Source organism: Nilaparvata lugens, chromosome 1 (assembly GCF_014356525.2).
Source record: "Nilaparvata lugens isolate BPH chromosome 1, ASM1435652v1, whole genome shotgun sequence".
Taxonomy (NCBI): Eukaryota; Metazoa; Arthropoda; class Insecta; order Hemiptera; family Delphacidae; genus Nilaparvata; species Nilaparvata lugens.
This window is the reverse complement of record NC_052504.1, coordinates 76,382,890-76,454,978: the sequence shown is the minus strand read 5'-3', so window position 1 is coordinate 76,454,978 and position 72,089 is coordinate 76,382,890. Positions and strand designations below refer to the sequence as shown.

Below are 72,089 nucleotides of genomic sequence, written 5' to 3'. Positions count from 1 at the left end.
CTCCAAACCGTGATGAATTTAAATTTGTATTTTATTGATTAATTCACACACATTGGATTCAAGCAGTTTTTGTACTTGCCCAATGTTGGCATGTTCAGAATGGTCTGATCTATGCTCAAGTTTAGTTTGTTGTAGCCTTGTTCTAAGAGCAAGGTTTCTTGTCAATTTGTATTTGTCTGAAATACAATTTATTTCAGTTAAAATTGTAATTTTCCTGAAACTAGGCTCATTGTTCTCTTTTTCGGAAATTTGTTTGTTTGTTGGATTTTGTATTGTCCATTTGTATTGTACATGTTAGTGAAGGTTAATCACCTGCATGATTTTGTTTGTTCAATTCAACAAGTTATCGTTTGTTTGTGAGTTGTTGGAAGAGCATTATCTAATCATATAGTTTTGTCTTCAGCAGTAACTTATCTTGTGAATTGATAATCAAAGTTTAACTTTGATAACTTACTAGTCCTGATTCTTCCTTCCATTTAGTTTTGAACTCATTCTTGTTTTATTGTCTGTTGTTTTGTATTGTCGGGGCTGAATTGTTTTGTGTATGAGTTCAAGATGGAGGGAAAATTACAGAAACAAATCAGGGTGCATCGAGCTAAACTGGAACAACTGTATGCCAGATTGCAAAGGATTTATGAACTGTCTAAAAATGTCTCTGATCCAAAAGTTGCTGAGCAATTTTTGGTGTTGTATCCTCGGGTGTCTCAGACCATTTCAGATTATGAAAAGACAGAATTAGTGGTTAATGAGTTGGAGCTTGAGTTGAATAAAGACCATGTTGTAGCATTCAACGACTCACATCTAGATCTGTTTCAGTATATTGAAGTAGCGGCTAACACTCTCAAACAGAGAGAGGCGACTGATGCTATTGCTCAATCTTCGGCAGCTTCAGCAGCTATTGCACCAGCTGGTCGTGTCCGAATCGGTACTGCCTAAAATCGACCTTCCGAAATTTGATGGGAACCAGACTCAATGGTCGGTGTTTTATGAACTATTTAAGGCATTGGTACATGACAACAAGAGTTTGAACGATCAGCAGAAGGTCCAATATCTTGTAAGTAGACTTACTGGACAAGCAGCAAATATTTGTCGTCATTTGCCACCATTGGCTAATAATTATCAAATAATTTGGCAGGCATTATTGACCCGCTATAACGATCCACGGGCGCGAATTTCGTCCAATAAAATCAGAATCAAAGGCAGGTTATATTGCGATTTTGGATGGGTTTTGCAGTTCAATCAATGCAGTGAAGAGATTGCTACTCACTGAATTGTCAGACTCGATATTCCTCTATCATGGCTTGAAATTGCTGGATCCAAGTTCTCGTAGAAATTTTGAATCGGCCGTCCGTGACAAGGCTATGCCAACTTATGCCGATTATGTCAAATTCATTGAAAAGCAAATTAAGACTCTTCCTTCTGATGAGAAACAGACTGAATCGTTTAATATGAAGCACAAAAAGGATAATAAATCAAAGGTGTTTGTGGTTCAATCTAATGATTCATCGAACAATGCATCTAGTAAAAAGCCCAATTGTCTGAAGTGCTCAAAACCGGGTCATCGGTTAGTAGATTGTGCTAGTTTCTTGAAAATGACTCCTTGGGATCGTTATTGTTTGATTAAAAGAAAGTTTTGTTGTTTTCGTTGTCTTGATGTGGATCATTTGAGTAGAGATTGTCGTAGTAAAACTCAGTGTGCTCAATGTCGAGAATCTCATCATTCTTTATTGCACTTTTCCAGATCAAGTTCCAATGAAGGTGTTGCGTCCTCGTCGAACTCCAAGGCAGATGGCACATCACCTATTAGTTGTTGTTCTACATCCAACGATGTAGAAAATTCGACCGTTGTGTTGTCGACCGTTACTGCACATATTCGAGATTGTAATGATAAGCTTTGTGATGTTCGTTTCTTGGTTGACACCGGGAGTCAGTGTCATTTTGTTACAGCCAAATTGTATCGGCGTTTGAGACTACCATTCCAGCCCATGAAAACCGTTGTTCGTGGATTCGGTGGTGGTACTAGTGAAGTTCGAGGTCGTACTTGTGTGTCGATTCAGTCGAAGTTGGATCCTACCGTCAAGTTTTCGATGGATGCCACAGTGGTAGATAGAATCATCGACAAGTTGCCTTCTTGTGAAATCGACAGATCCAAACTTCATCATCTTGAAAATCTCACACTGGCTGACGACAAATTCTACCTTCCTAGTAGAATAGATGGCATCATTGGTGCGGAGTTAGTTCCTCACTTGCTACGTGGGAGTCCTAGTATAGGTGAATCGCACAAATTGATGACTGTTAATAGTGTCTTTGGTCACATTCTGATGGGGAGAGCGCCGATTCTCACTTCAACAAGAATGTGTCGAATTGTTTTACAGCCATCTGTAGTCCATTCGTTAGTAGTCCATCGTTGGATAGTTTTGTGGAACGTTTTTGGGAGTTGGAATCGTGCCCTGCACCAAGCTGTCAACTGAAACCGGAAGAGTTGGAGTGTGAGGTAAATTTTCGGAAGTCTGTACATCGTGTGAATTCTGGTCGTTTTGTTGTTGCCTTGTCATTTGCGGAGCCGCCCAGCAGCTTGGGAGATTCGTATGCTGTCGCCGAACGCAGACTGCTGACTTTGGAGAGACGACTAGAGCTTGACAGCAATACTCGTATTTCATATCATGAAATATTGATCGATTACCTACGTCAGGGTCACATGTCGTTTGTAGCAGATCAGACAGACCGAGGTGGTTACTACATACCGCATCACGCCATCGTGAAAGCAAGCAGCACTACCACGCCCATCCGAATTGTATTTGATGCTGGTTCCAGAACATCATCGGTTTGTCATTGAACCAGGTTCTTCATGCTGGTCCCAAATTGCAGACTGACATTTTTGTTTTGTTAGTTAATTTTCGTTTGTTCCCAATCGCACTAACTGCCGACATTAAACAAATGTATCGACAGATATTAGTGGAGGATTCCTGCCGTCGTTATCAGCGTGTATTGTGGAGATTTTCGCCGGAGGATCCGATCGAAATTTATCAGCTCAATTGTGTTGTTTTTGGTGTTTCAAGCTCTCCATATTTGGCGCTTCGCACCGTCCACCAGCTTGTAGAGGAGGATGGAAATCGTTTTCCAGCAGCCAAGGCGAGAATACCAAGAGACATGTTCATGGACGACTTAGTCACATCTGTCGCCACAGAGTCAGAGGCCGCGGAGCTGTATCGTCAGTCCAAGCAGCTGTTTGAGGGAGGAGGTTTCTCGCTCACAAAGTGGACTTCAAATTCACCATCAATGTTGGAGAAATTCTCGGAGGAAGAGAAATCGTTTTCGTACAAGGATTTCGAAGCAGACAACTCCTTGGCTATCTTGGGATTGAATTGGCAACCTAGTACTGATCTGTTTCAGTTTTCAGTCAAGAGTGGTGAGGTCGTCGCTACTAAGCGTTCTATTCTGTCAGTGATGGCTCGTATCTATGATCCACTTGGTCTCTTGTCACCGTTTACATTATTTCTAAAATGTCTTGTCCAGAAACTGTGGAAATTAGGAGTGGATTGGGACGAGAAGCCGCCTGAGTCTATATGCACTCTTTGGGAGAATTGTCAAAAAGAGTTGCCTCTATTATTGAAATTTGCTGTTCCACGTCACGTTGGTTTGTTTCAGGATTCTCACATCAGTTTGATTGGTTTTTGTGACGCATCATTGTCTGGTTATGGTGCAGTTATCTATGTGAAGTCGCAGAAGGAGAGCGAGGAGCCAAGAGTTGTATTATTGTGTTCAAAGTCCAAGGTAGCACCATCTAAAGTTGTTTCAATACCTCGTTTGGAGTTGTGTGCGGCACTCTTGTTGGCAGAACTCATGAATTCAGTAGTCACTATTATTAGTGAACGTGTCATGTGTCTCGTATTGTCGCACTCTCTGATTCGACAGTCACCTTGTGTTGGATTAATGCTCCATCCGCGAAATGGCAAACTTTTGTTGGTAATCGCGTCGCAAAAATACAGGATTCTTGTATACAGGAGTGGATGCATGTTGCCGGAATTGAAAATCCCGCTGACTGTTTGTCTAGAGGTTTATCACCAGTTGAGCTTGTGAACTTTTTGTGGCTCTCAGGTCCATCATGGATAGCAGAGGACGAATGCGATTGGCCCGTCCGAACTCAAATGGAAGAGATCGTGGATCCACCGGAGGCGAAAAAACCGTCAGTGTTGACAGTCACAAAATCTCCTGATTGTAACAGCAATGCAGTATATTCATTGATTGGTCGTTGTTCGGATTATGGTCGTCTTTTGAGAATTGTAATTCTTGTTCTCAAATTCTTACGAATCTTACCCCAATCAGAGAATCAGATTTCGATGTTGCTGAGAGGTATCTATGTAAAGTGGTACAGAAGATACATTTTTCATCTGAATTTGTGCAATTGGAGAAGGGAGAAGATTGTTCTATGCGCCTACGTCGCCTGTCTCCATTCATTGATAAAGGTGTGATTCGCGTCGGCGGTCGTTTGTCTCATGCTGGACTGGAATTTGAGACTTGTCATCAGATGATCTTACCAAAATCCGATGCTTTCGTATCGATGTTGATTGATTATCATCACAAGAAGAACTGTCATGCTGGACCTTCATTATTGTTGTCCTTGATCAGACAGAAATTCTGGATACTGTCTGCTCGCTCTATTATTTGTATTTGTGTTTTTAAGTGTAATTGTTGTTTCCGTGTTCGACCTAGTATTAATGCAATTATTCCAAAAATGGGTGACCTGCCTGCTTGTCGAGTGTCAAAATACAAACCATTTGAAAATTGTGGTGTGGATTACGCTGGTCCTTTGCGTATTACTATGACGAGACGTCGTAATCCTTGTATTTTGAAAGCCTACATTTGTCTGTTTGTGTGTATGGCAACAAAGGCGGTACATATTGAGTTGGTATCGGATCTATCAACACCCATGTTTTTAGCTGCGTTTCGTCGTTTTTTGTCACATCGTGGACCCTGTCGTGTGATGTATTCCGATTGTGGTACTAATTTTGTAGGTGCCAAGGAACAGTTGCAAAAGATATCTCAACTTTTGAACTCGTCCGAGTTTCAAACCACATTGACTAGTCAACTCGCCGAACACAAAATTGAATGGAAATTCATTCCCCCTGGTTCACCGCATTTTGGAGGTCTGTGGGAGGCAAATGTCAAATCTGTAAAGTTGCATCTGTTCCGAGTAATTGGCAATCAACTTCTCACCTATGAGGAACTGAACACTGTGTTGGTGCAGATTGAAGGTGTCCTGAATTCCCGCCCACTGTGTGTACTGAGTGAGGATCCATGTGAACCGCTGGCTTTATGGCTTTAACCCCAGCGCACTTTTTGACTCTAACACCGTTGAAATCATTTCCCATGCGGGACGTGGACAGTGTCCCTGTGAATCGTCTCACCAGGTATGAATTGATTGGTCAACTTATTCAATCGTTCTGGAACCGATGGAGAAGAGAGTACCTGCACGAACTCCAAAGTCGTAAAAAATGGTTGAAATCACCCACTTCTATCGGTGTGGGAACAGTTGTGGTAGTGGACCAACCAAACACACCTCCATTGCAGTGGCCACTGGGTGTCATCGAACAGGTGTTTCCGGGAAGTGACGGCGAGGTTCGAGTGGCGAGTGTTCGCCTAAAAACTGGTATTTATAAAAGACCAGTAACAAAATTGTATCCACTCCCAACTCAATAGTTGTTGTGCTTGTTGCATTTTTTCTTTTGTGTTGTTTTTTGGTGTTGGTGATTTGTTCTTTTTGGCATGTCTGGATTTTTCCTTTCCTTGGTTTTTTCAGTTTTGTAACTTGGCTGAAAAATAGTTTTTCAGAGGCGGGGGTATGGTCTGGCCAGAGCATTCGAATCATAGCGCCAAAATCCCTGACTGCAGTTCTGCCAATAGTAGGTTTGTTTGCGCAAACGCAGAGCATCCAGCTGTTTGGTTTGTCGAGAAAAAAGCCCCAGTCATCTTGTTTTCGTCAGTCGTTCAGTTTGTCTTGTCTTGTCACCCTGTTGTTGTGCAAGAGCAAATTTGTATTTTGTAATTTCGATCGGAAATTTCTTGTAAATGATTGTTTAAGTGTCGTGTGTGTGAATTGAGTATAACAGCGTGAATAGTGTTAAATTGAATTGATTTGAATTTATAAAGAATCCAGTTTGAGCTTTGTTCAAATACAATACAGAGCCTGCAAGTTGAACACGGAAAAAAAGCCTGGAAGCGAAAACCTATCTTTTTCCCAGATTTCTTCCCACCTCGAATCTGACCAAAACACCTAATAAAGGCTTCGAAGGGCAAGTAGACAAAATTGGATTAAATCTGGTGAGTTTTTGCTCTTTTTATTGTTCATTAATGCAGAGTTTAACTGTACCAATAACCTGGCTCAAATTGAAGATTAAATTTTGCTCCTTGTTTGTATTTGATAATTAGAATAGTAAATTACAGTCCACTAGTAGCTCTAGCCTGAGCTTTGTTCAGAACAATCCTAATGTCAATACTTCTGGTTTTCAGCGTTTCTGTCTGTCATGAACAGTCAGAAACAAAATAATGGCAATGTTTGTAGAGCAGATTTCAATAGTAGTGGAGATCTGGCACAAGTATCTCCATGATTATAGCTTCCATTGAATTGTATGTACATGTTATACATAAGAGAATCATCCCTATCAATAATTTCATAAGGAAAGTATTGTGTGTTTAGATAAACATGAACATCTTTCATTTTACACATGTCAAATTGTGATGCATTCTTTGTTGCTACACCACGTCTTGCAGTTTGCATCGCTACAACAATATACCTCGGTTTTTCAATTTGAGATGAAATTTTCATTATCTAAGAATGTTGCTTGCTTGAAGGCAGAGACGGAGACTCGTAAAGTGCCCAATGTCTGAATGGCATTTGTATAGGTATGTCGTCTCTAACCATTTTCAATACAGTCAGTTTTGCTTTGTCAGAAACCTCAATGTACAGTATCCTCCACTCAAGATGTTCAATCTTAATTTTACCTTCTGAATTGAGACAATCTATATCATTGGCAGCTTGTCTCAACACCAATTCTTGTTTGTTTTCCAATTCAACATAATACAACTATAGTCTTCAGCAAATCCCAACAGGTAGCATAGCGGTACATCGAGAATATTTGTTTTTGTTCCATTCACTGGTAACAATTTAAACCAGTTGTCTGAATCATAAAGGTAGCCGGCAATTTCCATTTTTTCATTTTCATCTTGTTCAAAAGTGGTGGCATTTTTCAAAAGTGTAGTTATGCCCGGACTTCGATTACTACCTCGGTTCCATTAATTTCATAGTGAATTTCAGAAAAAAGAAAAGTGAAAAATCCGGGTACACATGGCGAAGTAATGGATACTGTACCATCTGTTGTGGTAACTGTAAATTCCAAATGTAGATAACTGTCCGATGGCAAAGTATAGGTATCCTGTTGCTGTATCGATAATCTTAATTTGTCATTTGCTGCAAAACTTCTATAGGGTGCATGAGTGTGAAAATCATAAGATGTGATGCTATCTTCTGAAAATGGTCTGCTTCTTTTTACATCCAAAATTGACATCTTTTTCTTCTTCTCCTTCTTCTCACTTTGTCCTTTTTGTACTAATTACATGTAGACCTCTGTTTAGTAGATAACTAATACTTTTAGATGTTAGCTCTGCAGTGTCTGGCAGACAAATGACGTTTTTGTTAGTCGACCCTGTATTATTAATATTTGGCATATCCAATAGTCTAGCTGTATCTTCTTCTTCTTCTTCTTCTTCTTCTTCTTCTTCTTCTTCTTCTTCTTCTTCTTCTTCTTCTCCTCCTCCTCCTCCTCTTCCTCCATCTCCTCATCTGATATCAAATTTATCAAACAATAGTACCATTTTTATTGTTGTTTTCTCAGATGGAGAGTAATATTGATTGGTTTGTTACGAAAATTAACTAGATGACCACTGAGCCACAAATGGTGACCACATGCTCTCCTAAAATTTAAAAATTGTAGACTTCTGTTATTTGTTGTAACACGTGCTCTAAACATATTGTATTGTAAGAATATGAATGCTCAAAGAGCTAGAATAATAAAGAGAACCGTTTCTTGAAACTATTGAGAATGCATTTGAATAGCCTACCTAGCCAGACGACATGGGTCATTATTCTTTTCAAAATAGTTTGAAACAAAATCATTCTCTCATAGAAACTTGCTATCAGTATTCTAAACATCAGTCACTGTCATGTCTACAATAGAAACCACATGGCCCACTGTGTTTTGTGTTAACCCTTGTATATAGCTATAGCATAAGTTGATGGCAGGTAAATGTACATTGCATATAGCAATATAGATATATAGTTAGGAGAGAAGTAAATATAGATATGTAGTTTACAACATTACCACATGGTTAGCATATGCTACCATTTTACCACGTGGTTAGCATATGAATATTATTGAAGCAATAATATTTGATGATCAATTATTTGAATGGTGATCACATAAAACCATAAATATGAACCAAGTACATGTTTATAAAAACTAGGGCGTGAAGTAGATTAGGCTATATATATAAAGTATTCAACAATATAATGTTGTACAATGAATTATAATTTAATAATTATTATAAGCTAATTAAGTTAGTTGAATCCGAATTCATAGGCTAAGGACAAATTTGTAAATAGAATAAATTAGGTATATTTGATTGAAACATGTTGACAATGAGTATAAGAAACCTGCTTGATTAATTAAGTAGTAATTAATTGGTATCTTATTAATTTGATTTATTCAATTCAATTGTAATTATGTACTGTAAACCATAAATATATCTATTACCATAAATATTATTTATTGTAATTATGTACTGTATGACATTGTATTTTGTTCATTTCAAGTATTTATTATTGAAGTATTTTCCATATTAGATTTATAAGATTGATTACTGTATTAATCAAATTCGATGAGAATGTATTCAATTGTCAGTATCCAAACTTCAGAGTTTAAATATTGGTAAAATGTATCATATCATTTGTTTTAATAATGAAGGGGAGCCATAGTTTGAAATGATATATCATAATAAACATTATAGTAAATTAAAATTGATATTTGAATCCAGTTTGTAAGCATAATATTAGCTGATGAGTTTGAGTGTAGGCGGAGCTAGAGGGCGATGGGTGATGAGGGGTGGAAAATCGTGGTGCTAGTATATAAAGAGGCAGACCATGTCTTGTTAGTTAGTTGCTGTGAGTCTCTCTTAGTCTCTTGGATTTTGGACAGTGTTCAGTGTAGGAGTGAGTTTTTGGTTTCAGACTTCAATTATCCTATAGGGAATTGACTGAGCCAGGTAAAGATTGTATTTAGAATTTTCAATTTTCCTTATTTCAAATCCACACCACCCCACCCTAAAAAGCCCAAATAAGTATATCAAAATTACATAGCATCAAAGTAAAAGCAAATTTAATTATTACTTCTATTTAAATACATATCTATAGACACAGTCTTAGTTTCTTGAAGCTTATAGTTGAAATTTTCTTCACAAAACAGCACAAATAATAGTTTATTAGAGCAAGGCTCCCCTAATCATATTTATTCTTTAAAATTGAATAATTAGTTATTTTGAATGTAATCGTATTTTTAACTAGAGGTGTTCAATATTTTGATTTTATAACTTACTTTTCAAGTAACCTGATAAAAATAATAAGAACTGTTTGTTAAATTTTACTGTATAAAATTAAACTTAAACTGAAGTACTTTCAAAAACTCAATCATCTTGTATATTTTGAATCATTACTATACTTAAATCAATTTTAAAATTCTCTTAAATTTAAAGTTTATTAATAAATTCATGGTTAACCTTTGTTTTGCATTTCACTTTATACATTCCCTTACACACGACCCTGATCTATCTCTCTTTATCTTTTTCTTCTATACTATTAGTTCAGTGAGTGAAATATAAGTATGCGCACAGTGAGTGAAATTATAGTAAAGTAATTATTTTATAAATTCATAGTAATTGATTGGCGCCGGGCAAAATACCGTATAGAGTGAGGGAGTTGCAAACCCACTCTAAGGCTAGGCGCAAATTGAGGCGCCACTGGCGCGTGTGACGCGACACGACACAGCGCGAGTTTTTGTGTACACTTGTTAATGAATGGATCAGCGCAAATTGGCAACACGCAGCGACACAGCGCTACTGTCGCGAGACGCGACTCATGTGGCTCTGTGCCAGAGACACAGTTTCTCGCGCCACACGTCTCGCGTTCCACGTTCTCTGTTAATTATATTGTTTAAAGTAAGTGCATATATTTTGAATAAGTTGTGTGGAAATACTTTTCTATCTAAGATGTCGACAGAGGAAAAGGTAATAGAGGCGGTAAGGAAGTATCCTGAGCTGTACGACACCAACAACCCAAATTACATGAAAAGTAAACTGAAAACAAGAATTTGGATGGATATTGCAAAGGACCTGAACTTGAAAGATGGTAAGTAAATATACTTTTTAACGTTTAAGCTTTTATTTATATTTATACATTGTATTTATACTTAAACAACATTATCAAAATGTAATTCATCAAACAACTAGTAATTTCCAAGCATAACCGATCGGTGTTGCCACGGAACTGCTCCAAAGTTGTTGAAATATTTAGTGAACTGTTCTCTAATCGTAAACGCATTTGATGCATGTCTGATTCTGCAACCTCGGAGAGCAAGTAATTGATTTTGTGGCAACCTTTCAATATCTTCAAAATCTTCATTTGAAACGATTACTGATTCCCTTAAATAGTTGTGAATAACGCAAGTTGCCTTTACAACATCTGTCACTGTGTCAACTTTACTCTCGAATGGTCTTCTAAAAATACGAAAGCGTGAAGCCAGTATGCCAAAAGCACATTCCACTGGTTGTCTAGCTCGAGAAAGTCTGGCGTTGAATATTGGTGCTGGTAATTTCCAGTTACATTTCTTCTTGGATATGGCCTCATTAGATTTACCGATAAAGGAAAAGCTTCATCTCCAATCAGTACATACGGTACTGGTTATCAATAGAAGGTATCAGTTTTGGCTCAGGAAGTAATAAATTGCCCTTCATCAGCTTCTTTCCCAATGCACTGCTCGAAAACAAACTTCCGTCACTGAATCGTCCCATGGCACCAACATCAACGGTGATAAATTTGTAATCTGCGTCGACTGTAGCCAGCAAAACCACAGAGAATGTGTGCTTATAATTAAAGTAAGAAGAACCACTTTTGTTAGGTTTTTTAATCACAACATGCTTACCGTCTACTGCCCCCACACAGTGTGGGAATTGCCATCTTTGCTCAAATCTGTTTGCAACTGACTCCCATTTTTGTGTAGACGGTTCTGGTAAATATATTGGTTGCATTTGCTCCCATATTGCGACGGCTACCTCCTTCACAATGTTAGAAACAGTTCGGTCTCCCAGTCTGAAGTTGTAAGCAATACTTTTGTAGCTATCACCGGAAGCAATATATCTGAAATAACCAACTTCCACATTTAGTATTGAGTTATTGCATGTGGAACTAAGCAATCCCAACTCCCAACACCCACCATTGATTCCTTCATCTCTAGTAATAATCTTCAATATTTTGATAGTCATAGTCATCAATATTTTGATATTCACTGTTTGCAGTGTTCTCTGATTGGAGATTTACTGATAAATATAATAAATTTTATTCACTTTTTTGAGCAGACTTTCAATGGATTGCAGTTCAAGGAAGGAATTGATGCTCCAATGGATATTGACAGAAGCGACTATGAATTATTATCCTTGAAGGCTGAATAAGACTATGAGGATGAGTCAAACGTGAGTCAATTGAACTATATTATGTCATATAATTCAAATAGACTTGTTCACCATTAATCTTGGTAGATAATTACCAACTTGCACAGTAGAGAAAAAATAGCATGAAAGATATTTTATAGGGATTTTAAGTTCTAAATTCCAGGGTGATATTTTATTTCCCCAAGCCTATTATTGTTCCCTCCCCCCCTTCCACCTCACTATTCCATGGCAGTCGCCCTAACACATTGAATGTCAGTGCAGCAGGATGATGGTGCAGCCATGCTGAGTGTCACCAATTCCCTGAAGCAGGCTGTCTCGCCCTATCACGATCGACTCAAGATTGCTCATGTGAATGCACAATCCCTCCTTCACCATATTGATGAGTTCAGGTGCACTTTCTCCAGTGGAGATTGTGATATTATACTACTGTTTGAAACCTGGCTCAAGCCAACTGTACCCAGTTGGCTCATTGCTCTTGACGACTTCGTTATCATTCGCAATGACCGTTTGCACAAGAATGGCAGAGGAGTTGCTGCGCTCATAAAGTGTACTCTGCGGCCTTCACATAAGTTCTCATCGGATAACTCCCGTCCATCGAGGCCTGAATTTTATTTTTTGAAATAAAATGCAATGGAGTAAAAATGTTGATTTTGGTTTGCTACAGGCCCCCTCACATAGGCTTCATGTCTAAATTTGAGGAGGTTCTGTTGGGGCTGATGGTGCCTCATGAACATGTGGCTATCATGGGTGATTTTAATACTGACCTTCTTGGACCTGATACTTATGACAAAGTACAACTGACCACTATGTTTTTCGCGAACGGTATGACCTTGCTGCCTCTCCAAGCCATGCATCATACATCCACCTCCGACACATTGTTAGATCTTGTAGCATTTGCTGATAGGAGATCAGCTGTGAGCCATGGACAAATTCATATCCCAGGTCTTTCAGCACATGACCTAATTTACCTTGTTTATAACATTAAGATTGATTGATTGATTGAGTACTTTATTTATGTAGATTACAATATATACTGGCTTATACACTTATATACAAAAGCTTACAATACAGCAAAATTATAGATGAATTTACATAATATAGACTAAGAAAATAATTATTGAACTGTATATGATATGAAAAAGAGATTTGTAATATAATAACTATAGATAATAATTAAATTGTTATGCATCTACATAAATTGGCGGAGCTTTGGAGATATCAATGTCCATTCTTCGGAAAGAATATTTAAAATGTCCTCCCCACTAACTCTCTACCAAAACGTTAATTTCATTATTTAAACTAAGCATTAATGGAAATATTGTGAAAGTTTTAATCAATATGAATATTTAAGAGAAAAAAAACAGAAAATTGATAAAGTAAAATAATTATATAGGTAGATAAGATCAAATAATTGATTAATAAAATGAATTAGGCTGAAAGTAGATCAGGGTTATCAACTTTCAGTAATATACAGCAGTATGCAGTGGATAATTGAAATAACATGAGTTTATATAATATACAGGATGATTCATAATTATGGTAGAATAATTTAATACGTGATAGTAGAGGTAAAAATAAGAAAAAAGTTCTTATAAACAAATATCCATAAACGCTTCATTAGCGACCTATACAGAGTGAAAGATTTCGCCTGGAATTCAGTTCCTCTGGTGAAATACACCGATGCTGAATTGTTTGGGGACTAGTTTTTGAAAAACTTGAGCTGGATTCAAATGAAAAATATCTGAAAAATTGAATAAAACTTTTCTGGAAGCTGTAGTGTGAGTAGTTTTTGAGAAAAAAGTTGAAATATGCAAAAAATCGAACTAGAAAAACACAGACTTCTACGTTTGATGCCCAATAACTTTCTTTAATGACGAGTAAACTAATAATTTTTTGCAATAAAAATTGTAGAGAATTTAATTCTGAAAAGAATTATGTAAGCTGTGTGAACTAAATTTAAATAAATGATGTTGTGGACGATTAGGATTGATGGCATGAGGATTCTCATCTGCCCAAATATGTTGGTTGTGGACGTTAACGATAGCTGTTCTTCTAAAGTGAGCCTCGTCGGTAAATAAAACGGTTGTTGAAAAGTTTGGGTTAACAAGTTTTACTAAAAACCATCGGCAAATACCAGCACGGGGAATACAGTCACGTGGCAATAGAGTATGAACTTTCTGGAGGTGGTATGGATGTAATTGTTGCTCTTTTAGTATCCTCAAAATAATAGATTGATTGACATTAAACTGCACTGACAATTCTCTCGTGCTCTTCTCTGGATGTTCATAAATTTCATTAAGAACTTGCTCCTCTAACTCAACAGTCATAGTAGATCGGGGTCTGCCTACATAAATGTGCTCTTTGGATATCAAAGAACCTGTTTCAGACAGACGTTGATGAATAGTGGCAAAAAACCTTGAACTTGGACATACTCGGTTAGAAAAGTTCTCTTGATACAAACGTCTTGCTTCAATACTATTACAGTATAGTGCCTCATTCCATACATTAAATGCATGTCAGCTAATTCGGAGTATGAATAATGTCTAAAATTACCTGCGAGTTAGAAGAACAAGTTCCTAATGAAATTTATGAACATCCAGAGAAGAGCACGAGAGAATTGTCAGTGCAGTTTAATGTCAATCAATCTATTATTTGGAGGATACTAAAAGAGCAACAATTACATCCATACCACCTCCAGAAAGTCCATACTCTATTGCCACGCGACTGTATTCCCCGTGCTGGTATTTGCCGATGGTTTTTAGTAAAACTTGTTAACCCAAACTTTTCAACAACCGTTTTACAAGTTTTGTTCACTTGTTCTGACCAGTCAAGAGTATTATTCATAATAATGCCTAAATTTTTAACTGAGCTACAGTAAGGAATGTCATTACCGTCTACACTAATTCTGTGAATCGATTCAAGGTCAATATTGTTTATAAGACGAGAATATCCAATTATAATGGGTTGTGTTTTGATGGGATTAAGCTTAAGGCCATTTTTCTTTGTCCATTCCACTATTGAATTGATATCCTGATTCATTATTCCAACTGTTTCATTAATTTTTGTTATGGGACAGCTTAAATAGATTTGAAGCTTACTATTCTTGTCTAGAAATTTTACAACTTGAGCATGAATGAGTCTTTCTAGCACTTTGGACACTGCTAGAAAGACTCATTCATGCTCAAGTTGTAAAATTTCTAGACAAGAATAGTAAGCTTCATAACTTTCAATCAGGCTTTAGGGAATTCCATTCAACTGAGACAGCTCTGCTTCGTGTCACTGATGATATAAGGTTAGCTATGGACCAAAGAAAATGCACCATCCTCACCCTATTTGATATTTTAAGAGACCCAAACCTAAACCAAAAGTAATCACTTACCGGGATTATAACAATATTAACTTTTCGAATCTATTTAATGATACACTTAATCTTGACTGGCATACCATTTTCAATGCTAATGATGTAAACCTTATGTTAAATTGACCTTATGTATAATGGAATTTGTCATGTAAGCAATATCATTGAATAAAAGTTGATTTGATTTGGATTTACTCAATAGCAATTTACTTTTCCTTTTCAATAAACATGTTCCTCTCAAAAACCGCAGAGTTACCAGAGATCCTGCTCTTTGGCTCACAGACGAGATCCGGCAGCTGATGCAGGAACGAGATTATTGGTGTAAAAGGGCAAGGCAGTCCAAGACTCCTCATGATTATAATCAATATAAGCATTTAAGAAACTCTTGCAAACAAATTATCCGAAATGCAAAAGCTGGTTTCTAGCGCAACTTGATTTCATCTAAGAGGTCATCATCCTCATCATTATGGTGTGCTTTGAGAGGGATTGGAGCTGGTAAGGAGAGGCAGGTGCCGACTGTAGCCCACTTGCTTGATGACCTCAATGACTTTTTTACGGATATCCCTGTGAGTTTGGATCAAGCCCATGCCCACTTCAATTCCCTTCCTGACATCCATCCGAATGATAATTTCTACTTCTCTGCAGTTTCTCAGCAGGAGGTATTCCTTGCAATCAGTAAAATAAAATGTAATGCTATTGGCTCAGATGGCATCCCAATCAAGTTCCTGAAAATCCTTTACCTTTGATCCTTCCTTTCCTCCCCCATTTGATCAACACTTCCCTCATGACATCTGTTTCTCCTGAGATGAATGGAAGCTCTCAATTGTGATTTCCTTAAACAAGGTCCCTAATCCCATCTCTCCTTCTGATTACAGGCCCAATAGTTTATTGTCTGTCTTGTCTAAGGTTCTTGAGATCATTGTTCACTCTCAGATGAGCAGATATATTCATAGATCTGGTTTGATTAGTGATTTTCAATCCGGTTTCCGAAGTGGTCACAGCACCACATCTGCCCTTCTGAGAGTGACTGATGATATCCATAGGGCTATGGATAAAAGGCAGCTAACTGTTTTAGTTCTAATAGATTTTAGCAAGGCTTTTGATAGCATTTTCCACCCTACTCTATTGTATAAGCTAAGGAGCTTAGGCTTTTCCAACTCCACTGTGGCATGGGTTGGGTCTTATTTGCAGAGTCAATGTCAGTGTGTGAGGGTCAGGGATGCATCTTCGGGCTGGTGTGAGGTAAATAGAGGCGTTCCTCAAGGTTTGGTCTCAGGTCCTATGCTGTTCAGCATCTACATAAATGACGTGACTACTACTTTACTTACTTCTAAATACCACCTTTATGCAGACGACCTACAAATCTACAAACACTTCAACAAAAATTATTTCAGCATTGTGGTGGAGGAGGTCAATGATGAGTTGGCGAGGGTTATTGAATGGTCTACAAATAATGGACTCAAAGTTAATGAGACAAAGTCAAAGGTAATTATGGTTGACTACTCAAGACTCTTGAACACACTTGACTTTTCCAATGGACCACACATTACAATCGACAACGTTCAATTGCAATACAGTTCAGATGTTGAAAATTTAGGACTTACTATGACTTGCAATAGAGTCATTGCGGGTATTATGACTTTGAAGAAGATTGCTGACTTTAACTCTTTCTCCACAAGGATTATGTTAGTCAAGACTTTGATTTTTCCAATTTTTTACTACTGTGACATTGTGACTCTTGATATGACAGTTCAACTTTTACTGAGGATGCAGCGTGCCCACAATTACTATGTATGCTTCATCTTCAACCTCAGACATGATGACCATGTGACTGAATACTTTGACAGACTTAATCTCATGAGGCTGCATGATTGTAGGGCACTTCATGCTGTTATTTTTCTACATAAGACATTAAAAACTGGAGCACCCAAGTATATTGCAGAGGATTTTCAATATTTGAGTGATATCGGTCAGGGTGGAACACGGCATGGTTCCCATCTGCTGGCTGTCCCAACTCACCAGACAGTCATGTTCAACAAGTCCTTTCATGTGACAGCTTGGTGATTGTGGAATTCATTGCCGGCTTCATACTTCTAACTGTTTTGATATTTTCATTTATTCAGTCTCAAAATTAATGTCTTTAGAGTAATTTAAAAAATTCAAGAAAAGTAAACTTAACAGTAAAAGTAAACTCTAAAGACAGATATTAAAAATACTCTTTTTCTCTCTCAAAATTAATTTCATGCTAGACATATTTATTAATTTCCTCATTTTCTCATCTTGCTTATAAGTTTTGTAGCTATATTGCTCTTTTTTGCTTCCTTGATCCTATTATTCCATAATAAATTTTGTGTTTATTTCCCAGCAGATCTTACATTTACATTTTAAGAATCCTCTACTTTCAAGTTTATTCAACTATTCCACTTATTATTATTTTTTTATTTTATTTAAAATATCGTTTTCTTTTATTTTATTGAGTATTGCTTGTTAAATTATAATTTTGTATTGTATTGGAGGGATAAGTGTAAGAGAGAGCCGACTGTGCCCTAACTTCGCCCTCCCAGGTATAAAATAAAGGCAGTCATTCTATTCTATTCTATTGTTGATAATTATTGTGTGAGCTGGGTAAGAGTGTATGAACAACAGTATGAGAGACTAATAGCATCACATGGCTAATACAGCTAAAGAACTACCAGTATGTGGTCTATTAGCTTAATATGTTATCCTTGGCTGTGGGGGAAATGCATATTGGCCTGGAGCTAGTAGCGGGAGAGCGATGGGTCGGCTCGTTTCTAGCGGGAGGAGCACCTGCGGGAAGGCAAGTCCTGGTGATGATTGTTTATGTGGCAGGGTCGTAGGCCGTCAGAACGTCGGCACCGGCTGGAGAGGGCCCACTAGCTACACCACTCACCAGTAAACCACGGTAGTTTCCCTTAGGTTCCACCACACGATCTTTAGGCCTGGTGCCCCTAAGTTAGGCACCCTTCCGAGATTCACCGGGAGCACCTCACTACGTACCACCTCGTCGCCATCGGAGACATTCCTTCAGCTTCCTTCCCCGTCGCCGTAGCCTCTGGGCTCAGCGTTGCTGAACCGAGTGGAAGCTACGGGTTCGCCCTGCATATGGCAGAAAAGCAAACACAGACGTTCGATCTTTACTGCTGATTCACTGTGCTAGATTATGTTCAATATTTTCTACAGGCAGTGATACTTTGAATCAAGTGTTTCAATACGTTTTCGAGAATTTCATTAATATAATTATGGAGAATAATGAAGAAATTGTTCCAAAAAATAAGGGGAAAATAGGTGTTGTGAATAAGTCATCTTATAAAAGTGAAACAATAAAAAAAGTGTGCATTGTTGGAGCTGCATACACAAACTATGCCGGGAAGGATATTCCTCAAAGAAAACCAGGAGGAGAAGAAGTGAGTTAAAATAATTAATTTTTTTTTTTGTTCATTTAAGCTGAATAAAATGGATGAGGAATGACAAGATTTTCAAAATTGTACCATTCATTCCCAATTTAAACTGAAGTATCCAAATGCAATCATGTTATGCAGGAATTATTTCCAACAAACAACTACCTCACTCTAATTTTATTATAAGTCAGAATGAGACAGAGCTTGTTTGTCAGTTTTAAAGATATTCTTTATTTTACTTGCTTTTTCTGTTTGATAGTAGCCTTTGTGCGTTCTCCTTTTTCTGTCTTTGTCCTTTATAATGAATTTTCAATAGCATTTCTCTTTCACTTTCTCTCTTCCTCTTCGATTTTATTCTCGCAGAATATTGTCAGTTATGTAGGCCTTCTGACCAAGATTATCGTGCCTCTGCTTTGCTCATTTAGTCTGTCCTGAATCATGGTACAATTCAGACGTATTCGGTGGAATTAGTTTTTTTTTTAGGGAGAATTTTCTCCTATTTCTTTAAAAATGTAAAAAGTAAATATCTTAATTAATTACTAAATGAAAATGGTAGTCAGTCTGTGAAAGTTTCCTCCTTTTTTAGTTTTCTTCATATGTTAAAATACCACAGTCATTAGTAAAACAGAAATGTAAAATCTTCAGATTTGCGACCAAATCCGCTTTAAAAAGGTAATTAGATTTATTGTATTTCTTTATATTGTTTAAATTATATTTTTTGTATCATATTTGAGTAAATAATGTTGGAATTTCAAAATATAATGGGACGATTTAAGTTACTCAAGTTTCTATCAACATAAATTATAATTCAAATTATTAAATCCTAATTTGTTGGAATCTAATGTTTTTGGTAATATTCAAATTATTTCTTTTGAACTTGCAATGATGGATTTTAGTTCTGAATAATGTAATTTCATTAATCTTATTTTAGGACTTATGTTTTAAATTGTTACTATCAAATCCTTTTTTGAGTTTTCTGTTCATCAGCGAACAGGATAATTAGTAATATTATGAGTAAACCAAGTTGGTTTATATTGTTTTATCCTAACAGCGGTCCCAGCTTTACCACTACCAGAATTTCAACTACAGGCCATAGGCCATCCAGACTTCAACTTTAGATCAACTGCCTTCCTGGTTCCTATAGCTTCAAATTCACATGAGAGCTCCATTTCAAGTCGCCTACAATTCGCCACCTGGATTACGAGCAAATTACAAAAAGGATTAGTAATCCAGCAGATCCAGCCCAAAATCAGAAGAAGATAGGGATTTCTGGGGGAAGTTAATTTGTGTGCGAAATCCTCCTGAGACCTGAAGCTCCATATGATTCTGTTCGATTAGAGACCGAAGTGACTAATACTAGTACATTGGGAAGGTCAGGCTTGAGACCTGACCTTTTTCGTTATCAAACTAGAAGTATGACCGAAGTGCCTAGTATTAGTCAGTCAACTTCAAAATTCAGTATCACACTTAATGTTTGCAAAAGCAAGCACTAGGTAGCACCACTGCATAGCTGGCCATCTACTTTACCGTTCTAGTTTGCTCCATCGCCACTAGAGCACTTTCAATAGGAGACACAGCCGGTGGAGAGGTGGTCAAAAAGAGAAAGAAAATATGTAAGCATCAGCCAACCCCGAGTAATTCACTCATATAACCAGAAAATGGGAGGGGTTGATTTAGCTGACAGGATGCTATCCTACTGCCCCTGCAGAGCCAGAACTAAGAAGTGGACTCACAGGTTCATCATGAACCTTTTTGATTTATGCATTAGTAATGCTTGGCTCCAAATGAGACAAGTGAAGCAAGAAATGGGTACTCCAGCTAAGAACATACCACAGTTTCGAACCTTCAAATTGGAGTATGGGAAGTTTTTGATAGGAAAAAACTGTATCCAGAGTCAGAGTGACAATGAAGAAGATGACGGAGAAAAGCAACTGGCAGAAGAGTTACAGTTTTTAGATTGGAGGAAATCTCTCGATCCATCTTTGGAAAAAAGGACTCAAGGTGCACTCCATCATCTTCCAGATGTAACGAAAAAATACCAAAAAAGATGTGCTTTTCCCAAATGTACAAAAAAGTCAACAGTTTATTGTACTCATTGTAAAGTATATCTATGCCTTGTTGATGGAAGAAATTGCTTTATGAAGTACCACACAAAGTAAATCATGTAACATTTACATAACATGTCGATATCAATAATATGTGAAATAATAGAAAGTAACATTTTGATTAATAAATAATATTCTTGAGAAAATCTAGTCTTTCTCTATTAAATGAGACCGAAGTGCCTAGTATTAGAACATCGAAAAAATGCATTGGAAAATATTAGATATTTTTTTGAATATTTTTTCCATCATAAGTAACATGTGGGTAGACACTTCATACCACTTAATCATAGAAATACGCCAAAAAAAAATGTCAGGTCTCAAGGCTAGTTTTTGTAAGTGACTATTATTAGGCACTTCGGTCTAAATTCCTAAATATCCACAAAAATTCCAGGTCTTGAGTACTATATTCTGTAGTGACTAGTATCAGGCACTTGGGTCTCAGGAGGATAAAATAATACGTGAAAATTATATGAGTGTGAAAAGTTTCAAATAAATACATCGATAATCTAAAATAAATACAAGTGTTTGGGGCCCCTCACTTCTGCGATATGTACATACAGGTATTTGTAGAATTTAATATTTATTAATTTCTAAAGTTTATTAATTTTGTAAAATCTTTAAACCATTATTAATATTTTAAAGTTTGAATTCTGGGGAATATTCTTCTCAAATAGTTTTTGTATTGCTCTTTAATATTTTATCTGTTTTTTGTAAATTATACAACTGACTACTACTACTGTTTTTAAATTTTGAATAATCCTTTGTCACACCAGGTATATAGTGAGAATCGAGTAAATTAATTTGGTATGTTTGATTGATTGTATCCGTACGTTTAACTAGTTGCTCTCAATAAAAAAAAAGGTATTCAAATATAAATAATTGATAGTAATTATTATATAAACGGGAGACGGTCGATCAACCTTAACCAGTAAAAATCGTTACAATGTTATCGTTTTTCTCTACCTAGTTTTATTAGTCACTCTACCTAAGCAGCAAGTTCAATCTGGCAGTAGGGAAATGTATATTGATTTATATTGTGATTCATGTGACTAATGATTAATCAATTGACAATATGAAATATTTATACATTTTTGACATACTGTTTGGAAACCTGTTTCTTTGAGTATTTTAGTTACCTATAGCAACTCTTTCTATTCCATTTTCTTGTTTTTTTCTGTTTTTCCAAGGTGCAGAAGAAAATGATATGAAGTAATTGGTGAAGACGAACGACTACAGGTTTTCAGCAAGTTCATATCTCTAAACACCAAGAACGAACAGGATTATTATCTGCAGACTTTGATGTCAACTACTTAGGTGAAACAAAGGAGGAGACGAACGACACCTGAAGAATCATCAAAACCAGAAAAAGGTGCTACATTTTTATACGAAGTTTCTACACCAGATGGTAAGCATCAAGTTTGCAAATTAGCTTTCATGAACATTCATTGTGTTACAAGTGAGAGACTTCAAAGACTGGGTAATCTTTTGAAAGCAGGAAAACTCCCTCAGGATCAACATGGATGAAATGTTTCAGGCAATGTCAAACCTGAAAGTGTTATCAACATGGTAAAAGAGCATTTATCTTCCTATCCAACCAAAATGACTCACTATGATAATACTGAGAAGCACTTTCTCAATGAAAAACTCGCTGTTTATGATATGCATATAGCCTTTCAAAAAAGTATCCAGAAGTCAGTGTTAATTACAAATTCTATTTGAAAGTATTCAAGATGCAATTTTCTCTAAGATTTGGATTACCACAAGTTGACACATGCTGCACAGGTGAAGAGTTGCAGGTGAAGAGTAAGTCAAATCAAGAGTAAGTACCTGAGTGACAATGTAAAGACTGCTGCAGCTGCAGAAAAAATGGTACATCTTTGTAGAGCCAAGAAGTTTTTGAAGAAGATCAAGGATATTACACAAAAGGGTAGCCGTCTAGTTGTCACCCCAACTACTTGACACCTGGTCATTTCGGCCATAGGTGTCTACTTGTACCCTCATAAAAATATGCCATTGCCGTCAAGTTGTCCCCCCGACTACTTGACACCTACTGGACCAAAGGTGCCAACTAGTCATGACTGTAAACAACTTGATACCTCGCACCCTCACAACAGGGTGTCACCCCGACTAGTTGCCACCTCCTAAGAAGGATACGTCTACTTGTCCCCTAAAAACCGGTTTTTAAAGGGGACAAGTAGTCAGGGTGTCAAGTAGTCGGGGTGGCACCTAGTTGCATACCCACACAAAAATGTCAAGAAGATGAAAAAATAGGTGTACTTTGTATAGATTACATACAAATCTACAACTCCCATGCATTCCAGTTCAAGAGACTTTTCACTTGCGACAGCTGATTGACAGTGTTTTTTGTATTCATAACTTGAAGGACAATAGTGTAACTTTTTTTGTTTATCATGAAGTTATAGGTGCAAAGGGACCTGATGAGGTGTGCTCCTTTCTATTGAAATATATTGAGTCCTCATGTAAAGATGTAGAAAATTTGCATTTGTTTTCCGATGGTTGGGGGGGGGGGCAAAACAAAAACCACACCATTGTAAGATTATGTTCAGCACTTGTTGCATTGAACGGGTTCAAGAGTATAGAACAATACTTCCCTGTTCGTGGCCACTCATTTCTGCCATGCAACAGGGATTTTTCTGTCATAAAGAGGAAAATCCAAAGAAGTGATAGAATTTTTACCTTATATGAATATAAAGATCTGATTTTGTCATCTTCAAGAATGAATGAATTTTCTGTTGTATTAGTGGAAAACAATGAAATAGTTGATTTCAAGAACTGGTGGCTGAGATTTTACAAGAAAAAAATGTTGTCAGAAACAACTGGTTGCAATGTACACAGAAACGAGAAAATCACATTTCAAATCAGCAAATTCATACACATGAGTCACTGCAACGATGTGAAAGGGAAAGTAATTCGCAAAATTTTCATTGATGGACTCCAGTTCCAGACCTTTTCATTAAGGAATTCAAATCCCTCACAGCTATCTCTTCCTACTACCAGAGCCTATAAAGATGGATTAATTCCCATCAATTACAAGACATTAGAAAATTTGATGCCTTACATCAGGAATGATAGGGAAGAAATAAAAAGTTTCTATGAAAAAATTTTGACTTGGCCCACTGTGGACAAAGATGGACCAGAAGTGGAGCCAATGTAATTGTTTATTTTATTATGAATAAAAAAATATATATATACCCAAGCAGCATTGAAATCATTTTAATATGTTTTAAAACTATAGCACCCATTTGAAAAATCCCCACCTGGCCCCCCTGGTTAACCATTAGATATTTTATCACATAAATTTATTTCTTTTCTGAGAAGATTTGGGTGCTGTATATTTGTAATTGAGTCTTAGTATAACTAGAGTTTCCCAAGACATATTTTTGTTATGTGAAAGATATGTTGTTATGTGAAAATCGTCTATGATGCACTGTCAACGATATAATAGACCTTTTGCACTGAATCCAGAGGGACTTAGAATAAATTTGCCAGATGTTTAAGTTTCCCAAAAAAATCGAAAAATTGTATTTCTGATCAACTAATCGGGTGCAGAATGTAATTTCAAACACTTTTTGTCTCTTGTGAAAATTGGCTACAACGCACTGTCAACGATATAATGGACCTTTTGCGCTAAATCCGGAGTGACTGAATAAATTTGCCAGATGTTTGAGTTTCCCAAAAAAATCGAAAAATTGTATTTCTGATCAACAATTCGGGTGCAGAATTGAATTTCAAACACTTTTTGTCTTTGTGAAAATCATCTACAATGCACTGTCAACGATATAATGGACCTTTTGCGCTGAATCCAGAGGGACTTTGAATAAATTTGCCAGATGATTAAGTTTCCCAAAAATGTTCAAAAAAGGAGTCTTCCTGCACTAATTCGGCTGTGGAAGTAAATTTCCAGCACTTTTTCTCCATGCAAAAATTCCGTCATACGTGACGTTGACGAGCCACTGATGTTTAAAATTTTAAATGAATGGTAATTTATGGTGGAAAATTCTGAAAAAAATATTGAACGTTTCTGTTCATATTATCAACATTGTCCTAGAATTTCAAATGATTCTATCCAAAATTGAAATATTTATATCATTTTTTCAAAGTGGATTCCAGTTTTTGATTAAAATTATGTCACACATTAACTAATACACCAAGACTATATGAGATGATTTTCAAGTTTTCAATACAAATTATAACCACCTACTGAATGTTATATTGAACAACATAGAACGTTGTTTAAACGTTTTAGATGTTTAAGAGGTCACGTTTATTAAAAGTTTTATAAACATCAGTGTGCTGTGTGGGATGAATAACAGAGATATTTAATTTTTCCCTAGTGGAAGAGATCCATAGAAATCGATAGAAAAACTCTATTGATATCAATATTATGCTCATGGATATCAATACGTGTTCATGGATATCAATAGAAATCCATGGATACCAATAGAAATCACCCTAAAAATACAGTCAATGAACTTATATTGATATCACTACAAATTTAGTGATATCAATACAAGTTCATGGATACCAATAGAAATCACGGTAAATACAGTCAATGAGCTTATATTGATATCACTGCAAGTTTAGTGATATCAATAGAAGCTCATGGATATCAATAGAAATCCATGGATACCAATAGAAATCACGGTAAATACAGTCAATGAACTTATATTGATATCACTACAAGTTTAGTGATATCAATAGGAGTCCATTACCTTCACACCAAATATTGATTGCCCTTTATCTCTATTATCTTGCACATAACAAAAGAATGTATTGATATATTTCAGGCTCGCTTACACTTGAATACAACATTTCATATCAATAAAATAATTTTTTTCTTTTGGTGGGTAATAGTAGATTTGAATTTGGCGCTCAATTTATCTCGGCGCTCAAGATTTATCTTGGCGCTCAAAAAAATCTCGATTTATAGCTACATCGAGTTGATTTATTGATTTATTGATTATTGATTTTAAAATTCACTCCTAATGTCATTCGTATATGAGACGCAATCGGTAGGAGAAGAATGAATAGGCCTAATTGATATGAAACTATCGATATAGTTTAGAAAATCGCATAAGGCGGTAACTAACCTTACACTACATTACTTCCGAGTTCCGGTTCCGAGTTTTGACTAGACCACTTCACTTGGACCACACCACAGTGCTTGGACTTCCTACATCTACCTAAGCTTTTATGGTTATTTTTCGTGAACTTCTGAATAAATTAGATTTGAAGTGAAGTTATTCACCTACTCACACAGCCTATTCACTGGTAAGTATTTTATTTATCTTGCAAATTCCTAGACTAGACTTATTATTACAAGAATAGGCTTTAGGCAAATTTCCATTCAGTAATAGGCCTAGGCTATTAAATAGCTTATAGTATTCAATACAACGTTTATAATCTATACTTTAGTCGGCAGTAGGCTTGATAATTATCAAATTGTTTGTATTATTTCTAATAAATGAAGTTCTAGCTTGATCATAAGCCTCAATGACTAGAATTTCCGATCATTACTTTCTAGGCTAGGCATGTTACATTAGGCTAGGCTAAATGTTATTTTTAAAGATTGGTGGGCTGACTGCTAATTAGAGCCCATCTTGGTAGCCCATTTCTAAAAGGTAGGGTAATTCTACACAGGGCCGGAACAAGGGGGGGGGGGCAGAGGGGGCGGTTGCCCCGGGCGGCAGGGTTGAGGGGCGGCAAATTTCTGGTTGCAGAAAATTTGTTTAATACAGTTTGTAAAAGTTTTTAATGAAACGAGCCAAACGTCATAAGTAACGTCAATTAAGTAATTTCAAAACTGCATAACATAATAATCAAACAATAATTATAATTTTACAATAGCAATCAATATAAATCTATTGCAACGAGTAGAAAACACTGAGCGAGTGAGAGCCCTAATAGCATAATAAGCAGCACAGCAAAGTTTGTTTACAATTTTAGCTGATCGCCATCCCACTCAATGCCAGCCTCACTGCCATGCCGCCCTCAATCAGTGTTGCCAGATGTGGGGAATTTTCGCCTAGTTGAAAGGTAAATTTTTACTCTTAGAGTAAATTTTTAAATAAAAGAATTACTCAATTTGAAAATATATTTTACTAATTCTTGTATTTTCTATGACTTTTTCACTTATACTAGCTACATGGGTACTTCAATATTACTGATAAAAGGATAAATATTGAAATGTGGGGGAATTTTCAATCGAATGTGGGGAAAAACAGCCTCTGGGATTGTGGTATCTGACAAGTGGCAACACTGAAGCATCTTTTGCTGCTTTGCTAAGTGCAAGTTTGCAAGAGTGCAACTACTGTGTTTCGTGTTTTCTGCTGTTGTTTAGTTTTTTCCTTCTACATACTTAATTCAATTATCTGTTATTGCACTGGTAATAATGTAATGTTTACTTCTTTTTACTGTTGCCTTGTTGTTTAATATAACATGGATGGTCGAAAAAGGCTCAGTGGAGCACAGTACAAAAATTCAAGCACAAAGCTTTTTTGGAACTTTGGGGAGTTTATACAATTTTTTTGTTGCTTCCACTTCACGATGGGAAATTTTAATGAAGCATGTACCAACAACTCTGAAATCACAAAGTAAAACTAGATGGTCTGCTAGAATCGAGGCTGTTGAAGCTGTGTACAAACACTTTGGCAAAGTCATAGAGGCACTAGAAGAAATCCTAGATCACCCTTTCTCATCATCTGACTCAAAATCAGAATCTAAATCTTTGCTTAACAAGTTGAAAACTTTTGAATTTATTGTTTTGTGTTGTTTTTGGTATTCACAACTGAAAAAGATTGATGGTGTTAATAAGCTTCTACAAAGAGAAGACTTAACAGTTGACCAGGCTTCCAGAAACATTCTAGGACTTTGTCAGTTTCTGAAAACTTCACGAGAGTATTCACAGTCTGAAGCACTTTCTGAAGCAAAGTTGATTGCACAAATTGAATGATATATCTCCAGAATTCACAGAAAAAAGGAAGAGGAAAAGGAAAAAAATGTATGACGAACTTTGTGAAGATGAAGCTTTAACCCACACCCCTGAAGAGCTGTTCATTACATCCATGCTGCAAATTCCGGATAGGTTAATCATGGAAATGAGCAACAGATTTAAATCATTGCAGAATATAAATGATAAGTTTGGGTTTTTGAATGGCAGCCAAATTAATGAAATGAGCTTAGAGAACTTGAAACTCAAAGCTGGTGAGTTGGCAGACACATATAAGGAAGACTTGAACAAAAAGGAGTTGTTAGTTCAGTTCGCTTAAAATCGATTTTATATTTTCACTTCATTCGTTGAGTTTGTGCACTTCACTGCCGATTACATCATGTTTCCGCTACGGGCAGTTCCTGTTTCTTCAACCAGCAAGCAAGTAGCGTCACTCTCTTTGTACAGCTATACGATGTAACATCTTAGTTCAATGCGTCCATCTTTGGAAAACTTTATCCATTTTCATCATTCATTATGTCCTAGTTTGTGTGCTTATTCGATAACCATTCAACGCATTTATCATCAGTGAACGTTTTTCAACCATAATTTCTATGAATTTAACATACCTTTCGGGACTTTTCTACTAAGCGTCCCTTTTGCAAATCACGCCATGCTTTCTGCGTACCACTTTTTCAATTATTCATCATATTAGTGTTATGAACTGTAAGTAATTTCAACATTCTTTTCCACCATGAATTCCACTTGAACTTTCAACAATTCTCAATATGAACTTTTGATTCATTATTTATCACTTCAATTTTACTGAGCATCAGTACACATTATTTAGTGGTTACATTCATTCATCTTGTATGCTCTCAGGAGATACATTTTATTCAGGGAAGTCTTGTGCAAGTGCAGCTTACCTTATTCAACATTTCAACTCGGGAAATTCGCGCAAGTGCAGTTTGCCCTTCATCGTCAACCGCTACTCATTTTTAGCTACTCATCATTTGTTTAGTCGAACCTTGTCAATCTCAATTTTTACTGATGCCAGTGATTTCATTCGTCAAGAACATTTTATCTCATTATTCAAATATTTATTCACTGCAATTACATCAACTGTAGGACATAACTTCAAACATTAATTTATTCTACTTAACTCATGGTGGAACTTTTTTCCAATTAACATTCAACCAGTGAAACTCATTCAATTTGTGAAGTGCCCATTCGTCGTTATATTCATTATCAATTTTAATATTGGAACAGTCTCAACTTTCAATATCTCAACGTATTCAAGTCAAGTTCTCTTCCGCATCGGTCACCGTTTATCAGGATATAGTCAAGATATCTTCATCGTTCAACTTCTATTAGCCCAGCAGCTGTCTGCAACTACAATGTACTTGACAGGAGTCAAGTTTCATCCTCAGATTTTGAGTCACTGTAGGCCTATCACTTTGGCAACACATCATTAATTATTCAGGGAAGTCTTATTCTAATATTCACATTTTTGTACTTACCCTTTCAGAGGCACTGTGTTTACTGGTAGTCTTCATCCCATCAATTTGGTTCTTGATTAACTTTTTATTCCTAAATAATAACTATTTAAATACTATCAATCATTCGATTTTTTATCTTATATTATTATTACTTATGTGTTCTACATATAGTAATATTCCCCATGTAACTTGACATGCTTTAAGCTGTCATTTCCCAGCCCGCTTATGTAATACAATATGCTGAGCTTCGTCTCCTTTCAATATTGTATTTGGTATTTCTCAACCTTTTCTATTTTTAATTATTAATCGAACCTTCAGTTCTGGACAGACTTTCTGCTCCTTCTGCATACATTATAGCCAAGTTGTCCTCTTTCAGTGTTACATAGTCAACAGCTTGAAAGCTTCAGGTACGATTGGATTCTACCTAAACTGAATTCCTAGTTATCATTTTTTTGTTGAAATTAGGTAATTGTTCATATTCATATAATTTTTGTACTTTCATACCTTTAAGATTGCTAAGAATTTGCAGGACTATTATCTAGGATTTTTTGTCTCTCGATTGATTTTATTAGTCAGGTTAGGATTCTCATCTTTACTATCATTTTTCAAGTATTTTAAATTTTATTCATTTAAACATTGCTAAATTGTACGTTCAATTCAATCATTACTCAATGTCATTATTGTTCTATTATTAGTTTCAGCATCAATATACTCTAGTGTGTATTTCAACATTAACATTGAAATCCCAACTGTATCTTTGTATTACTCAATCTTTGCGCTCACAGAGGTAACATCATTTTGAAACATTGTATCATTATTCTTAAACGTACTAGCAAAAAGTCTAGGTACAATAAACAACTTGAGTGCATTCCTAATTCTTTTTATTTTAATTACAACTACATTAATTTTAAGCATTCCAATAGTTACATTCAAATATCAGCATTACATACGGATAATAAGAAACTTATTATCTATCACTCTTCAATTATTAGTCATCATTATTGCACTACTTTTGTGCATTTTACTTGTGCTCAGACGCACATTAAACCAGAGGTATTTTTTTCGGATCTACACATTCAAGGTATGTAAATCCGCTCATAGCAAATAATGAAGAGCTGTCAGTGCCTAGATCAGATATAAATCTCATCTATACACTTTCACACAGTCCACTACTTTGCAGATCGGCCTTACAACCCGATCTACTGACAGTCAACATTATTTCTTGGTCCTCATCTGGGCACGGATCGTCTGGCATCCTGTGGTGATTCGTAACTATTTTATTGGATTGCTAATTTTCAAGTTTCTCTTTGGGTACCTTAATTTTTTCAAGTCCTCTGTAGTTAGTTGAATATACCCAATACAGGTAGAGCAGTCAGCGTCCATGTTTATCAACTGCATTCTAGCATATATTAGTCTTACATCATTCTAATAATACTCGTATATATTTCAGTATCGAAGGGTGAACCAGCACTGCGGCCAGAAAGGTACACTACGTTGTATCGGCGCAGTGAACGAGCCAACCTGTAAACTGTTTGTGGACCCAGACCTGAGCGAGAGCCGATTCCAAGCACAGAAGCATTCAGAACACTGCTGCACCTCGCATCTTGCCAGCACAGAAGCATTCAGAACACTGCTGCACCTCGCATCTTGCCAAGTTTAAAGGCAATTCATCTGGGGACCGAATCAGTCGCTGGCTATTCAATTTGTAAGACCGAACCATTTATCAATTCTGTAAATTCATTTTACCGACATACCTTTTGTAATATCTTTTCTCTGTGAGTGTCATAAATTTTTTAGGATTACTATTCAATTTTGTTCTGTCAAGAGACTTATCTATTCATCAATTTACTTAATATTTTTAAATGCATTGAATTCATGCAAATATTAATACTTATCACGCATTTGGTGCTATCTTGACAAGCAATTTTCATTGTGCAATTATCACTAATTTTTTACGCAACTAGTCAACAAACCATTGACGACATTCATTTATATCAAACAATCAACAGATTAGTTTTCATTGACAATTTCTATAATCAACCATTGTGTACTTATTGTGCTAGTTATTGTGTTACATCGTTTTATTATATCCATTCAACATTATATTCATATATATCTGTTCTTATATTACTCAAATATTTATTAATTTTTTCAAGTCTATATATATTTTGTACAATTCAGTATGGAGAATCCAAACGACTCGCTCGTCACCCTTGAAGGTGAAGTTTCTCAAAGTGAGGTTAGACAATGTCCGTCTCCCACCATTCCTAACAATCTTGACACTATCAATCGGCAATTGATTCGATTAATTCAAGATGGTGTTATCAAAGAAATTCAAAATTGTAATGACTATTTTTTAGCTGAAGATCTCAAACAAGAGATGTTAATGCTTAAGAAAAATTTTCATAGTACTACTGAAAATCTTTCCAACAAAGGTTTGCCTGTTGACATTGAATTGTGCCACCAAATTCGCCAGAATTTTGGTACTGTTAATTCTGTACTCTCCAATGCCATATATGAATATGAATTGAAAACTAAAAGAGTAAGTGAAGTCAGCTCCCCATCTCACTCAAATCACGTTGATTCTCCTCACATGGTGAGCGCTCGTCTACCGGACATTCCATTGCCAAAATTTGATGGCAGTCTCAGCGCTTGGCTCAATTTCAAATCGACCTTTACAAGTCTTGTTATCAATAACTGTAACCTTGATAATACATTGAAATTTCATTACCTGTGTCAAGTCCTTTCTGGAGAAGCACTTAACAGAATTTCTAATTCTCCTTCTGGAGATTTTGAGTTAGCATGGGAACTCTTGACTCAACGTTACAATAATTCATTATTAATTGCCGAAACTCATATTTCAGCCATACTCAACCCTCCTAAACTTGACTGTAGATCATCCCAATCGTGGAGATTATTTATTGACAATCAAAAGACAAATATCTCTGCTCTTGAAGCCCTTGCGCTCAATATTAGTGTGAAAGTTCTCATTTTTATTTTTCTCACTGTGTCACGATTTGACAATGCTACTATTAGAGATTGGGAGAGATTTTGTTCTACCAAATCTCAACTTACCATTGATTGCCTTTGGGACTTTTTAGAGTCGCAACATAAAATCTCACAAGCACTGTCGAGCTCATTCAACAACACATCAGTGCAACGCAATACGCCGGCTAATAACCAGCCTAGCACCAGTCGACAACCATCACAGCCCAAAGCCAATATCATGAATTTCAACACTTTAAATTCACCAAATGTTTTCAACAGAGCATCAACTTCTGAGTGTTATTTTTGTCACAATGGCTCTCACAACATTTTCAATTGTAATCAACTTCTCAAAATTCCAACTTCAGAGCGAACCTCTGCTGTATTGAAAAAATCTTTGTGTGTCAACTGTATTTGGCCATGGGATCGAGCTCACCAATGTCAAGGTTCCTGCAAGACGTGCAATTTACGACATCACATGCTACTTCATGGGTCAAGTCCTGTCCCTAAGAGGTCCAACTATGTCACAACATCGAACCATGCGCGCAATCCAGTGAAAAATCTGTTGCAGAGCATGCAGTACTGTGAGTATAACATACCTCATCAGTCACAACAACAATTAAGGTATGATAATCAATACAACCAGCCATCGCAAATGTCATCAGTGCATCCAGCATCAATGAACTCCAATTCAGCAGTGCCAATGACACACATGGTTTCACCTGCGCCGCAAATGTCAACTAGCCTTGTCCAGCAGTTGCCGACTTCTAGTAATGTTGTCAATTCAATTCCCTCTAGACCTCAGTCATCAAATTCTGAGGGAAGTCGTCAATTTGATTCATCTCAATCCAGTTTGCAGCCTGCCACAAATGTTGTTGAATCTCACAATCAGACAGTCAGCTATGCCCACAGCGCACCACAAATCAAATCCATTGATAGCAGACGCACTTGCATCATGCCTACAGCCCAGCTGATCGTCTTTGACAAGAGTGGTCAAGCTGTAATTTGCCGCACACTCCTTGACAGTGGCTCTGACAGCTGTTTTATTTCACGTCAATTAGCTACTCAACTTCAATTACCCACTATTTGTACTGGCAGCACAGTTCACACTGTATCTGGCAGTAATGCTACCTTATTGAATTTGTCATCTTTAAGTATTCACTCACCTGACCGAACTTGGTCAACTCACATTGATTGCATTGTCACAGAGAAAATTGTTCCTAGTGTTCCACCATCTGGACTCAATTTTTCAGATTTCAATATCCCCCCCAATGATGTTTTAGCCGATCCTACCTTCTTCAGAATTTCAGAAGTGGACATACTCTTAAACGTTGATGTCTACACCATGCTTCATTTACCTGGTCAGATTCGTCTGTCCGAAAGCTGTATTCTTCAAAATACCAAGTTAGGTTGGGTAGTCTGGGGCTCCATTCCTGCTTATAAATCATCTGTCACCCATCAACACATTTCCAATTTCGTTTCTAGCATTGAACATGTGTCCAACGCAGACATCTCTAAGCAATTGGAAAAATTTTGGCAAATTGAAGAAATTGATACTGAATCCAGCACGCCAGCAGAACACACACAAATTGAGCAGCACTACATTGAGAATGTTCAACGTCAAGATGATGGCAGATTTTCTGTAGCCTTGCCGTAAAAAGAAGCTACATGGAATGACATCTCCTGTAATGTTGCAATCATCCGTTCTATCTCATCACATGCCACTAGAGTCACAACTTCAGTGTTGAACAATATCATTCATAAATTGTCTGATTATCATCGCATCATCCGTTCAACAGCATACGTTCGTCGTTTCATCCATAACATCACTCGACGTCATCATCCTGATCAGCGCAGATTTGGTCTACTCACAGTAGAAGAAATTCAAGAGGCAGAAATTGCGATCATCCGCACGGTTCAAGCAGAAGCATTCACAGAAGATATTCGTCTTCTCCATCAAGGCAGAGAATTGCTTCCGTCTAGTTCCTTGAAAGCGCTATCGCCATTCATTGACAATGACTCATTATTGAGAGTTGGCGGCAGATTGAGTCAATCGGACTTGCCGTACGACTACAAACATCAAATCATCTTGCCTTCTAAGCATCGTTTCACTCGTGCGCTCATCATGTCATATCATCGACGTCTTTCTCATGATGGAGTTCAGAGCACCATGACTTCATTACGTCAGCGTTATTGGATACTATCTACTCGTTGTACAGTCAAATCAGTTTTGAAATCCTGCCATTTATGTTTTCGCTTTGCCAAATTTCGTTCAGAACAAATCATGGGACAACTTCCTCCTGTCAGAATACAGTCTGATTTTCCATTCTATAACTCTGGCATAGATTATGCTGGACCGTTTTCATTACTTGTTGGTTCCAAGAAATCACACACATATTCGAAAGCTTATTTAGCTATCTTCGTCTGCATGGTCACGAAAGCAGTACACGTAGAAGTCGTCTCAGAGTTGACAACGAAAGCCTTTATAGCGGCACTCATACACTTCTCATCACGTCGTGGTATTCCACACTCCATATTTTCGGACAATGCAACCACGTTTGTAGGTGCAAACAATGAACTACAAGATCTACATCAGTTCTTTGAGTCATCTAAAACTCAACAAGATATTCATAACTACACGTCGGTTCTCAATATCAAGTGGCACTTCATTCCACCTCACACCCCATCTTTTGGAGGTCTGTGGGAGAATGCTGTCAAGAATTTCAAGAAAATTTTCAAAGTCGTCACATTCAATCATATTCTTAATTTTGAAGATATGACTACATTTGCAGCTCAAATTGAAGCTATCCTTAACTCTCGTCCACTCGTACCTCTTACAGAGGACCCTCAAGATCTTCAGTATCTCTCGCCAGGTCACTTCTTAGTTGGTTGCCCATTGACTGCGTTGCCTTTCCATTGCCCACCCACCACCCATGTTGATAACAGGTGTCGTTGGAAACTTCTTCAAAAAATCACTCAAGAACTTTGGGACAGATGGTCTAAGGAGTACTTAGTCACACTTCAATGCAAGCACAAATGGCTTACTGAATCGGACAATCTCACAGTTGACACCATGGTTCTTCTGAAAGATCTCAATTCTGCTCCTTCCACATGGAAGTTAGCTCGCATCATTGAAACTCATCCAGGTGCAGATGGAAAAGTTTGTGTTGTTACAGTGCAAACTGCACATGGTAGGTTCAAGAGAGCCATCTCTAGTCTCGCTCCGCTTCCAGCATTTGAAGATGATTTGTTTTTTTGGTAGTCATTCACTACTTGTCCTTTTGTATTAACATTTATTCATCATGTTATCCACCTATTATTCGTATTGCTATTGTATTTCTATTCGACTCATCTAACATATATGTATTTTTTCGTACTCATCATTTTTTTGCACTTGCTACGTCTTGGTTGACAAGACTCGTTCCTGCATCGAGGGGGGAGCTTTATGTTAGATTTCGTCTCATATTTTAGCCAGTTTTATGGTCGTCCATCTTGTTTTTGTAATATTTGAATCTACCACTGCTACAGTCCACAGACAACATTCTCACTTGTCATGCAATCTCTGACGTCACAGTTTCATTGATCGCTTGATCAATAGTAGCACTAGTTGTCGTCTGCTTCTTTCAATGTTTTCTAGTTTAATATTCATCTATAAGTATTTTGAATTGTACCGGGTGTTTATAAATGAATATTGGGGTTTTAACACGTTATAATTTTCTTTACATTAAAGTTACAGTTATAAATGACATGTCAAATTAGAGAGCAACTCAAACAGTTTTGTTGGTTTGCGCCAGTGCGCATGTGCGCGTAATGTTTCCGCCGCAATCCGCTAGACAGCGGTAGTAGCAAAGATGGCGACTAGTGAACAGAAAGCGTTTTGTGTTTTACAGTTTGCAAAGACCGAATCTGTAGTTACTGTGCAACGTGCGTTCCGTATTAAGTTCGGTTGCGATCCCCCAAGTGACAATAACATCTGTAGATGGTACCATCAGTTTGAAGATACCGGCTGCCTTTGTAAAGGTAAGAGCATGGGACGACCAAGAGTAAGTGACGAGGCTGTTGAACGAGTGCGAGAGTCGTTCACTCGTAGCCCAATGAAATCAGTTCGGAAGGCTAGTCATGAATTAGAAATTCCTGTGTCGACTGTTTGGAAAGTTTTAAGAAAACGCTTGCAACTACGTCCTTACCGTTTACAGTTATTACAGGCTCTAAAGCCTACAGACCACAGATTACGTGCCAACTTTGCTAATGAAATGTTGTCTCATGACGATGAAGATTTTCTGGATCATGTCGTATTCAGTGATGAATCGACCTTTCATCTTAGTGGACTTGTGAACACTCATAATGTGCGGATCTGGGGCTCAGAGAATCCTCACGAGATGATACAAATGCAACGAGACTCACCTAAATTGAATGTTTTTTGTGCCATATCTCGGCAGAAGGTTTATGGGCCTTTCTTTTTTGTCGAAGCTACTGTAACTGGTATTTCTTACCTTGTACACTAGAGCAATGGCTCTTCCCTCAGTTGGAAGAAGATGAACCAGAAAACTTCATTTTCCAGCAAGATGGTGCACCACCTCACTGGCATAACGAAGTACACAGTTGGTTGAACGGCACTGTACCCAACCGCTGGATTGGCCGCAAGGGGCCTAATGACAGAGCTTGCTATGCATGGCCTCCACGTTCACCCGACCTGACGCCATGCGATTTCTACCTTTGGGGGTTCATCAAGGACCATGTATATGTGCCTCCGCTACCAGCTGACCTCCCCGAATTAAGAAACAGGATTGAAGCAGCTGTTGCAACAATTACTGAAGACACACTGATCAAAGTTTGGGAAGAACTCAGCTATAGACTTGATGTGTGCCGTGTGACAAATGGTAGTCACATTGAACATTTATAAGGTTCTTGGTAAAACTGTTTGAGTTGCTTTTTCATTTGGTATATAGTTTAAAACTGTACATTTAATGTAATAAATATTATGAGCAGTTAAAACTCCGATATTCATTTATAAACACCCGGTATTTTCATTGTTTTTGAACCTCCATTGGTATACTTCAACAGTCACATCAACCTCAACACCTTCAGTTAGCTTAATATCGATTTTATATTTTCACTTCATTCGTTGAGTTTGTGCACTTCACTGCCGATTACATCATGTTTCTGCTACGGGCAGTTCCTGTTTCTTCAACCAGCAAGCAAGTAGCGTCACTCTCTTTGTACAGCTATACGATGTAACATCTTAGTTCAACGCGTCCATCTTTGGAAAACTTTATCCATTTTCATCATTCATTATGTCCTAGTTTGTGTGCTTATTCGATAACCATTCAACGCATTTATCATCAGTGAACGTTTTTCAACCATAATTTCTATGAATTTAACATACCTTCCGGGACTTTTCTACTAAGCGTCCCTTTTGCAAATCACGCCATGCTTTCTGCGTACCACTTTTTCAATTATTCATCATATTAGTGTTATGAACTGTAAGTAATTTCAACATTCTTTTCCACCATGAATTCCACTTGAACTTTCAACAATTCTCAATATGAACTTTTGATTCATTATTTATCACTTCAATTTTACTGAGCATCAGTACACATTATTTAGCGGTTACATTCATTCATCTTGTATGCTCTCAGGAGATACATTTTATTCAGGGAAGTCTTGTGCAAGTGCAGCTTACCTTATTCAACATTTCAACTCGGGAAATTCGCGCAAGTGCAGTTTGCCCTTCATCGTCAACCGCTACTCATTTTTAGCTACTCATCATTTGTTTAGTCGAACCTTGTCAATCTCAATTTTTACTGATGCCAGTGATTTCATTCGTCAAGAACATTTTATCTCATTATTCAAATATTTATTCACTGCAATTACATCAACTTTAGGACATAACTTCAAACATTAATTTATTCTACTTAACTCATGGTGGAACTTTTTTCCAATTAACATTCAACCAGTGAAACTCATTCAATTTGAGAAGTGCCCATTTGTCGTTATATTCATTATCAATTTTAATATTGGAACAGTCTCAACTTTCAATATCTCAACGTATTCAAGTCAAGTTCTCTTCCGCATCGGTCACCGTTTATCAGGATATAGTCAAGATATCTTCATCGTTCAACTTCTATTAGCCCAGCAGCTGTCTGCAACTACAATGTACTTGACAGGAGTCAAGTTTCATCCTCGGATTTTGAGTCACCGTAGGTCTATCACTTTGGCAACACATCATTAATTATTCAGGGAAGTCTTATTCTAATATTCACATTTTTGTACTTACCCTTTCAGAGGCACTGTGTTTACTGGTAGTCTTCATCCCATCAATTTGGTTCTTGATTAACTTTTTATTCCTAAATAATAACTATTTAAATACTATCAATCATTCGATTTTTTATCTTATATTATTATTACTTATGTGTTCTACATATAGTAATATTCCCCATGTAACTTGACATGCTTTAAGCTGTCATTTCCCAGCCCGCTTATGTAATACAATATGCTGAGCTTCGTCTCCTTTCAATATTGTATTTGGTATTTCTCAACCTTTTCTATTTTTAATTATTAATCGAACCTTCAGTTCTGGACAGACTTTCTGCTCCTTCTGCATACATTATAGCCAAGTTGTCCTCTTTCAGTGTTACATAGTCAACAGCTTGAAAGCTTCAGGTACGATTGGATTCTACCTAAACTGAATTCCTAGTTATCATTTTTTTGTTGAAATTAGGTAATTGTTCATATTCATATAATTTTTGTACTTTCATACCTTTAAGATTGCTAAGAATTTGCAGACTATTATCTAGGATTTTTTGTCTCTCGACTGATTTTATTAGTCAGGTTAGGATTCTCATCTTTACTATCATTTTTCAAGTATTTTAAATTTTATTCATTTAAACATTGCTAAATTGTACGTTCAATTCAATCATTACTCAATGTCATTATTGTTCTATTATTAGTTTCAGCAAGCTCAAGTTGGTCAAAAATCACCTAAGAAGTTCTATGTCTCAACAAAGACTCACTGATCTTAGCATTATTACCATTGAACACAAGCGAGCCTCAAACATTAGTTTTGATAAAGTGATCAAAGAATTTGCCTCCAAAAAGAGTCGTAAAGTAATCATTAGAGATTAAGTTATGATGCATCTAAAGTCTATACTACTACGACCTACATACCATTATTTATAGTGTGAATATTTGTATGAATTATAATACTTTATAAAAACTATCTCAACTTTTCTTAATTTATTTGTTTACCTGTTCCATTTTTGTTTAATTTGTGAGGGATTTTTTTGTGGGTGAAGAGGGGGAGGGGCGGCAAATTTTAGTTTGCCCCCCCCTCAAAAATTGTCTAGATCCGGCCCTGATTCTACATAATTTTCTAGACCAATTTGATTTTAATTATACATTCTGAAACAAGTAAGCCTACCTAGTCAGATAATTTAGGCTATTGTAAAAACCTCTTTAAAGTCAAAATCCTTCAATATCAAAGCCAAACGATCAGCCTTACATTAGAACTCATCAAGCAGGAGTTCAAAACAACTAGCCTAACAAAATAGCGCTTCAAAACAGTGGTTACAATAAAACTTTTCTATTATAGGCTAATTTATAATTATTTATCTGCCCAGTTAGTTGGCATCAAAATTTTGATTGCAATCGATTTAGAATGTTATTCTGATGATAAAACCAGAAACATTCGTGGCGGTCACTTTGAGTTATGGCCGCTAAAAGTTGAAATTTTGTTAAACTGATTTTCAATTTTGTAATTTTTTATGCATTGATTAGCATAGGTTATAAAAAGTCAAGTCTGTGTAAAATTTGTCTAGAAATCCAATTGAACCAATTAGAAGTTTGCTACTTCAGTAGTTTTTGAAATAGGCCTATTCCAAAAATGTGATGAAAAATACTATTTTACATTTTAAAGGGTGGATTAGGTTAGGTACTGGTTTGGCTAGATACATGTTAGATTAGGTAGCCTACAGGTTAGGTTGTGATAGGTTCAGGTTAGGTGCTTTTAATACCAGTGTAACGCCAGTTATGCTAGGCTAACGCCAGCGCTATTTTATTGCACAAAAATATATTATTAGAGTAGGTAGCCTATATTAGTCGAGGTGAGGGTTCCAAGTATTCCTCCCCCACTATCTTCCCTAACTTTTTTAGCCCATATTCAGCTCAATTGGTGACTCGCTTGAGCATAGGAGTGATTTTTAGCATGTGACTACCGGTGGGTGGCCGTGCGAGCGCTTGTGTTGGGATCTCCACTAAGCATTTTCTGCAAATATCTTCTCAAATTTAGGCCTATCAGTTTTATCCACATTACAATGCACAATTTTCATCTCAAACCGATTTGTAATGTATTTATTTTTTCAATTTATCTCCTATGGCTTGTAAAATTGCAATAACTGCAAGAAAACATAGAAGTGGATTAGATATTATTACTGTGTATACTTCTCATTATCAGATAGATATATATCAAAATTTGTGAGTGAGTGACTAAACTTTTTTTCATTACAAGTTTCAACCAATCCCTGATATTTTATATGAACAAATTTTTATAATACTACTTTCACGGCCGGTATTACACTGGTTCTATGACATAAATGAATATTACCAAATACCCTTGATGAAAAATATTACAGTGTAATGTACTAATACCATAATAGTTCAACTATGGTCATATGTCAATAATTATATAAATAACATAAAATGATCATAGATATCTAATAACGAGTCATCATAGTCTAATACCAGCCTTAAAACTTCAGGAAGGCTACATAGATATTATAGGTCATTATGAGCTATATAATTTATCAAAATCAGATTATATCCCTGTAATAACTTATATTTTAGGCTAGTACTTGTAATCAGTGACATTGGAAATATCTTACACACTTTGCCAAATTTCCGCCGCGCGAGCGGAATTGTAACTCCACTAGGCGCGAGCGGATGAAGGTTAAAGGAAGAATATGAAATCTATTCAATTGTGACTATAGGAAATGTAAATTCATGTTAATTATTTACAGGTCATGAAATAAATTTAACCTCAGTGAAATGGCTGAATCGAGAAAAAGTAAAAGTGAAAAGCCCTATTTTCACCTCTCATACTCAGGTAAAAGAAAGCGACTAAGAAAAACAAAAGAAGAGGAAAAAGAAAGTTTTGAAGAAAAGGGATTAGGACAAGAAGAATATCCACAAGCTGTTGATCCTGAAAAAAGCTGTTTCCTTGAGGGGGAACTACAACACAATCCCGATAATGAACTTCCTACATGCTCTCGAAGTATTGCTACAGGCAATGAATATGAAGATGACGATACAAAAGATGAAGACATATGCCAAATGGGATATGATTTTTTAGATGAAGAAGAATTTCATTACAACCTATCAAATGACACTGAAAGTGAGGGTACCGGTAGTGACAGTGACATTGAAGGAGTAATTGAAAAAACTGAAAAATCACATGATAAATGTAATACCGATGTTGATAATATAAAAAGCTTTTTAAGACATTGGGCAATTGAAAACAATGTCACAGTGTCACATCTATCTAGTTTATGTGAAGGCCTTCGCAGGCACCAAAGTAGTTGTTTTAATGAGCTACCAGTTGATGGCCGTACCATTCTTCAAACTCCCTCCACCCTGAACATTATTTCAATGTCTCCTGGGGAATACTTCCATATCGGGATAAAAAATCAGCTCACTTCAATTTTATCCAAACACAAAACCATCCCTGCAAACACCGAAATGGGTCTATTGTTCAATATCGATGGCCTGCCATTATTTAAAAGTTCTGCTAGTGAGTTATACCCAATTCTGTTCACAGTAACAAATGTACCACAATTAAAATATGTGGTTTACCCTGTAGGACTTTACTATGGAACCAAGAAGCCAGATGACTTGGCAACATTCTTAAATGCATTTATAAATTATGTTAATGAGTTGGTGGATAATGGGTTATTTGTTGAAGAAAAGTTTTTTTCTTTTGATATCACAGGATTTTGTTGTGATGTTCCAGCAAAAAGTTTTATTTTAGGAGTAACATCCCACAACGGCTTCAAATCTTGCACTAGATGTAAAGTAAATGGTGTAACAATAGAAAAAAGAAGAGTTTTTTTGGAAACCAACTGTGAAGCTCGAACTCATGAAGACTTTCTTTCTAGATGTGATGAGAAATTCCAACCAAGGACTACTCCTTTAGTGCATTTGAAAGGTCTAAACTTTGTGCATTCTTTTATCTTAGACTATATGCACTTGATATGCTTGGGGGTTATGAGAAGTTTATTATTTATATGGACAAGTGGACCCTTACCGAACAGATTATCATTGAGGCAGCGCAATGCAATTTCAACTGCATTAATATCATTCAGGTAGAATATACCAAGGGAGTTTGTAAGGAAACCGAGAGAACTAACTATGGTGAAATCATGGAAGGCAACAGAGTGTAGGTCATTCCTGTTGTATTATGGCCCCATTGTTTTAAAAGGCATATTGAGCCCAGAAAAATATCAGAACTTTTTAACTCTCCACATTGCATCTACGATACTTTTGAATGAGACAACCTGCAAAACACCAAGCCTTAGGGCATATGCAAGAAATTTATTAGTGAACTTTGTTGAGTCTGTGAGAGTTATTTATGGAGATGTAATAATAACTCACAATTTCCACAATCTTATTCACATTGTTGATGATGCTGATTATCACTGCTCTAGAGTACCAAATTTTACTCTACATTCTATCTCAGCATTCCAGTTTGAGAATTTTTTGTATGCTCTGAAGAGAAAAGTCAGAGGACACGCTAAGCCATTGCAGCAAATCTCAAAAAGAATCATGGAAGAATTCAATACAGATTTTGAAGATCCAGAGAGAATTTCAATTGGAAAAATTCCAGTTTTTTCAAACCAGCACTTTGATGGTCCTGTCCCGGCACTCTGTACAAGTCCCCAGTACAAAACAGCAAATTATGAACATTTTCAAGTTGGTGTGAACCCTCCAGATAATGTATGCTTGCTTAAAAATGGAAAAGTGGTATTCATTGTTAATATTGTGTACTCTCAGGAATTGCAAGAGATTGTCATAGTTGGTAAACAGCTTATCCAAGAAACTGAGTTGTATGGGCAACCTCTTATAAGCAGCTTACAATTTTCAATTGTAAAGGGGCATAATCTCTCCGATATCAAAACGTGGCCTGTAAAGGAGATTACAAAAAAGTGTACAGCTCTCTTGTATGAGGGCAAGTACTATATATTTCCGATGCTGCACTGCTAATGAACGAGACAATAACAACAACAGCTCGTCATTTATCACTATAAACTAATCGAGGTAATTCAATATTCTATATTATTAGCTTTTTATCTTAAGCCTAAGAGTAAAAAGTAAGGAGCTCAAAAAGTAAAGTATTCTAATCACACCAGCAGGATTGTTTGCTTTCCATCCTAAAAAGTAGTATTTCATAATTTTTTGTTATTTCAAGTAATAAAATATCTAAGATAAGTTATAAAGCTCTCAAAATATCTACTTATTGGAATGATGTCATTGTAGTCAAACGTCATTTGGTAGGCCCTAACTAGATTTGTGGCAATGAGCGTAACAAGCAATTGAAGTCTCAGGGTCCGATGTATGGAAGAACCCGCAACTCTATACGATTTAAGTAGCATAAGTTTGTGAGTTGTCAATGTTGCTTTCATTGCATTTTGTTGACATATTTTGTAACTTCATACATTTCATATAGCATAAAAACACTTCATTCACATGGGCAACTTTTCAACAAATTAATGAAAACAATTTAAAAATCTTTTAGTACCCTTTATTTATTTCTTTTAAATGAAGGGTACTACAAGATTTTTATATTGTTTTCATTAATCTCATACAGCCTTCAGTATATCATACATTTAACATAATTATATCTATACCTCTGCCTTTCTAGAAAACATTAAGAACAAGACTTGTTCTACTTAGTATACAAAAGTATACTTAATTTTCAGTGGACATTGAACGTTTATTCCAGACCCATATAGTAGTCAGAAACAGTAACAATAGTCTAACCATACAAATACGCATGAGAAAATTCACTATGACATACTAGCTCATTTCATTTTTGTATTTTATTATTTGGCTATTATATTTTTTTCAGAAAAAATGTGGACTCTGATATTTAGGGAAGATGAAAGTCTATATGATGCCGTCCCAAACAATTGGATAGACATCAATAATCCAACAAACTGCTTCTATCCTGATAGGATGAAATCAACAACCATAAAAATGGCAAGGGAATGTGCTACAATCGAAGAAGATTGGGAAGTTGCCAACATAGAAATAATCAAACGAGACTATGGTAAGACCACATTCGGTATTTGTAGATTTCTAAAATTGTTAACAATCAACATTCTGGGGTATATATTTCTAACAAACTACTAGTTAATATTATAAGTAAAACATAATATGTTATCATTATGCCTAAGTAATGTATTTATTACAAGTAACACCTTGTAGTTTTGTAACTCGTACTTCTCTATGAAATGGGCTCCTGGGGCCGATTTCATAATAAACTAAAATATGCAAGCTACAAGTTGTAACTGTCGATTTCCATTAGTTTTCCATTGGGTGATTTTCTAATAATATTAGTTTGTAGTTCACAAGTGGTGCTTGAAAATTACAACAGTAAGTCTAAAATAAAGTAAAAAAAATATATCAATAATGAATTTGAAACAGACCCTGGGCAGTCACTACCTAGGGGCCCCTTCACCGCGGGGGTGGGGGGTTTTATGGAATGTTTTCCAGTCGGTAGGGGTCTTCCCCCAGAAATTAAAAAATATTAAGTTGCATAGAAAAACAGATTTTTCACTATTTATTTTACCCAAAACACCTTCACTACTCATCACTTTTTTGATTGTAATAATCACACATTATAAAACATTTTTCATGCACTTAACCTAATCATAAAAGGAATATAATTCATTATTTTTGAATTAGCCTGAGTTTCGTGACACTTTCCAGATGTTTGTAACTGGAATATAGTAAACCATATATATATATATATATATATATATATATATATATTATATATATATATATATATATATATATATATATATTATATATATATATATAGTAAAACCACATTCAACCGAAACAAAGGGGGCGAGATGTGTATTGTGGTATATAAGTCGTGGGTTTGAATGGAGTAATGATAAAACATTTATACAAAAGCATTTTGAACGTATTTTTTATTATTCCGTTTTGGCGGTCCCGTTCAACAACATTTCAGATTCATTTGATCGATGCATGAAAGATGCAATCCGGAAAAGTAAAGGGAGAAGGACAGTCACCGAAAGTGAAGGAGAGCCAAGGGGAAAAGGAAAAAGACGGCAACGTGAGGAGACCAGTAGCAGTGAAGAGGATATTGAATTCGCCAAAAAAATGAAACGGTCGACTCTCCCTCCACTACCTGCACCACCAAGCATACCTGCACCGTCAAGCAGCAATCCTCCAGAAAGATGCTCAACTCCTTCTTCGCAAAATCCGAGCACACCAAAGAAAAAATGTAGAATAGCGAAAAAGCACGTATGTGCTTTTTCGATGCCTGGGGGAGCCACTTTGGAAAATTTGTGCCACGTCTTGTGTGTCATACAGAATAAATATTAGTTCACAGTGTTAGCATGAAATTTTGTTTGAAACGTTAGGCTACTATCTATTAATTGAATAATCAATATCTTTATCTATTAATATCTGTTATCTATTAATTAAATAATGAAAAACCCATATTTTTATCAATATCTGTTACATTGAAATTTCTCACAGCAAACAGCTAATTTCATACTATTAATAATAGTGTCAATAATTATAATTATTAAATAAATTATAATTTTTTGATTAATCAGTACAATGGATTAGAAAAAAGTACTCAGCACTGATCTATGAAGAAAACGTAGTACATAATCACTTATTTATTGTACATATTTCATGAGTACTGCAACCTATCTTTTAATATTTTTATCAATTTTGTTATTATATTTTTTGTATACATTCATATTCACTTTTGTTTTCATACTATTATCATTTTCTTTTCATCAATTCAATTATCTCTAATACATGTCATTTTTTCATTCCAAATTGAAATAGCATTTTGAATTTTATTTAATGACAATCGGGGCTTCGAGCTTTGCTCGTTATTTTTATTTATTGATAAACAGAACACAATTCTCTAAAATGATTGTGTTCATATTTTACAGCTGGCTATACGTCAGCTTATGAATTTCGGGGATGCGATATTTTTATGATAATTTCGTCGTCTGTCAAAACAGAAGATGCGGTTGTGTGAGGGAGACATGATTATTTGGAGCTGTGTAATCAATCAGCGAGAAATTTATTATATTGACTTTATCAAAATAATCTGATTCGTTGACATGACAATATGATAATCATTCTAAACTAGAGTACCTATAAGTTATTATCATAATTTTAAGTGATTAGTGAGTGTTATTTTGTTATTCAATTTGGTTTGTAAATAATCTGAATTAGAACTTTTTCTTTGAAATGTTTGGACTGAAAATTGAACCTGAATTTAATTGTATGGACCATAACCTACTTTCTGGACTATTTATAGTGTATAAATCAAAATTCGGGGAAGAAACAGTTTTGGGCTGTGCCTGTTAGTCCTTCCCCAATCATTTTAAAGAATTGTGTTCTGTTTATCAATAGTTTATAAATAAATAACGAGCGAAGCTCGTTGCCCCGATATTAAAAATTTAAACAGATTTATAAAAATTTCTCGCTTAATATAATAGGATTCATAAATAAATATATCTTATAAAATTGTATCATAAAAACTTTTATGTTGTACCATTACTGGATGGCTTTTTATAGGAGGACAAACAGTAATGAAAATTGCAATGCAAGACATGCATTTGGATCTCATCAGCCGAATGGAGAAAAAAGACAAGCAGCCCAGAGATGGAGAAAACATCAAAGATGTTGAGTCTGATGATGGGGAGGAGTCTCCGGCGGAGGAGGGAAAAGTGTACTCTTTTTCCTTCAAATCTCTTGAAGATTTTATGATTTTTGATAAATCACTCAAACCCAATGAGGAGAAAAAGAGTGCTGTGAGTAATATTTTATGATTCTTACTACTGAAATTAATTAAACTGTCCCAAACAACTGCCCCTTTCTTCATCTGTTAACTGTTCTAATGTCATTGCCATTGTAATATTTTGTTTAGGCTATATAAAAATGATAGAAGTTTATACAGAGTGTGTAAATTACACAGTACCTGCTTAGAACATGATGTCCAGTAATCATTGTTATGGCAACACAATTTAGGCATAACCGTTTTGGGCGTAAGCCTTTGGCACTTTTCTGTAAGTTGTGTAATTCTGGATAATTAACTTGTGTCGAATATGTTGTGGAGAATTTGTATATTTCTGTAAGCTGCAAGCATAGCAAACCATTATTTTTCAGATATTCTTTTGGATTGTTTTCCTTGGCTAATTATAATAAAAATATCAGGAAGTAAATGCTTTAAAGACATTGAAAACCACTTACCAGAAAACCTTAAAATGTTTGTATGAACACGTTTCTTTGAAATATTTAACTTTATTTAATGGTTAACCTTGTTTGTTACTACAGGTATCTGCTATGTTGAAAGTGGGCTGCCATACAAGCTGTGGCAGATCAGCCACAACTACTCTCCGAGGAATTCTTGGGGACTCTGTGATAGAGTGTTTCACGTGGAAAGGGCAGCAGCGGTTTGGTGTCCAAAAAAACGCATTTTACACGACAACAACAAGCAAAATTCTCATAAGTGAGTAACCTTTATAAATTATTGATTTTGAAAAATGGCTTGAATAGTGCCCCAAAAAAAACAACATTAAAGTCCTCAAACTTCTAATCCTGAACACACATTTTTGTAAGAATGCGGTTTCAATAATTTAGTTGTAGAGTGTATTGCTTATAAAACGCACATTATTTTAACGAATTCAGAACAGATTTATAATTTGATTATTCTCGTTATTTATAGTTCTTAATGGGAGATGAACCGCCATGAAAAATTAATGACAAGACGATAGCTAGGGGTATTGCAGTACTACTACCACCCCATTCTACTAAACTTGATGTAGGCCTGCATCGGAAGAAAAATGTAATATGTCTGATGAGATCCAAATGGACTGGAAATTTTCAGGGCGCTTCAAAATATATACTTTTATCAAGGCTATGGTTTTCTAGGCGCATAATAGTAACACTGCAGCTTATGATACATTGAGAATTATCTAGGTCTAGACACAGCGCCCGGTCAGTGGTTTTCTAGACTGCCTAGAATACACACGCTCGTGGGTGTGTATGACTTTGCCACACTGTTTTCATATAGTCACTTTATTTCCTTACTGTTTTATTACACGAAGATCGTTATGTGCAGCAGTGTTTACTACACACGGTCAAACTCCTGAGTTGAGTCAAGAGATTTACTTAATATTTTACTAATTCAAGCCTATTACTTTTTAGGTGCGCTTTCCAAGAAATGGAAGGTGAAACCAGAGACAATTGAGAAAAGTTTCAAGAGCTTTTTAGCTCAAATGCAGACGAAAAAACGTTCACAGCTTCGGTAAGTGATGCTTATTATTCTTAATAATAAAAGAGTGTGATTGTTGTTTGTGTGCCGTTTATTTGTTAGCAAAATGTTGCTTCACATTTTGAAAAACGGTGATGATTTCAATTTTCAAATTTTGCATGTATTATCAGATAGAAAATATCAATGTTGTTCACATCGAAGCCCAAATTTCAAATTTATTTATAGATTTTATAATAAATGCTCAAAGTTCATGAACATCAAGTATGATTTAGGATGATAAAAAGGTATGATCAGTCAGTTCAAAATTACATAAGAAATTTCACCACGGGTGCTTCTGTAATCTTTAAATCCCCACTCACATCACCACCCTCTCCATAGAAAGCCCCCTCACTGGTTTTGAGACGTTATCAATGTAGTCTGAAATCTCCAGCCAGCTGATAGGATTCTGAGTGCAAATTGAAAGTCAAGTGCCGGTTTCCGAGCTTGAGGTTTAGCTAAGTTCTAGATTTTAATTGGCTTTTAACTGTGGAGTCAGAAAATTGGCTTTCCGAGTCAGGCCGTTAACGTAGTCGAGGACTTAACAGACTCCGAAGTTTAGAAGATAAACCCGTGACTCAGAAAGTCGATTTGGACCCGAGCGCTTATTTTAGTCCTGGACTCTATCTGGTCTTAGTCCAGAACTCATAGATCCCGAGCTCGGAAACCGGCCCTAAATCTCTGACAGTCTCGACAGTCGCCTGTTGTGTTTCGTTTTTAATACGGTATGCATCGTGTGTTCAAGGCATAATAATTAGGGTACTTTTTAGGTGCGCTTTCCAAGAGATGAAAGTTAAAACGTGACATCATTATTGAGGAAAGTTTCAAGAGCTTTTATAGCTCAAGTGCTGACAAAGAAAAGACGTTCACAGCTTCCTTGGCAATTACCTTCGTGACGTTTCAAAATCAGTGAGTGGGCTTTATATTTGTAGAGGGTGGTGCTCACATACCTGCAAGCAGCAATTGGATTTCATGTTCTATTAAAAAAAAAAATTAAACTCATGTACCATAACGGGATTTTTGTGACCCCGTAGTGAAGCGTGCGTACCTGTTAGTTAATACATAGTAAACTATGAGTAGTTCTGTAGGTCACATATCCAAATGATTGAAATTTAGAAAAACAATTTTGACTTTTTGAATATTTTGAATTGAATAATTCGAGCCCCATATTCTCAATTTACTCATTTAATGTGCGTTGCTATAGTAGCCATATTTGTCAAATAACTAAATAGGCCACCCTTTTCATACGGTGCATTGTTCATTGTCACAGACTAGTATTAGTAATTGCTAGGCTTGTAGATATATTGGATTACAAGCATGCATGCCAAATTTTAAAATAATTGAGTGAGTTATCAAGGTTTTAGAGGACGTGAGAATATTAACACTTTGAATATATCGTATTAATTTGAAACAAATAACTTGAGTTTTATTGAAGCAATATCCTATCTCTGAACACTCTGAAAAATTGTTGATTTCTTATGGTGACATCAAATCGCTCGATATAATTCAACTTTACAAAAGTTGAAAATATTACTTTCAATTACTGTTTATGTACAGTAATAACTAAGTTATTTGGGGTTGGAAATTACTGAGATGTTGTAATTATTCAAATGCTAATGAATTGATAATTATTATTGAACGAAAATCCAAATTAAATGCTGTAATTCACCTCGAAGACTTCTGCTACTGCAAGTATTGACGACAGGGTAAACAGCTAGATGGAAATTTGATGAGCGCTACTATTCAAAAATTATTTGTTTCATTTGGGAATCGACTCCCGGGCTGACAATTAGTTTTTGAATAATAGCGCTCATCCAATTTCCATCTAGCTGTTCACCCTGTTGCCAATATTTGCAGTAGCATACGTTTTCAGGGTGAATTACAGCATTTGATTTGGATTTTCGTTTAATAATTATTATTAATTCATTAGCATTTGAATAATTGCAATATCTCAGTAATTTCCATCTGTAGACTGGCTTCGTATAAAATGAGCGCTGCTATCCAGGGATTGTCATTTTGGTGTAAGGGTAAGCATTCCTGACCGGCAATTAGGAGGTACTGGGTTCGATTCCCTGGCTGACAAATAATTTTTGAATAGTAGCGCTCATCGAATTTCCATCTAGCTGTTTACCCTGTTGTCAATATTTGCAGTAGCATAAAAGTCTTCGGGGTGAATTACAGCTTTTAATTTGGATTTTCGTTTAATAATTATTATTTTAGGTTTTCAGCACACTGGATGAGGAGGATGACATTTCAAGGGTCCAGGTTCCACAAGAATGAAACTTAGATGAATACATTTCATCAATCAATCAATCATCAATCAATCATTTTATGCAGTAAAAAGCATTAACAAAATTGGTCCCGCTAAACCTAAAAGATTTTACAGCAGGTGCCTACAAATAATAAAATGAATGCTAACTTTATCAATAAACTAAGAAAACAAATTTCATGTAACTGGGAGTTTAGGAATTTGAAAGGAGTATGGGGTATTAGATGAACTAAGGATGATTATAATCAAGTTCCTATCATGTAACCATCGAAGAATATTATTATAGTCATCTTGAATCAATTTTTCGGCTATTTTGAAATTTTTATGGGCTACTATCAAAGCAGTGTCGTCTGCATACATGAAGAGCTCTCCATTTTTTATCACAGATGGCAATCCATTAACGTAAATGTTATATAAATTAGGCGCTAGTATACTCCCCTGTGGTACTCCTACATCACATCCATAAGATTGACTGGTGTATTTATCTAATTTTACAAGAAAAGAGAGGTTATGTAAATAATTCTTGAACCAATCATAATTGTAACCAGAAATACCAATCTTATTCAATTCATTCAAAAGAAACTGGTGATCGAGGGTATCAAAAGCCTTTGAATAGTCAATGAATATAGCCAGTACATGCAGTCTATTATTAAGATGACAGTTAATTACATTTGTAAATTCGACAAGAAGCTGCTCAGTGCCTTTTCCTTTTTGAAAACCATATTGAGAATTAGTAATTATTTAATTGGTTCAAAGATGCAGATACATATTTTTCAAATATTTTTTCAAAGATTGGAGTTTAGCAATAGGCCTGTAATTTGCTAGACAGCTGCGAGGTCCACATTTGTGTATTGGTTTGACTGTGGCTTTCTTTAATGGCTCTTGGAAAATGCCCTTTCTTATACTCAAATTAATCAGATTGGAAGTTGAATTACATATTTTTTCTTTTATCATCTGCATATCGAGAACTCTTATATTATCAATACCTGGAGATTTGTTTTTATTCAAGTTATTGATTATTTTCAAAACATCATCTGAGTTTGCTTTTTTAATATAAAGACTTTGATTTGTAGGTGTATGTATATTTTGCATTAGTATATGCGGGCATTTGTGTACTATATTGTTGACGTTCCTCCTGAATGATTCCGCAAATTCATCACAGATATTTTCCTTAGGAAACAAGCCATCAAACTCACGTAAGATAGAGTGGTCAGAGTCATCTCTTGCCCTTCGCCCCAGAATCCCATTTATGCATTTCCATTTCAGTTTGATGTCGTTCTTTGCATTTTGAAAGTTCATTATGATGAAATCTCTTTTTCTATTTTTTATTAATTTATTCACTCTATTTCTGAACGCACAGTATTGTATTTTGAAAGTTAAATTATTTTTCCAACGTCTAAACAATCAATCTATCCCTCTCTTTAAGCTGATTATATAAGTCGGTTGTCATCCATTCATTCTTAAGAATAGGGTCATCATTTGACCGTTTATTTTGATATTTACTAGTTGTAGCTAATTGATAAGCTTTATCAAAGTTTGATGTAATAAAATCATATATTAGATTTGGAGAGTGTAAAAGGTCTGTTATATTTCAATCTACATGATCTAGTAGCTCAAATAATAGCAATCTATCTGTATATTTATTTAGAATTTTATTAGAGTTATCTGTATCATTGCAGAGTGGAACTATTAGATGAAGAGTACATGCGATAATGTAGTGGTCTGAAATTTTTACGTTGATAATGCTGGTGTCCACATCAACATCATCATAAGTCCTGACAAAAATATGGTTGATGCATGATTTGGTTATTATGTTTAACCTAGGTTCTTCACGAGTAAAAATGGAGATACCTTTAATACATCCAAATGAATTTAGCTTTGAATAGATTCATATAAATTAATATTATGATCTTTCCTTTTCAAAAGATCTAGGTTTGTATCTCCCACTATAACAAGGTTATCAAATTTGCTATTATCAAATTCTAGAATCAACTTCTCCAGATCTGAAATAAAATCAATCTTTCTAACACAATGAGGTCTATATAAAGCTATTATATTAAATTTATATCCGCTTATAGAAAGGTTAAGGCTCAAATATTCGAAATTTGTTATAACAGTTTGATGGTTGAAGATATTGTAAGAGATTTCTTTTTTTAAGAAAATAGCCAATCCATGTTCATTACTTTTAGCAGGGAATTTGAAGATAGATTTATAGCCTCATATTCTAAAAGTACTGCTTATAGAACTGTCAATGTTTATTTCAGAGATGTAATGTTTATTACATTAATAAATATTTTAAGAATTTATAACCTGTGTTTCTCTGTGAGTCGACCATCTATCACGCTGTATATTTACTGTTTTAACAATGACACTGTATTTTCAAACTCTGTTAATGAAGAAAGTTGAAATTACTTTCAAGAGCACTGATCAACTTTGATTTATCTAAATTACCAAATTATATTTTATTCCAATGTAACTCCCAAGTTCTAAAATATTTCTTGTATAGTTGACCGAACATAGTGAGGTCTATGTTACAACTCGACTTGCTTTTGTCTGTCTGTATGTAACGCAATTACGGCCAAACGCGTTGATAGAATTCGATGCGATTTGGCAGGAATATTCCTTTTTCAACTGCGCGTCGATGTTGAAAGTTTTTGAAATTTTGCATTTTAAGGATAATATAAAAAGAAAAGAGATTCCTCCATACTCTGGTATCACTATATATACATAAAGTAAACCGCATCACTACTCACAGAGTGTATGTAATTGAGTGATTGGAAATAAATAAATGTAACAAAAAATAAAATCGTAAATGTAATCCCTTCATTTCTATCACTACTTACAAGCTCAACTAATTCTGCACAAGAATCTTATTCTATTAGGATATATACAATAAATATATACCTGGATAGAATTGGTAAGAAGCTCATTGGCAATGAAATTCTCAATTGTATAAATAAATATTTAGATCATAAAGTCAAGTTAGTCCTAAAATCATTCCTCTTCAGCCATGCAATTTTTCATAAATAACTCTTTTAATAGGTCTAAAGATAGGAATGGATATTTATTTATTTATTCAATCAATGAGAATTACTCAACTTACAGAAAAGTACCACAGGCTTATACGCCCAAAACGGTTCCAATTCTAATTTATACAACAGTCCAAATGTAGCTAGGTTATGTGATAGTGATATGCAAACAATACCAATCCTGGGCCTAGGACTAATGATGAATAAACAGCTAATGAAACTTTTCTAAACACCATATCTTTGAATGTCCAGGGTATATCAAACAAATAAGAATATATTTCCCTCTTATTATGTTATAAAACTATAGCCTAATGCTAGGATAATTACTGTTGCTGAACACTGGTTAACAAACGATGACTGTAGCTGTCTCACAATACCTGACTATGAACTTGGGTCATCTATGAACTTGCCTTATAGAATTATCAAGTTTATTAGAAGGAATATATTGTAGGATACTTATAGTATGAATTCATATTCATACGCATACTTTTCAATGTATGATTCATTTTCATTAATTCATTATTATTGAATCATGAAGAGTTGATTTTCCCTTTCACAAATAAATAAAGAATGAGAGTTCTACAATAAGTACCAATTGAGAATTCCTCTTACAAATAATTAAATTAGAAATATGTGTTTCAGAATACGAGATCAAGTATTCAATACAATTATTGAGAATTCCTCACACGCAATCCATGCTTTAATATAATATTCGCCCTTATATTTTTTGTTATAGTTTTCAATTAGAAAGATTCAACCAGAAAACTATTTCCTCATCAAGTATGTGAAAGCCATAATTTTCCTGAAAAAAGAGTTCCTCCTAAGGGATTAGGCAAGAAGTTCTATTGATTCTACATATGATATACAGTACACAGACAAGATAAAGGATTGTGAAAGAAATAATAGTACAATCAATGTTTCATGTTCTTAATACCTTATTCAATGATCGATTTATCGAATTCATTAGCATTGAGTAATTGAATTACAAAAGAGCCAGGAAAAGCATGTTAATTTTCAATAAGAGAGCAACAGGTATTCGATGTAGGCTCTTACAAAATCAATCATTCTGAAAGATCCAGTCGTCCAAGAGTATTGAATTTCTAAAAAAAATTAAAGATAAATATTGTATGAGTCGTAGGAGATGTCGATGGGACTTGAAAGTTATTTACTTTTTGAGAAAAAGACTTACAAAGCTGCTAAATTTAACATTGGAAATATAGGAAGAATAGATATTTAGAGTACCAATGATGTCACACTGATCATCCGACTCTGATCATTAAAAGATCGAGATGCACGTGGCCAGTACATTGTATTCCAAGTAACTTGGTGTTATCTACAGCTTCCACTTTTATAGAGAGATAAAATGAATGCATATTGTTTGAACTTGCCGGTTCAAGTTCAACTACCCAATAGCGTTGTTACGCGGGAAAAGTTATCCAATTCAGTTCCTTGGCGGGCGACAGCTGAACGAAGCGCGACTTTTGAAAATTTCTGCCTAGCGTCACAACTCTCATAATAATTATGTTTTTTCGGCTTAGGAAGGTGAAGGAGTCATGGGAAAATTCTACAAAAAGTCGTGAACGTTTTTTCATATATTTGAGATTCTTCTAAATTTTCAAATAAATCTGTCCTTAATTTCCAATAATTGATAGATACCCAAAAGTCAAATTCTTTTATATTAACAGCCCATTTTTTATATTCTCAAGAGAAGGGATGTTTAAAACCTTTATGGTCGCTCACACCATTAGCATCCACCGACCTTGCCATCCACTGAAGCTTGCAGCTCCTGAACACATGCCTTGTATCCCCAAAAATTCCCTAATGTAATGCTTTTTGTCTGTCATCTTGAACTTGAAAAATTTCATTTGTGAAAACTGTACTTGTTCTATAGTTGTTATTGTCTCTAAGGGCCATTTGCACAGTGACAGTTTAAACGAAAATTCCATCTTAAACTGGATTAAATCCATATCAAGTCTCGTTTGTTATAATGTGTTACATTTTGAGTTTAAGCCACCAGCTGATTAAATTCAGTTTAAGCTTTGACTGTGCAAATGGCTCTTAATTCGGTAATTCCCTTTCAACTGATACAGCTCATTGGGGTTTTCAGGGTAATCTCCTAGATTTCTACATTTATTGAGCATGCTTGACTTATTATGCAACCTCAAATAAATAAATAAATCAACTCTATTAATCAACTTTAAATGCATAAAAAAACGGTGCTTGTACAATTTTTTTCCTTTACATATTCTGACAACATGAAAATCTTAGTTTATTGACAATGCTCTACACAAATGTTTTGAGTTATGTGCAATACAAGTTCACGGAGCCGGTCGCTGGTTGATTCAAACAAATCTCGAATCATTATTACAAAGACGAAGTATGGCAACGTTTGATGGACCTTCATGAGGAGTGAAATTTATTTACTATATGAGAATTGGCAACACAGCTCAGCGGACCAAACATAGGAGCACATTTCACGCAGCAATTATAATATTGAAGGACCTTCTTGAGGAATAAAATTTGCATGCAACTCTAATGTTGGCGCCAAATCACTCAAGACCCACATAGGAGTAGATTTTATATAGCAGAATTATATAAGCACTTTGGAGGTTAGAAAGGACCATCATGAGGTGAATAACTTTACAAGGATCTAGATTAATTATGGATGAATATATCATAAATTGAGTGGAATATAACCATTCAGCAAGTCAAGTTCTTCAGGTATAACATAATAGTTTCATTTTGTGACCTTCTGATCAAATTTAAAATGGGGGGTCCCGGGGAACTACATAAGAGTTGAAATTTTACTGGACCTACAACAGGCACAAAAACGTAAATATATATATAATATATATATATATATATATATATATATATATATATAATCTACTTTGAATGAAGATATAGGATCATTCAGACTGTAGAATTATTCATAATCAATCAGCTGACAAGTGAATTCGAGTGCATTCATTGCATTCATTACACAGATGTCCAGCCGTGTCTATTTCTATAAGGTAGGGTTTCAATATTTTTTATGAAGCGTGCCCATCATCAATATTGTCACATTTGAAAAACAAATTTAATAGTTGATTGAAAATAAAATAAAAAATGATTAAATGAACTAAATAATGCCGAAGAAATTGAAAACAATCTTGTTCACTCCACTTCTTTAACACAATGTAATGCGTCACTAGTTTGTGCATGACCTATACAACCACATTCATAAACTAATGGCCGGTTGCTGAGTTCAGTTTATCTCTTGCATTGGCCAAAAACGCTTTTAGGCAAGAGATAAACCAGAAATCAGCAACCATGCAGCTCTAAGTAAATTTCCTGTAAACTCCTTTTGGAATAAGTTTTAACATCAGTCTAAAACTGATTGTAAAACTTATGCACAAACTGGTGATGACTTATGTAAAATAAGTTTTAACATCAGTCCACAACTGATAGTAGAACAGTGTAAAACTTTTAAAAACTCATGGTGACTCTTTCTAAGATAAGTTTTGACACCAATCTACAACTAATTGTACAACTGTTTTTAAAACTGATGGTGACTCTCTCTAAAATAAGTTTTGACACCAATCTACAACTAATTGTACAACTGTTTAAAACTGATGGTGACTCTTTCTAAAATAATTTTTGACACCAATCTACAACTAATTGTACAACTGTTTAAACTGTTTTTAAAACTGATGGTGACTCTTTCTAAAATAAGTTTTGACACCAATCTACAACTGTTTAAAACTGTTTTTAAAACTGATTGTGGCTCTTTTTTATACAAGTTTTAAAACAAGTCTACAAGTGATTGTAAAACAGTGTAAAATTACTTTTAAAACCATTTTAAAACTAGTTTTATTACGCAAGTGTTGGGAATATAATAAGTTTAAAACCTGTTTAAAACTGATATCAAACAGTTTTAAAACTTGTTTTAGCTTATTGCCTTGCTGCTTGGGTATGAGAAAAAAAATTATATGAGAAATATTTTCAATATTACATGAATTTTTTATACTTGACTGACAATTATTATTATCATTATTCTCATCAATATAAACCTATATATATATATATATAATATATATATATATATATAATATATATATATTGTTCTTAGGTCTTTCATTTCAGAGACACCATAGGTCAGTCAAATTAAAAGTGCCTGAAAAAATTGAAAATTATTTTTAAATGAGTTTTTCCTATACAACTCAGTTTTAGTGAGTTAGAAGTATACTTTTTTAAAAAATAATTGGTATAATTTTTAAAATAAATAGTAAATTTTTAAAAAATCATGACTAGCATGTATGTAGGATAAAACTGTTTTATTCGATTTCCCATAAATGCTTTTTTTTTACTCATGTTGTTTCTGAAATGACCCATTTATTGTAGTCTTTAATGTCAATGACCACAAGTTTTCCTTCATCCACCTCCTCCTCCTCCTCCTCCTCCTCCTCTTCTTCTGCTGCCTCTTCCTCTCACCATGTATTGCTGTAACTGTGGTTGACGTCTCAAATAGATTCCTCGACCTGACACTACCCTCCTCCTCCTCACTGTCCTCACCCCTTTCCTCATTGAACTGTGTAGACTTGCAGCAGCAGCTGTTGTTGGTCTGCTTGTCATTTTCCTCCTCCTCCTCCTCCTCACGATACCTCCTCCAAAAGTCGATTTTGCCTTCATTATATTGGTTACAGCTAATGCCGCTGCTTTTTCCAATAGACCTGCATCTGAAGATGTTACTCTGCTCCAAGCACACTCTGCCAACTCTCTATCAGCTACCGCTCTGCTTGCTGTATCACTGTTTGTTGCATACGCAATATCGTGTTTCTTGCAAGCTTTGTCCAATTTATTTACACCCTGATCATTTCTCACTAATCTTTCAGCTAATTTTGTCCCCGGTCTGTAGTAGATGTAGCCTGCAGAATTGAAAAAAAGGCAAAAACATTCTGCTATAATTATATCTGGATTTTTGACAGCAGCTTATATAGCAGTTTTTGCTGTATTCTTTTCTTTGAAAATAATTCAAGATTTTTACCTGGTATATGGAGTTCCTGGGGGAGTAAATCGATAGATTTATTTATAACACTTCCAACTGCTCTGGTAATATCAAAATTCCACATCCTTTTTTCGATTGACTTTTTCTCCCAGTTGTAGTAGTAGTAGTACTCAATGTCTTCCCCCTTTCCAAAGACAGCCATCAAATGGTTTGATTCGAACAAAAGGTGCTGTATTTATTGCATTCTCCTAATGAGTCTTTCTTTTATAAGTTCTTGATGGAAAGTATCGAGTGCCAATTCCTTTGAAATTGCATCAGCAATAATATTGCGAACACTGACACTGTAATTTCTCTCACTCTTCCCATTAGTGTTTCACTAACCAACAGTGATTTAATTGATTCTTCTTCCATTAATCGTGTTGATGATGAAAATTGCTTAATCAATCAACTGTTTACACATATTGACATTGATAGCATCTCTATCGTTACACGGATTACCAACATTAATAACTCTTCTGCCTTGAATATTTATGTTTCCAACAGGATCCATTTTTAATAGTTGGCTTCTACCACTGTTGCTGAAGTAGTTGTTGTTGATTATATGATGACAATGTAAATACTGACCACTAGACCTCATTTCATCATGAAAGCCACCAACTAACTGAACACATTTCCACCAAATCATGTCCTTTTCTTTAAAAAAACAATTCAAAAAACCACCACTATTCCCCCACCACCTCATCTCCTCCTCCACCTCACTTAAATTGGTGCCGGTGCAATGCCTTCTATACATCCATTTTCAATTAGTTCCTCTAAAATCAAATTGATTTCGTTTTGATGTCCAGTATTGTCAACTGCATGTGATTCATCAAGCAGGTGAAGTCTATCAACCAACTCATTAGGATCATTCCAGTAAATGTAGTCGATGAATATATTATCATTGCCGCTGTTTGGTACAATATTGAACAGAGTTTTCAATCCTTGACCTTGTACTTTCTTTTGCAACAATGGAGTAGTAGTAGAAATAGTAGTGGTCTAAAATGATTGGAGGAGAGAGCATTTTACTCGGTTGAAGAGATGTTGAACTGCAATGCCTATCCATAATATTATTGTTCTCAATTGCTTCAACTCTGGTCTGTTTCAGATTATGTGGCTGTGTGAATTTATGTATATTTTAGTTTGTATAGTTATGTACTATATGTATAATTATGTTCAATTTACTTTTGTCCATAAAACCAATGTTTGTTTATGACAATAATAAAGAGTTGATTTGATTTGAATATCAGCAGTAGTAGGGTTTTCGCTGAGGAGCACTCAACTATTAGATACATTCATGGAAGCTTTTGTTTTATGTTGAATGGTGATGAGAGAGTCAAACCTAGTTGTCTCATTGGGATTGATGTTACATATTTCACAAAATTTGTGAGATAATGGCCTGAAATGGACTACCACATTGGTGGCCTTTTTCTTTCGGTTAGCTATTTTTCTTTTGTAAAACATTGAAGAATCTCGCTACATTGCTTGAATTGCATTTCTCCATAGCCAACAAACGATTTGGTGACAATACAAAGTTAGAAAAAGGTTAAACTATCTGCTTTGTCTAATAAAGGAAAAGGATATGAAAATCTCCTGTTGATAGATAAGAAACAATCAATTAATCAATAGCAAATTATCAACTAAATAGCAAGCTGAATGCCACCTTCAGATGTATGGAAACTAGTGCTTTTCAACTGATAAGGGACAACCCAACAGCCAGAACAATCATAAACATGACAGCGTTTTGTACCAAGCTTCCACTAAAAAACCCTAAGAAAAATGGCGTTTTCCTCACTGTTAATGTTTGGGGAAAGAGTTGATCAGCATCAGTGCACTGCATTGACAACACAATTAGGAAGATACCATATTCTACGGGGAAAAGGAAGATATTAGGAGCAGAAATGCTGGATAAAAATTTATCATCATCAAGAGTAAGAGAAGAGATGGCAAGTTAGTTTATGGATAGTGATGGGGTGGGGGGTCCACAATAGCAATGGGAGGTGAAGAGAAAAAGAAGAGGATCGTTGAAGCAATGCAGACAATAATGGTGCAGAGTCATGATCTCCCAGCGAGAATACAAGCCACACAAGATGCACAAAAGTGGAACAAACAAATGCTTGTCTCCACACATTTTTTCTTGTCTTCACCAGACTTTCTTTTGCCCTGAGATAAGAAAAGCAGACAGGTTGCAACCACCTGACGGAGGAGAGCTTACCTTCTCAGGCATATGCTTGGCTGGACACTTCCAGTTATCAATGAAGAAGATATCCCTCGGTGAGGGACCCATCTGCTACAGTGATGGGACCTCCAACAGACCCTCTTGGAGTTTCAAAAACAAGGAGTGATTCAATGAACCGACACGAGAATGATTCTTGAAATGTGAGCCATATCTTCTGCTGGACAATTACCTTTATGCTTCTCCAGGGATGTTGATGGGCATGCACAACAAACTCTCAACCACAGTGGGCCTAACAGCCAACATGTACAGGCACAGCATATACAACAGCAATATAGTCACTCTGAGGTCCAGCGATGACTCAATGACTCTGTACATTGGAGCCAGCCCTGACGTTTTACAAGACATAGTAGAGCTGGACAGGGTAAACCTGAAGATGCTGGGGATAAACTTGAGTCCACAAAAGACCTTCTTCTTTCCCCAAGGGTATGGTGAGTTCACCTCGTGGTTTCAGGACAGTGATTTCATTTCACAATTTGGGGTTGAAACATCCACTCTGAGGCCACAGGGAAGAAATCACATGGATGACTTCTACTCCATAGCAAAAAGCACTCCAGTGTCACAGCAAAGGCTGGAACTTAACCCCTGGGGTGCTGAGATGAAGATATGAGTTGGAGTTGACAACTGCAGAAAATTGTGGAGAATCTCCAAGAAACCCCTAGAAACGTTTGAATGTCTCCGGAAAGGTGCTCCTGCTCTCTGATGGGGGACTGAATCCATTGAGCGCAATGTGTTGTCACTTGGAAGAGACCTGCCTCAAAGAACACTTCGTTTCCAACCAAGAAGAAAGGGATTATCTGAAAAAGATAAGACATCCAGGGAACCCAATATCCTGCTCACTTGCCATCTACTGATGTTGGGCAGAAGATAAGAGCTGAAGCTCAGAGATCACTGAGACTGCGTCCAGATGCACTGCAAGCTTTGCAGGTGCTGAAGCATAGTTCTAACCCAGCATACCGATTTGCCATCAAGGAACTTGATTGCCACTTCCAGACAATGACCTTAGTGGGCATATATTTCTCTACCTCGGAGTGGTTAGTATATTCCCAGGTGAAGATGGCATTGTACCAGTTGTTTGCATGTTATCTGAAATGACACAATGCAAGTGCCATCACATATTGGCTATCTGAATGTGTGTGGTCTGGTGCAGCCAAACCCAAAGAAGTAGTGATTGATGATTCAGCTGCCTTAACATCAGCAGTTTGTAGGGTTTTTGCTGAGGATCCCTCAACTGCAAGATACATTCATAAAAGCTAATGGAAACTTTATGTACCCTTTATTATTTAAAATATTACAACCATAAAAGCTTTTTATTCATAAAAGCTTTTGTTTTATGTTGAATGGTGATAAGAGAGTGAAACCTAGATGTCTCATTGGGATTGATGTTTCACATGTTAAAAAATTTGTGAGAAGATGGCCTGAAATGAATAGTATGAGAAGGAAAACAAAATAATTCTATATAAGAGCGATCATTTTACTAGCAAAAGCAGTTTCATTGCAAGAGGTGAAAGGAATCCTAAGGAAGATATATATTGTGGGGCATAGTGAAACAAAAGGGTTTTCTCAGACAAGTGGAAACCCCGTTTCTTGTGAAACAATGAAACAAGAAATTTTCCATCTGATTTCTGGAATTGCAGCAGAGGAATGTGAAGTAAATATTGATGATGCTGTTACAGGATCCTTTGAAACACGGAGTCAATTTACAGACATGCCTCAACTAAGTACTGAACCTAGCGTAAAAGAATGGGTGAAAGCAATAGAAGAAGAAGTAATTGAAAATATGATGGATGATGGAGATCGAGACAACATCATGCATTCACCAAAGATTATAAAGAAGCTGAAACACCTCTGTCTCATTCTCCCTTGATGGTGTTCAGTTTTGCACAGTAAGATGGAGCTTAGGGTGGGCCAAAAATAATTTTTTTTCGAAGTTGTAATAGCTCACGAAAGTGTCTCTTTTGGAAGGGGAACACAATGAAATAAAAAAATTTTAAATCGGTTAACATCTTCCAGTCGCGCATGGGCACTAAAGTTTGTTAAAAATCTAAAAAATACGAAATTTTTCAGAATTTTTTTTCAACTTGAATTTTTTTTTCGTGTTGTAATAGGTGAAAAATACTTCAAGTATAGCTTCAAATCATTGTGATTTTTTTTTCATTTAGGTTGGGCAATATCTACCAGTGGCGCACGGAGCCTAAAATTCGCCAAAATATAGGAAAAATCACATTTTTCACAGAACATAACTTGAGCATTTTCAATTAATGTGGGCTACTTTAAGACAAGTTTGATCAAGCCTGATACAATATGATGGGTAAGTATAGAAAAACGAGCTTGGTACATTGTTTTCTATTTCAAAAATTGTAGAATACAAGAAACTGTTGAATGTTATTGGACAATAAAAACTGAAATAGAAAATGAAGCAAAACTAGATTTTAAAACTGTCCAATTTTATGTCAAGAATCAAATTCATATGTTTAGAAACTACATATTTTCTTCAAATGGAAGGAAAGACGATACTTTGGTGATAGAGCAGGCCCACTTGAAACAGTATCGTAGAGTCATGATAGAAGAGCACTACTCCCTTATTCAAGAACCCGGCTCACTCTACATTGGTCATGTTACTCCAAACTCTGGAAGCTCAGAAGAAATCGTTAAATCTGTTATTTCTTATGTATCTTAACATGAAATATCTCTTGAAAACTTGATTGTGATTGGCTGCGATTGTACTGCAGTCAATACAGGTTTGAAATCTGGTTTGATACGCCAAATAGAGCTATTTTTGAGAAGACCTCTACAATGGGAAATTTGTCTCATACACTTGAATGAGTTGCCGTTTCGGCATTTATTTGAACACTTTGACGGCATAACAACGGGGCCTACTTCCTCTAAAGGGCCAAGACTCTACGTAAGTGAAGTGAGCCCCTAACCTGAACTAAAAAAACTCGTTCTATTTGTGTTACGCTCATATATGCCAATGTGGTTTGCAATAGAAAAAGTAGACTGTTCACTGACGGTCCAAAGCTTGTGTACCAAACCATAAAATCAACAAGGTATTTACCAAAAGACCTGCTTGACATTGTTGATCCTGTAATCGAGAGAAACAGTTTTTTTGCACACCCTGAACACATATTATTGGCAATGACTCAGGCTAACAGGAAACATATAAGAGAGCTCGGATTACGGAGAATTCCAAAGTCAAGGCAGGTCGATGAAAGAAGGAAAGCCATAAGGACATTTACCCCTCCAAAAATCAACTTTTGTGCACAAGACTACTTTGAATTAATCAACTGGATGGACTCCAATCTCACACTTCCATCACCTCCGTTTTTAAGGAGCTTTACAGACAAAACAATAAAATCGCACATTGACTTCAACAGTGACTCCATACCTGACTGGAACTCTACTTTTAAAAAGTTTCCAGTTCACACGCAGGCAGTAGAATGGTGCATTAAACTTGTCACCGAAGCTTCGAAAACGCTTTGTGAATTTCACAACCAAAATGGCTTCATAAGAGCAAGTCTATGGCCAATTACACAAGCAAAACAGATTCCAAAGTTCCATTTGAAGGAAAAATGTAGTTTATAAACATATGAATTTGATTCTTGACATAAAATTGGACAGTTTTGAAAATTTAGTTCTGCTTCATTTCCTATTTCAGTTTTTATTGTCCAAAAACATTCAACAGTTTAATGTATTCTACAATTTGTGAAATAAAAAACAATGTACCAAGCTCGTTTTTCTATACTCACCCATCATATTGTATCAGGCTTGATCAAACTTGTCTTAAAGTAGCCCACATTGATTGAAAATGCTCAAGTTAAGTTCTGTGAAAAATGTGATTTTTTCTATATTTTGGTGAATTTTAGGCTCTGTGCACCACCGGTAGATATTGCCTAACCTGAATGAAAAAAATCACAATGATTTTAAGCTATACTTCAAGTATTTTTCACCTATTACAACACGAAAAAATTAAATTTAAGTTGAAAAAAAATTCTGAAAAATTTCGTTTTTTTAGATTTTTAACAAACCTTAGTGCCCATGCGCGACTGGAAGATGTCAACCGATTTCAATTTTTTTTTTTATTTTATTGTGTTCCCCTTCCAAAAGAGACACTTTTGCGAGCTATTACAACTTCGAAAAAAAAACTTTTTTTTTCGGCCCACCCTAATGGAGAGCCCTTTTCCTAGATCATTTGGAGCTTTTGTTGAAACAAAAATAGGCATTCTCAAAAAAATCTACTTCGGAATGAAATATGAGAGTGGACAGTTTTGTTAAAAATCTGTTAGACATTGGTGATGGATCCTTGAAACTAGCTAATTACAGAAACCAAAATATCAGTAATAGGAGAGTTGAGCAACAAACTAATGAAGAAAAAGAAGAAGAAGAAGAAGAAGAAGAAGAAGAAGAAGAAGAAGAAGAAGACAAAGCAAGGTAGGCATGAAACTAACTATGGATTTATTGTAAATCAATCTTTGTTTCCACAGGCATGAAACTAACATAGGCATGTAACTAACTGTAAATGTAACTAACATGTAAACTAACTGCATGTAACTAACATGTAAACTAACTGTAGGCATGTAACTAACATAGTAGGCATGAAACTAACTATGGATTTATTGTAAATCAATCTTTGTTTCCACAGAATATAATTTAAATAAATAAAAATGACTTCAATGTGGAACTAAATTACTAAATGTTAAAAAATGAAGTTACCTAAATGTTAAAAAATGTCTCGCTGTACCTAAATAAAATTCTGCAAATTTTAAGGCTTGCTTCTGATTTAAAATTTATTGTAAAAAGTATTACATATGGGTTCCATGTTACAGGAATGCAAGGAGGAAGAAAGTACATGAACTGACCGAAAGAGAGCATAGAAGAGAGAAAAAGAAGTGGAGACAGAGGCAAAATGCAAGTAGAAAAAAGAAAAAAATTGATAATGCAAACCGAGAACTAACGCCTCCTTCTACACCAGAGCCATCGCCATCAAATTCAAATGGTAATAAAGTGAGAGGACGCAAAGTTATACTACGTCACAGATCAAAGTGTGTCAGGGAAAATAAAAGACTCCAAGCACATGTGAAAATATTGGAAGAAAAAATCAGAAATGAACAGAGAAAGGCTGAAAAATACAAAAAAAAGATGTTTATGTTTTTGTATTGAAACCAACTGAAGTGACTAGAAATACTTGCTTATGTAAACAACATACAAACATAGAACTAAAAGCAGCAAAGCTACGACAGATGAATTTAATTGATGTAAAAGACCCACATAAACTGTACCCACTTACAGTATGTGACAAAAGCAACTGTCAATGCATGTATAACATGTGTCAGATATGCAAGACATTGACTGTTCCTTTGAAAGACTTTGAGGGGAACAATGAAGTGAAGTGGGAGAAATGGTAAATGCAAAAGAAATAAGACAAAAAAAGAAAAACGGTGAAGTTGTTTCTGTCCCCGTGCAGATCACATCCAAAGTGACAGTTGATGGTACACTTAGTCAATTAACAAAAGAGTTCCATGAAGAAATACTCTCTTGAAGAAACATGCCTTCAATATTAAAATACAAAATAAGGGCTATGATGACGTGAAAACTAACTTAAAGAGGAACGAGGCCATTCTACACGCCGACTTTTCTGAGAACTATTCATGCAAACTTGCTTCAGAAGTGCAGAGTTTCCATTTTGGTGGAAGTAGGAATCAGGTGACTCTCCATACCGGCATTATGTATACGTCAACTGAAAAACCACTTCCATTTGCTACAGTATCTCCTAATAAAGAGCATGGACCCGCCGCTATTTGGGCGCACTTGAAGCCAGTTCTGGAATACTTGAAAATTGAACACCCAGATGTGAGTACAGTACACTTTTTTTCTGACGGACCTTCCAGCCAGTATAAGCAAAAACAGAACTTCTATTGTTTACAACACAAGTATATGAATTAGGATTTCAAAATGCAACTTGGTCTTTTTTGAATCTTCCCATGGTAAAGGGGCACCAGATGGTGTTGGCGGTGCTCTAAAACGAATGGCGAACCATTATGTTGCTCATGGCTGTGACATTACTGATGCAACAGTGTTCTTCAACTTAATGAAAGAAAAAAGCAAGATAAAGCTTTTCTATGTAACAGATAATGACATTGAACAGTCTTTTGAAAACTTACCCAGTATACCCCTAAAAGCGATTGCTGGTACAAGGGGTATTCACCAAGTCATTACATATAAGAAGAATGAAATGATTTTCAGGCCGCTATCTTGTTTTTGTGATGCAAATAAATGGGAAGAAGGACTTACTTGCAAGTGCTATTTTCCAGCTGAGTCAGTATCATTACTGAGAAACAGAAAAAATGCAAGCAGCGGAAAAAGAGCCGTACGAAGCAATCTACTCTTCATCAGAGTCTGATTCGGAAGCAGAAATCAGCCTGGTTGAATCGGATGATGACATATTGACAATGGAGGATTTTGCCAACCACATGCAAGAGAGTCTGTGGATCAAGAAGTACTACTAGAGGCTCCAACAGAAGCGAATATTTCCGAGGGAACATTCATTATTGTGGAGCTATTAGGTAAGTAACTCTTGCTTCTCTTAAATAAAATAAGATAAGATAAAATAATAATAGAAATTACAATGATTCTACAATATGTGTGGTTGCAAATATATTAAAAGGAACTAGTGGACCACCCATGCGCAGCTACAGGATTCGAATCTGAATACCTTCCCAAAGTTTCATGACGATCGGATGAACGGTATGGTAATGCATAAAGGACATACATCTGTTGTCTTTTGTAGATATAGATATAATAATATTTTTTCCTTTGTATGGAAAAGAAGTCTATGGCATGTCATTTATGCAAAATATAGGCTTTTTACTACAATGACTTCACCATTGTTTTTAAAATTTAAAACAGATTTTATCAATAACCATTACTTTTTCTAATAATTTTTGTTTTTTTACAGGTGGTTTGAGGAAAAAACAAAACTTAAATTTGCTGGTCTAGTTACTAGAAAATGCAACCGAGAAGACGATGGTGACTACATTGTGACATTTTTGGTGAAACAGGGAACTGATGATTGTTATTTACTGAATGAAAAAGATGTTTCTGCAATTGATTTCGCTCAAGTCAATGCTGTTCTTCCACAGCCTGAAATAGTTATGAGAGGTTCAGAACGCTTTGCATATAAATTCCCCTGCTGCCTGGAAAACTATTTCTAATTAGTCGTTTTTCACAAGCAAAAAATAATACAACATTTAACATTAGTTATTGACATTTAGTTTACACTCTGAAACTTTGTAATAATTTAATTTGGTCAAAATTACATAACGTTTTTAAAATTAATAATTTGTGTTATTTTTTCTGAACTTTTAAAACTTACAAGTTCTAGACAAGAACGCACATGTCATGAGTGTTACTATCTGTCACGAGTGTTACTAATTGTCATGAGTGTTACTTTAGTCAAAATATAAAAAAAACTAATAATATAAATACTTTATGAAATAACCCGATGTGTACAATTAAATCATAATGGTTCTTTAACTGAAACATAATAGTTAAGACAAACAAATGTTTGTAATCTTTGGAAAAATATAAAGTTTATCTAAATTTTTTTAATGTTTGTAACACTCGTGACATAAAATTGAAATTTTTCATTACAATAAATATTTGTTTTCTTCTAATAAGTGATAAACTGGTTGAAGAGAGTCACTTAATTATATTAAATGAGTAATTTTATTTTACATCAATAAATTAATAACCTAAAAAATTTGTTATTGCTGGTAACACTCGTGACGCTTAGTCCTGTAGTGATAAATAAAAATTGATATAAATTATATATCATTCAATAAACACAAAGAATTCCAGCTGCACGTTATTCAAAAAAGGGTGCAGAATACAGGTGAGCAAATGATTAAAACTGTTTAACAAACTTAATTTGACATCCTTCATAAATTGAATTTGGCATCTAATATGAAAATGACCCAAAACTTCCACCTTCAATAACGGAGAAATATAATTACTCATCACCACACTGCCCAGGAGGGAAGGAGAGAGAGATTGCAGTTCTCTGCAATGGTGAATGACAAAGAATCCACCATTGAGAGTCGAGGATGCACTGTTGTTGGGAGAAACAGATGATTGAACGACTTGTCTTCTTCCCATGGGCGATGTCAGTCACGTTTCCCCCGAGAACTTCATCAACGATCCAGAAATATCAAAAAAAGTGTTTTAAAATTTATTCCGAATATCCTCCTTGTATCTTTCCATCTTCAATTTATAACCAATTATTATTGTAAAAGCAATCCTAATTTTGATTGTACTTTACTACTATTAGGCTACTCACTAGCACATCTTCTCCCCATAATAATTAGTACCGTAGCTTATAGAGGAGGTTAGAATCAAAGTGCACATGTTCCAAAAAAATCGAAATTTAGAAGGCACTGTGATTTTTTTCGTCTTTTTGCCGTGCAAACTGTAGTACTAATGGTTTGTTCCAGAAAAATCATGTTCCAATAGTAATTAGGGGTTAAAAAGTAAGGTTGGCAGCACAACTCACATGTTCCATGGAGCATGTGAGTTATGACAGACTATAAAATTGGTCAAGTCATGTGACTTCTTTCAACCAATAGAAATGGCTACCAGTGATGTGGAAGACCCATCTGTTGACATGCCAGCTACCATTGACATAGAAGAGCCACCTACTAACATGCCAGCTACCATTGACATAGAAGAGCCAACTACTGACATGCCTTCCTCCAGTACTGTGAAGTCTAGAAAACGAGTAAGATTGGGAAAAACGTGGCTTTTTTCTAATTATGCTAGAAATGATTTTGCTTGATGATTAACATAATATCATCTCTTATTTTTGTTTCCAGACTCTTCTGATTAAAATATTGAGGATAGACCATCTTTGGCAAGCTTGAGAGAGTTCCGTAGCAGAGAGCAGGATAGCATCAGTGTTGATGATTCTGACACGATGCAAACTTACAAATGTGGCAAGTGCAAATTTGTGGGTCAAACAAGGAAACAGCTGCGTAGAAATGATATTAAAAATAAAATAAATAGTGGGAAAGAATATTGTAATTGGAGAGGAAATACAGTGCAGGAGAGAAAAATTAAGCCACCTTGTAATAATTGCAAGTTCAAATGCACTGCAAAATGCTCTGAAAATTATAGAATTAACATACCTGATGATTTTTGGAAACTGGGAGATATCAATCGCCAGAGAGACTTCATAATCAACAATGTCTTAGAGAAACCAGTTCAGCGCTCAAGAGTAGTAAGAGATGAAGCAGATGATGAGTATTCTGCTGAAAATGTTGAAAATGAACCAGAAAATATTAAGAAGAAGTCACATAGGGCAATGTCATATTTTTATCATTTTTCATTGAAGGAGAAAGAGAGAGAATGTGCAAACAATTTTTCTTGAACACTCTAAGTATTTTACACCAAATGGTGCAAACTGCATTCAATAAAAAAAATCCTAACACAAACACAGTTGTTGAGGATAGAAGAGGAAAAGCTGTTTGTAATTCACTGTTGCCAACCAGAGCCAAACAGTCAGTACTCGACCATATCAAACTGTTTCCTACAATTGAGAGCCATTATTGCCGGAAAGAAACAACAAGGCAATATTTAGACTCAAATCTAAATATCTCCAAAATGTATGGACTCTATAAGACGTACTGTACAGATAACAATATCAATAATGTAGCCAAACTTTCAATGTACAGAAACATATTTAATACCGAATTCAATCTTGGTTTTTTTACTCCAAAAAAAGATTTGTGTGACCTTTGCGAAAAATTCAAAAACTGTAATCAAGAAGAGAAGAATGATTTAAAAAATGTCATGGATGACCACTTGAGAAATAAAGTAAAAGCACGTGAAGTGGAAGAAAATGCAAAGAAGAGATGTGACAGTGATGAATCATTTTTTGCAGCAGTCTACGACATGCAGTAGGTGCTACAAACGCCACAACTAGAGGCTTCTCAACTCTATTATTGACGTAAACTCAGTGTTTATAATTTGAGTATCTATGATTTATGTAAGAAGTAGGGTTACTGCTATATGTGGGATGAGACGAAGGGGCAGAGAGGCTCAAACGAGGTTGCATCCTGTGTGAGCAAATTGATAAAACAAAAAGTGTTAGAAGGGAAGAAAGAAATATGCTTCTTTTCGGATAATTGTGGTGGACAGAACCTCAATCGAAATATCGTCCTAATGTACGCAGATCTGGCTAGCCAGTTGAAAATCAAAATAACGCACTGCTTCTTAGAAAAAGGACACACGCAGAACGAAGGAGATAGTGTGCATAGCTGCATTGAAAGGGCGTCAAAAAATGTTCCAATTTATGTACCGAGTCAGTGGTACTTATAGCCCGTACTGCGTGCAGAAAAAACCCGTATGAGGTCATAGAGATGGAAGAGTTCCATAACTATAGCGAACTCAGAAAAAAATGCTGCAATGCAATGGACAAAGATGAAGATGGGGAAAAGTGAAATGGCAAAAAGTCAGAATAATAATGGTTGATCCCAACAACAAAAATTCAGTTTTTGTTAAATACGATGAGGGCAATTTTGTTAAGATAAATACTGAACAGAGGAAAAGAAGAAGAAACAGTGAGACAAGGAACCCGGTTCTGCAAACTCTGTACAGTGGCGGATTACCTATTAGCAGGAATAAACTGCAGGACTAGAAATATTTCTGCAACGAAAAAATTATTCCAGCAGTATTATCATGATTTTTATATAAATATATCACAGTGAAAAAGCAACATTAGACTACAGGTAAATCATTTCAACTTTGCTGACTATTCAAATAAAAATTTTTAGAACTCATGTTTTTTATTCAATTCATTTTGCC

General features: G+C 35.6%; 2 protein-coding genes across 3 annotated transcripts; both read left to right on the top strand.

The window, feature by feature from the left end:
- Positions 1-25,841: 25,841 nt before the first annotated feature.
- On the top strand, positions 25,842-52,303 carry LOC120355147. 2 transcript variants are annotated; one of them, XM_039443470.1, is made up of 7 exons: positions 25,842-25,949; positions 44,209-44,409; positions 45,343-45,708; positions 46,941-47,176; positions 47,700-47,874; positions 48,573-48,672; positions 50,904-52,303. In XM_039443470.1, the coding sequence occupies exons 2-7, from the start codon at positions 44,214-44,216 to the stop codon at positions 50,953-50,955; spliced, it is 1,125 nt and encodes a 374-aa protein (XP_039299404.1). In that variant the 5' UTR covers positions 25,842-25,949; positions 44,209-44,213; the 3' UTR covers positions 50,956-52,303. The 2 variants fall into 2 exon arrangements, with proteins under 2 accessions (XP_039299404.1, XP_039299410.1); XM_039443476.1 differs by lacking the exon at positions 45,343-45,708 and having other exon boundaries at positions 50,904-51,244.
- Positions 52,304-66,956: 14,653 nt separating this feature from the next.
- Positions 66,957-68,771, top strand: LOC120354068. Its single transcript, XM_039440277.1, has 3 exons — positions 66,957-67,082; positions 67,710-67,795; positions 68,188-68,771. Exons 1-3 carry the CDS (start codon positions 66,957-66,959, stop codon positions 68,441-68,443), a joined length of 468 nt encoding a protein of 155 aa, XP_039296211.1. The 3' UTR covers positions 68,444-68,771.
- Positions 68,772-72,089: the final 3,318 nt, after the last annotated feature.

What these genes read in the sequence shown, in the direction of transcription:
- LOC120355147 (XM_039443470.1), top strand. Translation starts at nt 44,214, where the DNA reads ATGTGGACTCTGATATTTAGGGAAGATGAAAGTCTATATGATGCCGTC. An exon ending in AATAATCAAACGAGACTATG is followed by an intron (nt 44,410 to 45,342) that starts GTAAGACCACAT and finishes ACAACATTTCAG; the next exon opens with ATTCATTTGATCGATGCATG. An exon ending in ATGAGGAGAAAAAGAGTGCT is followed by an intron (nt 47,177 to 47,699) that starts GTGAGTAATATT and finishes TTGTTACTACAG; the next exon opens with GTATCTGCTATGTTGAAAGT.
- LOC120354068 (XM_039440277.1), top strand. Translation starts at nt 66,957, where the DNA reads ATGTATACGTCAACTGAAAAACCACTTCCATTTGCTACAGTATCTCCT. An exon ending in TGAAAATTGAACACCCAGAT is followed by an intron (nt 67,083 to 67,709) that starts GTGAGTACAGTA and finishes ACCACATGCAAG; the next exon opens with AGAGTCTGTGGATCAAGAAG. An exon ending in CATTATTGTGGAGCTATTAG is followed by an intron (nt 67,796 to 68,187) that starts GTAAGTAACTCT and finishes GTTTTTTTACAG; the next exon opens with GTGGTTTGAGGAAAAAACAA.